The sequence below is a fragment of the Anguilla anguilla genome, chromosome 4 (assembly GCF_013347855.1).
Source record: "Anguilla anguilla isolate fAngAng1 chromosome 4, fAngAng1.pri, whole genome shotgun sequence".
Classification (NCBI taxonomy): Eukaryota; Metazoa; Chordata; class Actinopteri; order Anguilliformes; family Anguillidae; genus Anguilla; species Anguilla anguilla.
In genome coordinates, this window is record NC_049204.1 from 40240724 (window position 1) to 40312812 (window position 72089).

The 72089-nt window shown below is 42.4% G+C and overlaps 2 protein-coding genes and 1 long non-coding RNA gene across 3 annotated transcripts in view; 1 reads left to right on the plus strand and 2 right to left on the minus strand.

Annotated features, from left to right (window-relative positions):
- Window positions 1–12044: 12044 nt before the first annotated feature.
- On the minus strand, window positions 12045–17941 carry msl2b (MSL complex subunit 2b). Its single transcript, XM_035414746.1, has 2 exons — window positions 16457–17941; window positions 12045–14501 (listed from the first exon to the last, which is right to left on the minus strand). The coding sequence occupies exons 1-2, from the start codon at window positions 16596–16598 to the stop codon at window positions 12847–12849; spliced, it is 1797 nt and encodes a 598-aa protein (XP_035270637.1). The 5' UTR covers window positions 16599–17941; the 3' UTR covers window positions 12045–12846.
- Window positions 17942–18037: 96 nt separating this feature from the next.
- On the plus strand, window positions 18038–23181 carry LOC118225812. Its single transcript, XR_004764894.1, has 3 exons — window positions 18038–18065; window positions 20821–20912; window positions 22482–23181. It is a non-coding gene; the product is annotated as an uncharacterized LOC118225812 (long non-coding RNA).
- Window positions 23182–66643: 43462 nt separating this feature from the next.
- LOC118224982 (cohesin subunit SA-1-like) overlaps window positions 66644–72089 on the minus strand; it is a 66288-nt gene continuing 60842 nt past the window's right edge. Inside the window, exons 32-34 of the mRNA XM_035412879.1 lie at window positions 70145–70259; window positions 68716–68796; window positions 66644–68413 (exon numbers count right to left, since the gene is read on the minus strand). Of these exons, the coding sequence (XP_035268770.1) occupies window positions 68390–68413; window positions 68716–68796; window positions 70145–70259 (220 nt within the window). The 3' untranslated portion in view covers window positions 66644–68389. The remainder of the gene's footprint in view (window positions 68414–68715; window positions 68797–70144; window positions 70260–72089) is intronic.

Sequence of the window (72089 nt, forward strand, 5' to 3'; positions counted from 1 at the left end):
TGAGCAAAGCCGACGTGAGTGAGCCTACTTGCATGACCGAACTAGAGGGAACTAGAGCACGTTGATTGGCCTAGCCATAAACACACATACAGCTACGGTGGCTCATAATGAACAAACATAACCAAATGATCTACATCGTCTTCCTTTAGCTCACACCTCGTATATAAAACATAATAGCACTGTGTAAATATAACCATTACCGAACATTTCTTACCATGCTGTTTTCCGATTTTCGGTAAACAGCCCAATAATGATATTCTTGGTTAAACTTATGATTATCCAACAGCAAATCAAGGTGGATGAACATATAACTTTAACAGGTAGGCCTATTCATAAGGCATGCCTGGTATAGAATTAATCATGATCAATTTCCACAGACGCGCTTTTGCCTTTCATCTACGATCATTTTTGCGGGAATCAGTGGATATGCTGCTACAGTTGCCTATATATTGTGTGACAAAAAAAAAACAAATTAACATTAGACCTTTGTTTCAATAAGAACAAAATAATTCACCCATATGTAGCCTATATCCTTTTTACTGGGCTTCCAAGAAGTCCCAGACTATGGCTTATATGTCCCGATTGATGCTCTTTATTTTATCTTTGGTAGCCTATATGCACGTATTTATTGAAACTATCACAAGGTCTCGTCTTGACTCTTTAAGAGATTAACAGATGATCTTTAGTAGGTATAGCTTCCTCTTCTGCAATATTAGATTGATGTAAAATGATTATGACAATACTTGTTATATTAAAACGTCATTCATAAGCCTTTACACGTGAGACAATCGATTCGCTTGGCATCGATTGATAAACTTTTCAGCACCACAGTGAAGGCCAGCTCCAACTTACGACGCACCTTTGGAAGTGTGCCTTAAGGGAACTGTTAAGGTATAGTCTGGGAAATACTCGTAAAAAAGCGGTTTCCCTTTTAAAGGTATACCTTAGAAACCTTCGTAAAACGTTAAGGTACATCGAAACTCGGAAACTCAGCCCAGCACTCTGAATACCCCCCCCCCCCCCCCTCAAATGAACAGCTTGTTAAAATTCTGAGATTGCAGTTGTGGTTAGAACGAAAACCAGCATGGTTGAGAACCACTGACCTAGGCTAAAGACATTCAAACTCATTTTTTCACAACTCCACACATTTCATGTTACCATACATTCCATGTGTTAAGTCAATTAGGGTATCTACTTTATTTCCATAAGAGGTCATTTCAAAATAATAGCCAAGAAACAGATTAATTTCAGCTTTTATGTACTATATCAGATTTTCAGTAGGTCTACAAGTTTACCTACACTTTGTTAGTATTTGGTGGCATTGCCTTTTAATTTCTTAACTTGAATCAAACGATTGGGGTAGCCTTCCACAAACTTCTCACAATACTTTGCTGGAATTTTTGCCCATTTCTCCTGACACAACTGGTGTAACTCAGTCAAGTTTGTGGGCCTCCTTGCTCGGACATGCGTTTTCAGTTCAGTCCACAAATTTTCTATGGGATTCAGGTGCGGGCTTTGTGATGGCCACTCCAATACTTTCATTTTGTCTTTAAGCCATTTTGTTACAACTTTGGATGTATGCTTAGATCACTGTCCTGCTGGAAGACCCAGTTGTGACCAAGTTTTAACTTTCTAGCTGATGTCCTGAGGTGTTGCTCCAGTATTTCTACATAATACTCCTTCCTCGTGATGCCATCTATTTTCAGAAGTGCAGCAGTCCCTTTTCCAGCAAAACACCCCACACAGCATGTTGCTGCCACCCCCATGCTTCACAGTTGGGATGGTGTTCTTCAGATTAAATGCCTCACCCGTTTTCCTCCATACACAACACTGATCATTATGGCCAAACAGTTCAATTTTTGTTTCATCTGACCAGAGAACACTCCTCCAAAAGGCTAGGTCTTCATTCTGGTGATCACCTGCAATCTTCATTCTGGCTTTATTATGCCGGTCTTGGAGAAGGGGCTTCTTCCTTGCGTGACAGCCTTTCAAGCCATGGCGATGTAGGATTCTCTTAATGTTGGATGTAGATACATTGGTACCTGATGCCTCCAGCTTCTTCACCAGTTCCTTTGTTATTGTCTTGGGGTTCAGTTGAACCTTTCAGATCAAAGTTTGTTTAGCCCTGGGAGTTCATTTGTGCCTCCTTCCTGATTTATGCAGTGTCTGTATGGTCCAAAGATTTTTTATATTGGCATACAATTGTTTGTACAGATGCTTGTGGTACCTTCAGTTGTTTGGAAATTGCTCCTAAGGAGGAACTGGATTGTGGAGGTTCGCAATTTATTTTCTGAGGCCTTGTCTGAGTTTCTTGGATTTTCCCATGGTATCAAGGGCAAAAAGGCAGTGGCTCTAAAGGTAGGCCCTTAAATACAGCCACAGTTTCCTATTAACTACCAATTAACTCCTAATTATGACAATTGGTCAATCAGAAGCTTCTAAAAAGTCATTACATCAACTTCTGGAATTTTCCTGACTGTTTAAAGAGTCAACTTGGTGTGTGCAAACATTTGACCCAGTGGAATTCTGATATAGTGAATTAAAACTTAATTCTGCTATTTCTACATGGTTAAACCAAAATATATTTTAAAATATCCTTCAATAAAAGCTGAGAATCTGCATCTTAATCACATATGAATTGTTTGATTACGAATCAAAAATTATGCAGTACACAGCCAATTTTTTTTTGGCTTTGTACCAAACGTTATGGAGCTCACTGTAGGTTTAATCTCACAGAGGAATACAGTTGAGTTAACCAGTGCTTCATATTTTTTTTACTCAGTAATATTGTGATGCAGAATGCGGGTGGGATGGATTTGGTAATGTCTGCTGTCTTTTTGGGTCCAGCAGACAAAAGAAAACTAGCTTAAATGAAGCCCAAACTTGCTGGGTGTGCTAGCGTGGTCTCCCCAGGGCCGGGATGTCGGAGAGTGAAGTTGCAACGCTGAGGTCAACAGATTGTTCATGCCGATTCACACCCTCCCTCCCGCCTTCCCTCTGCAATGCTGATCTCAGATCAGCTGGAAAACACAGCTGCCCAGTGCAGGAGCCTCCTGTGTTTTAGCTCAGCAAGGAATCCAGTTGTTAATTTGGGGGGTTTCCCAGTTCTGTCACTGAAGCATTATTAATTTCCATTAGCTCTCAGTGAAATATACAGGTTCCACTAATCGAAATAATTCCCTTTGATCAGGTTTGATTTGCATGGTAGAACCCCAGGGTGCTTAAATGTAACCTTTTGCACAATATTGTGAAATCAGGCAACAGGTGTCCTTCAACTCAAATTTGTGCTAGGGTTTACAGTGAAGTTGGCTAAACAACTTGAAAGCTTCAGGCAATAGGATTATCTTCTGCCATTCAGGATGATGAAGAAATATTTTGTACCTGCTTATAACAATTGAAGTAAGCCATTAAATACATTATCATGATGCAGTGCACTCCAAGTTTTGATAATGTATCGCTATTAAAATCCATTTTTGTGAAGGTAGTGAAAATCATGCAGTACCACATACTGGTTATTAAAATATAACCATATGTGTTCTCTCAGTTGGTTATCCAGTGACAGAACTGTTTGAAATGCATCATAAGAGATAGGCAGCCTCCCATGTCAAATATTCAAATACAATATAGCCACATAGCTGCCCGGTAACACTTTGAAGAGTAGATTTTTTTGGAATGTTATTTCAAAATTATAAATCAGTGTTCCATTACTTTCACTTTAGCAGCAGTGATTGTTACACCCGCACTAGAATGTTAATTATGTTAATTTAATCACACTTTCTTTTATCTTACAACTCAAAGGGTTAAAAATGAAAAAGAACGGAGCAATCACCTTGCTTTTGGTCATTTTTTTTCCTATCTTGTGGTAAAAGGAAGGAACTAACGTTCCCACGGAGGAGCCATTCCCCAAATTGTCACTGCCGCTTTAGCGGATCGTTTCAGTGGTCTCGGGGCGGCATGACGTTTTTCAAGCGGTAAACCGGGTTTATCTTGCAACTATTCAACTGAGTCTCCCTCGTTGACATTGTCTGAATCCGATTCTCTGGACTTTGAACTCCTCCACTCCCTCACAACCACTCGTGTTCTACGTGGAAGTATGTGGAGGAAAGAAGGGGAGGAGAGGAGTGGAAGGTGAGAGAACGAGGAGGCGTGAAGAAAATTGCGACAGTTTCTCTGGTTCTCCGTCATCAAAGGTGGAGGCGACTGAAATTGCCCTCGTTGATCGTTATATTTAGCTGAGCCCACAAATAATCATCACATATTTTATAGGCTACGTGGTCTTCCCATTATATCTGAAAGTAGGCTACAAGTAATTGCTGTAGTAGGCTAGTCCTAACATACCTGACATTGCGATTCGTGTCGACACACTAGCCTAATTAATAATAATCGGCAACATTAGATCAAAGTAAACATCTCATAATATACAAATATAACAACTTAACTCCCGATGTGCTGGATGTTTTAGAGCGCTAATCACTGTGATAGCCTACATTGCCAGTTCATTCCATCTCACATTGACTCATTCAGAAACATGACCGTAGGTCACACTCTGAAATAATGGTAGCTACCGTGCTCATTAATGTTTAGTCTTGCTCGTTTATGTAACATTAATGTACTAGCAAATAAACCTGCTTGCCCGTTTTAAAATTACCGCATTGTCTGTAGGATATGAGACACAAAAGCGAACTGGCATTTTGTTATCCGTTCTAGGAAATCTAGCTTTCTGAGAGCATGCTGTGTGATAACCTACTGAATCGTACACAAATTTGGCTGAATATCGTATTATTGGGGAAATGCTATTTATCTGCCATCTCCGCTTTCTAAAGTTTGGTTTCTGTCAGATTATGTGGGGTGGTTTTTTCTATCCATGTGGGTGTGAGTGAGCACGATCACCTAGAAATGTGAAAAGACCACAGTAGCATAGGCTACATCGATGCATCCTTCGATACTGGAGAGTCGCGGGCCGAGTCCCCGGAAATACACCATTAAAAATCGCTCACGAAGTTTGAAATCTATCTTCTTTGGCATGAAACTGAATTTGATATTTAGGTACGTGAGGCGAGTTTTCACCGAACGTCTAAATCAGTGGTCTCCAACCCTGGTCTTGGAGAGCTACAGGGTCAGCTGGTTTTTGTTTTCACCTTAAAATCAGCACCCACTTGAGACCCAAAACACCAGATGAGTTGAGTTAACTATGTATCAACTGTTCTAATTGACTCATGAAGTGTAGAGTCACTATGAAAACCAGCAGACCCTGTAGCTCTCCAGGACCAGGGTTGGAGACCACTGGTCTAAATAGTCTTCCTTGTAGCCTATATAATGAGCAATTATGTAAATACCTAAAATAAATCGTTGCACGGAGTCCGTAGGATAGCCGACTGTATTTTGAAAGTAGCCTGTCATATTTGCTATAAAGCAAAGAAGGGTCGGTCAGAAAGTAGGTTTGTACGCCGTAAATCATGTAAAACGGCAAATATTTTATGGTTAATATGTGAAGCGTGTTGCATAAGCCTAAGAGAGTGGAATTTTGAAACATGCTTTATTGTCGCACGATTTCAGGTGCATATTTCCTTAATGGATTTCCTGCCTGGATATATAAGTGTTGGGCGGGTCGGTAATATGCCAAACCAACGTGCGCTGGCTAGTCGTAGCCTAGTCAGACTGGCAACTGAGCAACGTCCAGCAGTACCTAGCCTACCAACATGAACGGACGTGGACCCATACAGTGCAGTCCGTAAGTATTTGGACAGTGACACTATTTTTGTTGTTTGTTGTTGTACACATTGGATTTGAAATAAACAGCGATGTTAAAGTGCATGCCGTCAGATTTAATTTGTGGGTTTTTACATCCATGTAACGATGTAGGTATTGCAGCCCTTTTTATGCATAATTTCCTAATTTCAGTACGACCAAAAGTAATTGGACAACCTAACATATTCTTAAATAAAATTTTCACCACCTAAAGTCTGCTATCCTTAGAAATAACCAGATGTGAGGTATCTTTCCCGGTGATGCTTTGTCAGCCATCTTCAGTTCCTGTTTGTTCATGGGGCTCATGTTCATTTTTGCCTTCAGTCTTGTCCTCAGCAAGTGAAACGCGTGTTCACTTGGATTCAGGTTGGGTGATTGACTTTGCCAGTCAACATTCCACTTTTTGCCTCTTAAAAACTCAATTGCTTTAGCGGTATGTTTGGGGTAGTTGTCCCGCTGCAAGATGAAGCACCATCCAAATGAGTTTTGGGATATGAGATGTTTCAAATTTCATCCTCCTGCTGACATCAGCAATGAAGACAAGTGAGCCAGTTCCATTGACAGCCATACATGCATAAGCCACAGCACTACCTCCATTTTGTTTCACAAATCACTTTGGTACTGGTTAAGACTGTTCCTTAAGACTGTTCCAGAACTACAGTTTATATGTGCTTTTTAGCAAACTCTAACCTGGCCTTTATGTTGAGGCTTACCAGTGGTTTTCATCTTGTAATGAACCCTTTGAGGTTATGCTGGTGTAGTCTTTGACACATCTATGCCTACATACTGGAGTGTTCTTGATCTGTGTGACAGTTGAAAAAATGTTTTTCTTCACAATTGAAACTATTCTTCAGTCATCCACTACAGTGGTCTTCCTTGCTCTGCAAGGTTATTTGCCATTGCTGAGCACACCAGTGCATTATTGCTTTCAAAGAATGTATCAAACAGTTATTTTGACACTCCCTATGTTTTGGCCGCGTTTCCACCAAAAGTACCCGGAACTTTTAGTCCCAGGACCTACTTTTCAAGGAACTAAAAGGTTCCTTCAGCCCATGGTTGTCTGCGTTTCCACCGCGATCTAAAGTCCCGCAAAGATTAGGCAAATTAGCCCACTGACGTATGAAAAAGCGACGTTGTCGTCGGTCCATCTGTCCTATGATTTCTTCTGTAACCCCATACTACCACCGAAGTAGCCTACATTATTTTCTAATAACCGGGACAGCCCGGAGAGGTTTATTCCACTTATACACAACGGGCTACCAACAATGACTGTATATGGTTACTTTTGTATTTATTGATTTTTATCGATTTAATCACCTGGAATTGAAATATTCTTCTGCAGCCGTTTGGGCATATTTTACCATTGTCAAGCAAAACTATCGTTGGTAGTTGACTTGGACCGTTGTTATGCAACAAATAGGATATAACAGGCCAATAGTCAGATTGTAACTGTTTTATATATCCTCTCAAACACATTCATTATGTTTTTATGCGAACATTCACTTTCATGTCTTGACATCCGAGGCGACAGAATGCATTCACATTTCCAATATAACTGGCAACAACAGCAGAAAACATGCACACGTTGTAAACAATTTGCTGTTTGATTACTTTCTCATCGTCAATTCCATATAGGCTAATCGCAAAATGACAAGAATAGAATGAAAACTCGGACTTGCGTGAAAATTTTAATTAGCAGTGGTACAGCCACCGTTTGCCTTCCTTCGAAGTTACTGCTAGCCGAGCAGCGAAGTGTGCCCTCCAGATGCGAACCATGCACCATAAATTAGTCTATCACCAATGTGAACTACGCAGAACTACCGCATACCTCACATAACTGTATCAAACGTTTTGAGTCAATTACAACGGGCTAACAAAGAAAATCCGGAAGAAAATATTCAGCAGAATGTTTTGGTACGTAATATGCTGTCCCAGCACGAATGCTTAGCATTTTATAAAACGAATACTAAAGCAAGAAAAGAACAGAAGAGCACACGTTATAATTCCAAGACATTGGCAGGCTATAACCAAAACTAGGCTACTGCGCCGCATAACATACAAGTTTGATTTGAAGTTATTATGAAAATAAATTGGTTTGCGGCTGCATATTTTTAAACATGGCAGCTGAAAATAAATACAAAAAAATGCTGCGAGTACTCGACCAATCAGAAATGTTCAGTGCTGCAAGCTCCACCCAAAAGGTTCCTGTACTTTCGGAAAGTACTACCCCCCGAGCAGGAAATTTTTGGGGGGTAAAATAAAGCCCCAGGAACTAAATTTAGACCCTAGTTCCTGCGGTGGAAAAGCACTGAGTTCCTCAAATGGTTCCTAGTTCCGGGGTAAAGTTCCTGCGGTGGAAACGCGGCTTATGTCTCAGTTGATTTATTCAGATTTTTCTGTCATGACGGCCTGCTTTGCTGGCATTAACACTGCTTTGGTCCTCTTGTAGAGGCAACAGTAACAGACCTCAAATGCAAATGCCATACACAGAATGAACTCCCATTGCTTTTGGTGCCCTAAAATTGGAGAACTATGTATAAAAAGTGTTGTAATTTCTACAAGGTTCACCTGATATGATATAAATACTCTCAAATTAAAGTTGAGTCTACACTTTACACCGTTTCATTTCTAACCCAATGTGCTGGAGTACAGAGCCAAAACAACAAAAAATGTGTCACTGTCAAAATAGTTAGACTGGACTAACCTATAGCTTGTAAACATCAAGGTCTCCTGACAGTACAGTCAACAGAAACCCCATGTCTTTGTCACCACTTGCAGCCAGTTGTCTGGGTATTAGCAGTTACCCAGTCAAAATACATCATGTGTACGGACTCGTGGCCATCCTGACCACAAATGAAAATGTGATTGTGTTCAGGCAGATAGTGTCATATCAATATTGTTTGTGAATACAATCAGGAGACCACCTGTAAACCATGATAGCTTAATGGGTTTGTGGAATACTTTTCTTGTGGTCAATCCTCTCATCACTTATGTGATATGTGTGTAAAAAGCCAAGCTTTCTTGAGTCAAAATGAGGAAATATGCAGTGCCACGTGTCAGGTGTGGATCACTGTTTTGGGGCTGTTCAATTTCACAGGACATATACAAAAATGTATTAATATATGTGCCTAAAGCTGGAGCAAGGGTGCCTGACCCTAATCCTGGGGAGTTACAGGGCTTGTATCCTTGCACTTACAGTACAGGCCAAAAGTATTAGGCCACCTGTGTTTATTTATTTATTTTTAATTAGTGAAGAATTCAGTTAATATATGCACATTTATTGAATAACAGTATAAATTTCTTTTTTTAATTTCTACCTACAAATACACAAAAAGATTAGTTTTACTTAAAAAATAATCCTAGACACAACTTTCCTCTAAATAGCCTCCTTTGACTTTTTAACAGTTAAATAAATTATTGGAAGTCTATCCAATAATTTTGCAAATGGGGGGTGGGAGAGAGGTGAAGGGGTAGTTAAATTAACTGAAATGTTATCTACCTTAAGTTTTTAAAAAAAATCACAGGTAGCATAATACCGCTGGCCAGTAGTGTAAGTAAAATAGGGACTGGAGCTGCAAGACATATGGCAAAGGAGGAGTTAGTGTTAGATTTGCAGGGCCAAGTAAACATTCTTTTTAGACCAGCAGATCGTAGTTGCCGTTTCACTGTAGTCAATAGAACTGGTTTCTCTCTAGCTTCTTCAGTGCCATATTTCTTTCAACTTTAGTGCCTATTTTACTTGCACTACAGGGTTAAGGTATTAGGCTACCTGAGGTTTTAAAAAAACTTAAGGTAGATAAGATTTCACTTAATTTAATTACCCCTCCACCCTCCAATTTCCAAAATGATTAGATGCACTTCCATTAATTGTAATTAAAGCCAAAGGAGGCTATTTCAAGGAAAGTCGTGCCTAAGATCACTTTTAAATACAAGTAACCTTTTGTGTTACTGCGGGTAGAAATTTAAAAAAATGTTTGTACTTTGGTTTGTTATTCAATAAATGTGCATATATTAATAGAGTTCTTCTCTACTTGGAAGTTTTTTTTTTGTTTTTTAACTACAGCTGGCCTTATACTTTTGGCCTGTACTGTAACTGATCAATGAAAGTAGTTCTCCACATTGAACTTGCATCACCTGGCTTATGCTATCAAAATGGTTTGCTGTCATAAGGGGGAAAACAAAGACCAAAAGAACCTATGGGCATCCTGGGCACGAGTTGGGGACCCCTGCTTCAAAACGAAGCCATCAACTGAACAGTGTGTGCTTCAGTAGAGCCAGAGTTGGTTCTGTTGGTGTTCTGTCAGATTGTTCCCAGACTCACCTCGTCCAGACAAAGGCGAACCCCGTTGCTTGATATTGCTACAACATAAGCAGTAGAAAACTATCATTTATTGATCATTGCATTACATGTTTTAAATTGTGGCAGTGAATATACCAGCAAGAACAGGGAGCTTATTCTTCAAGCAACTTCAACTGTCAACATCACAACTGTAATCCATGGCTCCCCCCCCCCCCCCCCCCCCCCCCCCCCCCCCCACAAAACAAAAAAATGGTTTGCAAATGAAGAAAATAGCAATTCCGTTTAACTAGTTGCAGACTATCTTTACCTGTTCTAAAATATGAGGAATTCCTTAGATATTAGGTCAATTGGAGCCCTAAGAATAGAATCACAAACCATTTTAGTACAACTCTGCAACTGATGAAATGTATACCACTCTTGTTTCTACCACTTCTCTAATAGCACAGTGAAGCAGTAAACAATGTCTTTTCATCACCAATTCTGTGATTTGGATTGTTTAGAATTTTTTCTTAAGTTTCTTTTTGGTCAACACACAGGAATCACAATTCAAATGAAAACTTTTTTTAAAAGTCTAAATTACAACCAAAACGTCACTGAGGTATTTGTGGGGCAAAACATAAAAGGTGTGCAAGGTTTTTAAAAAAATAAGATAAAATAAAAACAAACATAAAAACTACATAGCATTTTCCCATGGTTTGCTTGTTATCAAAAATATTTTTGCCCACCAAAAACAGCTTACAACCGAAAACAGAAGAAAACTACGTAGTCGACACAAATCACATTGACTTTCCTATGGCTTCAAAAACACTACCTGACCACATTCACAGGATGTGCCACCAGGGGGTGCGTTTCAGTCTGCGATCGCAACCGGACCAGGCAGAAGACATTCAGTCAATAGTCAATCTATCATGACCAATACTATGAAACAGGGGTGTCAAAACTTATCTGAAAAGGGACGGTGTGGGTACAAGTTTTTGTTTTAGCTTCTCACTAAAACACCTGATTTAGCAATTTAACTGATCGTGGTCTTCAATCAAGACCTTGGTAAGTAGAATCAAGTGTCTAGGTGCTGGGCTAAAACAAAAACCTGCACCCACAACGGCCCTTTTCAAATAGGACACCCCTGCTCTAAAACACACCTCTGTCCATGAGGTCCAGGTGTGGTCACAATGTGAGAGGTCTCCCTGGGTTAAAACTACTGATCTCCAAAGAGTGCCATCAAATTGCTCATAGCAAAGGAAACCTGAACATTCTTTTAGTTATGTACACTGGGTGAAGTACGGCTGTGTGCATTCTGTGTGCCAAGTCAAACGGCTCCTCTACAAAAAGGTTACACTTAGCACTGATGCAAAAAAAAAAACCCCCATCTTACAAAAATCTGAAATACAATTTCCTTTCTGGCATTACCACCCTAAGAACAGGGATTGGTATTTGTCAATGGTGTCATTTTAAACATATATATTCAAAGGGCTCCCCCTACTCACACCCCTAATTTTCTGCTGATACAACTGTTGATATTATGCACTTCCAACCCTCGGGAACCTGAGGAAATGTGTTTGGGGGGGAGCGAGGGTCATCCGTTTCGCTGTGTCATGTAAGAAAACCGTAGATGTGAAGGATGGACGAGCATCATGCAGGGAACGTGGCATAAGGCGCAGAAGCCTCAGAAGGGGGTCTTTTTAATGGTCTGTAATGTTGTTGCCGTGGTTACCAAAACGGTTCAGTTGTTATTTGGCCTATTAATCATGTTAAGTGCTTAATCCCAGAGTACTTGCCTACAGGAGGAGCAGATAAAGCCAGTGCACACCTTTCTAATTAAGCCACAGACTATTTCTGTGCTCTATTGACCGGCATATCAAACAAAGTGTCTGTGACTGGATCATGCTATGGGAGATTCCCCCCCCCCATTTCTGAGTGTGTGCTCTGTAGTACATATAAAACATATCATCCGATACATTCAAGATGAAAATGCAGAGAACAAAGTAAGAATAAAATCAACAATGATAATAAGGTTTTCTTTTTCATTTTTGTGGAAATATGTTACATTTATATTACAGGTTTTTAAATGCCCCACGGGAAAAAATACAATGTATTTTCTGAGACAGCAGAAACTAGCACAAACAGGACAGCAACATAATTTAGACAGAAACCGTAGGTACTGCATCTCTCTTCTTTGCATCTGTAGAAATGGTATCCTGATGGTGCCCTATAGACAGTACTCTATGTTAGATGACATCCAATAAATACTGCAAATGTTGTTAATGTAACTTATAAAATATATCATAAAATGTATCTTTAAATGGAATTTGATAAGTCTGTGTACAAAAAAAACAAGAAAAAAAAGATTATAAATACAACCAGTTTCTACTGACATTGCAGGTACCATTTCTTGAACACATCTGCATTTTTTTAATTTTTTTTATTTTTTGTAACCTGAACCGTTCATTCGATTCTGCACATATCATGACCCACAACAACGAGGTCGAGTTTCTCTTGCCAAAGATCATGAAGCATAAACCACTTGTAGTTTTTAAAAAAAGTACAGCAACATTCTTCCCCCCTTTTCAAACCCGCAGCAGTGTCTAAGACAGAATGCACAATACAAGTGATTCACAGGCATGAACTTTGGCAATTTACTAATTTACTACTAATCTGAACTGGAACAGAACCACAGTAGCTGCCATATTGTAGACACCCCCCACTCTTGTTTAACTCCCCTCCCCTCTTCGATCTCACAGAAAATGTATACAGGGCAGTAGGGGAAAACGGGGAGGGCAACATCGCTACGTCCACATGGCTCAGCAGTCAAACCTCATGTCAAGAGTTTCGTCAAAGCTCTTGTCGTCATGAGGGCTGGCAGCCAGGAACGAGGTGACGGGGGAACCAGCCGTGACGTTGAGGACGCTGGCGCTGGTGCCCGCGTTCCGCACGGCGATACTGGTGACGTTAATACCCAGAGTGAGCCGGGTCTGCTCCAGGGCCTTCTCCGGGACCGCGAAGGCCTCCAGCTTCTTCTCGCCATTGGCCATGTAGGAGTTCTGGCAGCCCCGGCAGATGCAGTCCAGGCAGGCCTTGCGGTTGGAGTAGCACGGGCACCGCTGGCCACGGCACGTAAGAACACTTGGGTTTTGGGTGGCCCGGCCGCACTTACAGCCCTTCTTCTCCTGGGGCTTCTTGTAGACCACTTTAGTGGGGCTCCCTGGAATCAAGCTATTGTTGGGAGTCCTCTCTTTGATCTTGTCCTTGGACTTGGGGACCCCCTGCTTGGCCTTGTTGTACGCCTTTTTGGCCCCGTGGTCAGGGGTCTTCTTAATGCCTTTGCTGGACACCAGCAGGGTTTTGGTGACCTTAGGCGCCCCGCCATTGGGAACCGTGGCTGCAGCCTGTACCAGGACCTTGGGCTCCCGCTTGACTGCGATGGGCGCCGTGGCGAGGGGAGGGCCCCGGATGATGGTGGAGATGGGCAAGGGCTGGATCTTCTCACTGTCGCTCTCTGACCGCGAGCGCTTCCTGTTGGGCCGCGCTGCCCTGGGCGTGGCGGCGGAGCAGGAGATCCCAGAGGAGGGGGGCTGCGGATGACAAGGAGCAAAAGCCCCGGAGTCCAGGGGGAGGGAAGGCTGTCGATGGGCCTCGGGAAAAGGCCCGTTGAGGGTCCCAGAGGCCTGCAAGGAAGAGGGGGGCAGGACGTCAGGCCGGTCCTCGGCCGGAGGGTCCGGGTCGGGGTCGGGTTCGAGGCTTCGAAGCACCTCCTCCACGCTGAGCAGCAGAGGATCGCTCCCGTGCTTAATATCCTCGCTAAAGCTGCATATGTGGATACCGTCCGTGCACAGGTCTCCCGCCGCCACCGCCTCGCAGACCGGCATCTCGCGCGTGAAACCCTCCGCCTTCAGCCCCTCCTCCTCCTCCTCCTCCTCCACCACCGCCACCGTGCCACACACGTCTATGGCTACGGATGCGGCCGTCCCCGGGGAGGGCAAGCTGGCTGCCAGCTCGTCCACCGTGGTCAGGCCGTTGCAGTCGTGCAGCCCATTGATGCTGGGTGGGGTCAGGGGGGCCTCTGGGAGCTCAGGGGGGGTCTCCAGCTGGGCCACGCTGGGCTCCTCTGAGGTGGAGGGAGTAGGGGAATGTGACAGGTCGAGCGACAGGCAGACTTGGGGCTCCTCGGGTTTCATCTCAGTCAAAGACAGGCCCTCTCTCAGCATTGCCAAAATGTCCGAAGAGCCACCAACAACACTGGCAATCTGCTGGGCCAGGGGGGACTCTGTGATGTACTCGCACAGCTTCCTGTAACATTCCACCAGGATGCAGAGCTGCTTATTTTCCTCAAACTGCTCATAGTCCTTACACCAGCTGCACGATGGCTTCATCATCATCTTCTTTCCCTTGCAGGCTTTGCAAACATAGTGCTGGCAAGAGGAGTTAGTAGGAGCTATAGGATCTTGCAGCAGATTCCCTAAACCGACAAAGAAAACAAGAAAATTAAAATGTTGCATATTATAATTAATTATTCACTGCTAATGTGCAATTGTGGCAATATAAAAATAGAATTTTACTAATATAAAATTGAATTATGTGCGTATTTACTTATTTAAGTAGTATATTTAATTCCAGTGATGTTGAATAATGCAACAATTTTTCTGCATATTCTGAACAACATGAAGCACTGTCACTGCCCACATAGCCAACAAGAAGAAACTTATAAATAATGCACAGGTGTATATCAAATGAAAAGTAATGAATACGCTCCATATGGTCAGATAAAACTAAGCTAACGCCCAGACAACCACAAATGCAAGCCTTTTCTTCAGTCAGGCTTCCTTAGCAACGCCGGTTGGTAGGGTATGTGGCTGACGAGCTCTTGTTTGCTGCAGACTGGAGAGTACGGTCTCGTGACTCGGGTTTCCTTGGAGACCCTGGGCAAAAAACTGCTTGTGCAAAGCTCATGAGATAACCACCTCAGCGAGCTACTGTTGCTACATAGACGACGCTAAATTTCGATGGCGATGAAAATATACAGCTAAAAGAAATCGTACAAAAGCAGCTATAGCCAGACAACAAAACAACATTCACACATTACACTCACGTAAAATAGTGAACTACGGACACGTAACTAACTATGTGGTTAATTAGTAGCCAGCTAACATTACTGACATTGGGTTTGACAGTTAACGTTAGTGGTCGAGGCAAGGTTGCATTTCTAAATCGCTTTGAAATTACCCTATGTTAATTTAGGGAAGCCAAGCTCCTGTCCCGGCTCACATTAAAAATAATTTTTATTCTTTCTCCCAAAATACATTAGATATGTGCAAGCCATTCGCCATACGGGAAGGCCGTAATGTTTAAGATCGCATAAACGCTATAAGATAAACAACAGAAACGCCGAATTAGGAACGTGATGTCACGTGCCCTTAAAGCGCAACCATAAAACTGCGGGAAAGGGGGAAGATTAGATCGCTCACTAGTGTCGCTTCTGTATAAAAACCGCACAGACACGTTACACATACACGCGCACATCGGCAAAAAGCAGGCATGCAAGTTACATCATGGGGGAACATAAAAGCTTCCGTGAGATAGCAATGCACTTAAGTAAAACCACACGTGATTTAAACCTTGCAGTTGGGGGAACTTATATATATATATATATAGAGAGAGATAGAGAGAGAGAGAGAGAGAGAGATAGTATATAAAATGCAATCAGTTATTTATAGGTAATAATTAATGGGTAATGTGAATATGGCTTGCAAGAAAAAAAATTGTCATCTCTGTAAATCTATATTGCTCAATCTTACCGAATCTTCACTCTAAACTTTATTTAGCGGAACTGCAAACCTCCAACAATTAAAAACTACATTCACAATAGACTACTCCAGGTATGAATATGTTAATTGGAAAAGTAAGCGACATCACTTAACAGTCGATCAAGTTTAACTCGCTGGCTAACTTTTATATCACAACGAGACTCTACCTTATTCACGACGATTTTGTTTAGCATAACGTTAGAGCGCACCGCGTTGCAACTATGAGTAACTAAGCAGGTAATAATTTCCTAACGTTAGGAAATTAACAAAAATAAACAACACTTAAAAGTCTAGCGTGCTGGACAGGGTTTCCAAACCTCTAACGTTAGCAATCGGATTTTAGGTCCTTGGGTGGCGTTTTTCGTGAGTGGCGTCATTATTCATGTTCCCGGCAGCAAATCCACCCCACATTCGGTAATCTGACAGAAACACTATGACAACCAAATCAGCTTTGGTGTATTTACATTCCCTCTCATTCATAACCAACCAGACCACTATACCTTGGTTGATTGTCGACTAACGCAATATGCCATATTGGCTAATACTAGTGAAACCAACGACACACAACCACCGAAACGACAATATTTAAATTTTTTTTTTTTAAACTCACCGCAAACGAGGCATGAGAGGGACTGCCTGAAAAACGGCAGGAGCTTACAAAGCTCGGCAAAGGACTGAGGGTCCCGCGGATCACACTGCAGCACCGAACGACAAGCTGACACGTAGAGAGCGGTGGCATTCACCGGGTTCATTTCAGCAGCTTCACACCAGATAGATCCAGTTCTAGAAAATTGAAGACACGCTACAGATCCGCCGTTTGACCCAGGAGATGATTTCCTTTAATTCGGCCGAATGTTGGTCATGTGGTAGACCTGGTTCGCTACTTCGTCGACCCTAGTCTCCAAGGAGGGCGAGGAGCTCGCTACTCTTGCAGTGAGCATGGATGTATAAAATTTATTGTGGCAGTGTCAGTTCTGGGGATAAAACATAGATGGGTGGTTCGATGATATATCCCAACTGTAATGGACGATGCAAAGTGGCACTTTTAACTCAAGCTGTCACTACACGCACAAAATAGTCTGTTTTAGGAACAAAACGTAAAACAGCGTGTCATCATCAGTTAGCCTCAGCGCTTTCCCCTCTTCCATGGCACGAAATACGCCCAAACCAGCATCATCATCAAATGAACGTCTTTAACTTGAATATAATTAAAAAATAATAATGACATACAAAGAGAAAAAATATTCCAATTGTATTTTCCCCGCAAAACAGATCACTTGTCTTCCATAACAGCCGCACCAGCTACTCCTATTTTGAGCTATAATTCAACAACAAAACGCTAGTGGCGCTCTATTACTGTCGAGTCAAAGCTGGCTTCCAATTACTACTAGCTAGCTGGTAGTACGCAGGCTGTACCAGAATTCAAACCGAGCCCTTAGATCCCAGTCGTTCTCGTTTTCTTGCTCCTCTTTGATTTCAATGTTTTCTTCCGAAGTAATACCACTTCTTCCTCCCCCGGATAATGCTCCGATCCAAAGCATTAAGGGACTTTCGAAAAAAATATTCAGATGGAAAAAAATGTTTATTGTCCGCCGTTTCTCATGGCGGTGTCGTTGCAAAAACAAAACAGGCCGCTCCACACAATCCCCTCCTACTTCGTTACTTTCAAAGCTTGCTAGCTAAACAGCTAGCTAGCTAGCTTCTAGATCAAACGCAGACAAACAATAAATCAACGCAAGGACCCGTTAAACAGTTAGCAAATAAAGCAAACGACAGAAACGCAGATAGATGTTTACTGCGACCGCGAGTCTGCAGCAGCGGCTCCTGGATATCGGAAACAAAATAGGCCGCTTTTCTTTTCTTTGGAATTATCCCTCATTTCACCTCCTATCCGATAGGTGTCGAGTAGCCAGCGAGTTAATTGCGACGTTGCTCAGGTCCTTAATCTTGGTTCCAATGAGCTTCCGTTTTTGTATTTAAAATAATTATTTTGGTTCGATATTAATAATTATTTATAATTCAGCCATAGCTTGCTATGGAGGCTTCTCCCCTCCTTTTTCCTCTCCGCATAAGAATGAGGAGGGGGGCGCTGCGGTTCACTTCTCGCGAGAATACACATGAAAAGTCCCGCGAGACACTGGTTCCCTTGGTTACATAAGATTTTTTTGTACTCTCCATGTATATATACAATGCAGCAGGCTGGGAGTCAGGGACGGAAAGTGAGTGCTGTCTACTACGTCAAGGATGTGGGCGAACTGTAACGCTTTCAGTTCTAGTGTATTAGCTTGCTGATTTGGTTGGCTCTTACTTTTTACATTTTTCTCGAATGTTTTATATACACATCCATATTAGCAAAGAATTATGTTAGCTAAGAATATTATTTGCTCGTTAATCTAGTCAACGTTACCAACTTGCGCTAACGTTAGACTACCTAAGAAAACGAAAAAAATTCGAAGCAGTAAGTAGTCAACTTGGTCTAGTAACTAGCGAGCTAAAATTTGCCGATCTGTGCACGGATGGGTGTGCGTGGCTGGATTGGCAGTACGTTTAAAGCGAAATTATCCAGATTGTTCATTGCTGGTATACAGCTATCTGGCTATTATTGTGATTGTAATATATCACTGTCAGCTAATGTGCCATTTTTGATGTTGTTCCTCCAATCGCCTTGCTTAACGCGGCACCACAACTGCATTTGTAGCAATTCACTGATTCAATGCATTTTTAAATGTGGGCGTGTTGTGGGTGTTGTTGGAATTGACCACTCACGCCAGACCAAAACAAACGGGTTTTCCTCTGATTCGACAGATAGAAATGGAAGCTGGGATTTATAGTTCTGCCAGTGCAGCTCCATGGACTAACATCTATAGTCTTATGAAGAAACGAAAACCACAGCACGCCCAAATATATCAGGCGATATGTCAGGCTTTTGTAGTAAACGTGGTCTCCATTCTACACGCAATGTGTGATTTTTTTTCTTCATCATTTTTCACTGCAGTGATTTTTGGGTTAAGATCAAATGTATCTTACTATAGAAATCTAAGCCGAACGTCAAGTGACGTCCTCAGTGGAACTATTTAGTCACATTGTTGGTTTGTACCGGAGACTGTAAAACGCGTGCACTGAAAACAAGCAAAACAGACAGACGCGTATCGAATGGTCAAAGAACAGAATTTCCACTAAACAAATGGTTATATACGACAGAAACAGTCATTTGGCGTATATGGATAAAGGGGTAAAAAATGCTCTTAGATAGGATACATCATTCAGACGTGTTTCTTTGAATAATTTAAGGGTTGCCTTAGTTCCCTTCATGCGATGTCCTAATACAGCACTGTTGGTTTTTCCTACAGGGTCATTAATTTGGGGGAGCGGGACATTTTTCAGTTTTGTGTGTCTGGCATTACAGGACATTCATGAATTTTCTTATGTTGTAATCAAACAAAACTGAACGAATTACGGCTTGAAATAAATTGTTTTATTTTTATGGAGTCCATAAGGACAGTGACTATTTTTGTCGGTTGACTCTACTCCAGCACATTGGATTTGAAATGAAACAATGAATATAATGTTTAAGTGCTAACAAAAGGTCTAGAAATTCTAGGCGTGGAATTTGCATTTGGAGTCTTCTGTTGTCTCACAACAAAAATGGTGTCACTGTCCAAATATTTCTGTACTGCACGGCACATCTAAAATGAGGGCATTCCATGAAATAGCGAAATTATCCGTATGGAACAGGCTAATAAGCTACAAATAATGTTTTAGTATTCTGATCAAAACTTTTTTTTTTTTAACCACGCAGGCTGATTATACAGTTTTTAAAATTAGTTTGAATTTACTCATGTTGAGCAAGCTAGAGTGTGACATGTCGTTTTCCTCTTTTCATTTAAATTAAGCTCTTTCTCTTTGAATATCGCAATGCTACCAACGGCTGTGTAAATAAATAGGCTATTATGATCAATAAACAACACACATGTCAGACACCAAATGATGATTGGCAGAAACAAGAGTAATCATTTTGTTGTGGTTCAAGTCCGAATCATCGCCCGTTGTCTAATCATCAAAAAAACCTCAGTACTGCATTTATAGAATGCAGTGTATTTTTCCCCGTATTTTGGCTCATTTAAGACAGAATTCTTCGTTAACGGGACCACTGGACACCAAGAGGACAAAAAATACATAATCTCCAAGATTGCTATGATATGGAGATCATTTAAAAAAATCACCACAACCTAGGCCTATTTCTTATCCATAGTAAGCTATTTCCAAAATCAAAAATATTACATTACAGGCATTTATTGGCAGACGCTCTTATCCAGAGCGACGTACAACAAAGTGTATAACCAAAACCAGGAACAAGTGTGTTGAAAACCCTAGAGGGAAGTAGGCTACAGTTCCAAGTGCAGGGAACGACCGCGAAATTTAACTTGGACCCTGGGTTAATCTGATTAACACAACAAAAACAGCACGCAGTCTATGCAAATAAAACAAGCAGTAGTTGAGTAGGCTAGGCACAAGTGCAATAACTAGTCAACTAATACCCCTTTCCCGCAGCTAATACCGCATCTGAGCCGCCTCTGATGCGGTAACAGGTTCCCTTTCCCACAGAATTTGTAATGCGGTATTCGAGCCGTCTTCTTTCACACACAGTAAAACTCTACTCTCGTGAATTAATTGTTTACATTCCGTTACCATAGTAACACACTTTATGTAGGCCCAAAGCTATAACGTTACTTGTTATTTATTTTCGTTGCAATCTTCTTGCAATTTCCGGCAAAACAATCAAACATGTTACATTTTGAAGTGCAAGTGGTCGCATTTTTTATGTTATTAGTTTTCGCGTTCTCAACGGGTCCAGGTATTTCCTCTGTATGCCATTTTTTCGGTTGAGAGATAGGTGCGCGTGAACGCAGATCTGTAATGTAATTCGAACGCCGCCCAGAAAGCAGTCGTTGATGCTGCTTTCCGTTCCAACAGGAGAAATGCAGTAGTCGAGGCGCCTCGAAAACACCAGGAGAGGCATTTTCGATTCGGTATTTTAAAAGCCATCGCAAGGTGTTCACAAAGACGTAAGTACGTTATGGAAGCCATCTCGAAAACTCCTTTTTTCTTCTGTGTGAAAGGGGTATATGACAAACAGCTTACCTAGCTACCTTACATAGTCAATTAGAGACTACAGGGAGGTAGGGAGGGATGGGGAGAGGTGCAGCCTGAAGAGGTGAGTCTTCAGTCGTCATTTGAAGGTGGTCAGGGTCTCAGCTGTTCTGACTTCCACGGGAAGGTCATTCCACCATCGTGGAGCCTAAACAGACAGGACACGTGACCAGGAAGCGCAAGTGCGAAGAGGGGGAGGTGCCAGGCGTCCTGAGGTAGCGGAACGGAGGGGTCTGGCTGGCATGTAGGGTTTGAAGATCTTGTGAAGGTATGCTAGGGCTGATCCCTTGACTGCCTGGTATGCTAGGACTAATGTTTTGAATTTGATGCGAGCCATAACAGGCAGCCAGTGGAGGGTAGTGAGCAGGGGGTTGATGTGGGAGTGTCTGGGAAGGTTGAAGACCAGACGAGCTGCAGCATTCTGAATGAGTTGCAGGGGTCTGATGTCAGATGCCGGAAGGCCAGCCAGAAGAGAATTGCAGTAGTCCAGGCGGGATAGTACCATTGCTTGGACTAGGAGCTGGGTTGAGTAGGTGGTGAGAAAGGGGCGGATTCTCCGGATGTTTTACAGGAAGAATCTGCACGTCCGGCTTACCGCTGCGATGTTCTTGGAGAGGGACAGCCTGTTGTCCATCACCATTTCAAGATTCTTGGCACAGGGTGATGACATCACTAAGGTGTCCCCTAAGGAAATGGAAAAATCAAGGAGGGGAGAGGTTAGAGCAGGAATGAAGATTAGCTCCGTCTTACCCGGGTTGAGCTTCAGGTGGTGACTGTCCATCCAGCTCTGGATGTCCCTCAGTCAGGCGGAGATGTGTGTCCGATGGGGAGAAGGAGAGAAAGAGTTGTGTGTCGTCAGCATAGCAGTGATAAGACAAGCCATGGGCAGAGATCACAGGGCCAAGGGATCTGGTGTATAAGGAGAAGAGAAGGGGACAGAGGAGCGAGGACTGAGCCCTGGGAAACTCCCGTGGCGAGGGGGCAGGGCGGCGATATTCTACCAGCCCAGGCAACCTGGAAGGAGCGATCGGAGCGATAGGACTCAATCAGTCAAGGGCTGTGCCGCAGATCCCTGTTGCTGCCAGGGAGGACAGGAGGATGGAGTGTGAAGGAGTTGCCCTTCACTAGCCTGTTAATTATTTAATTGATTGTATTTATTGTTTAATTGATTTAATTTAATTGTTTAATTGAATGAAATTAGTTAATTTGAGGTGATTGAAACCAGGTGCAATTGATTAGCTCAAGCTATTTAAGGACTGTCAGTAGGGGCAGAGGGGGAGAAGGTGAGCCACAATGATCATTTGTACTGCTGGTGTTTTTAAAATAAATTATTTGTCTTTTCCAAGTCTTGATTTTCTCAGTTGATTTTAAGCCTTTTTACATTTGGTGTCAAGTGGGATTTAGCCCTATCCCTGTGGGGTGACCCACTTTTAATAGGCTTTAAAAAAAAATGTTTATACTGAGTTTTTATTGGACTTGGGAAGGTGTTTTGTGGACCAGCACCGGCCGAGAAGCAGGGCGCTGCATTTCACATCGAGGTGTTCCGAGTGAGGATCCAGTTGGGACTGAAGATGGACCGGGTAGACCCCAGACAGAGCAGCGGGTCCCAGAAAGGGGAGCAGCGGGTGAACCCCTTGATTGGGTGGGGAGCTGTGGCTGACTCTGTCGGAACGGGTAATGGTCTGGAGCACTGTCGGACAGCAACTCTGCAAACCAGTATGAGGAGCCCATAGCCCGTTGGGAGGTGGTGTCCTGGCCCTGCAGAATGATTGATGCCAGAGGGAGGAGCTACCGAGTGTCCCTAATCGGGGGGCTATCCTCGACAATCTGGGAGAGGAGCTACCCAGTGATTTTTCCTTATGGACTATTCTCAGTGGAATGCAATGTTTTAAATTATACTGCTTTGGAAGCACCTGCCTCTGGTCTTGCAAACCGTTATGCAAGACTGGAGAAGGGGGAGGAAATGTGAAGGAGTGACCCTTCACTAGCCTGTTATTTAATTGCTTGTATTTAATTGATTTAATTGAATGTAATTTTGTAAATTTGAGGCGATTGAAACCAAGTGCAATTGATTGGCTCAAGCTATTTAAGGACTGTCCGTAGGGGCAGAGGGGGAGAAGGTGAGCCACAACGATCGTTTGTACTGCTGGTGTTTTTAAAATAAATTATTTGTCTTTTTAAAGTCTTGTTTTACTTGTTTTTAAGCCTTTTTACACACCCTATTTTTACTTTTGAATCTTGAAAATCTAGTGCTTTCACTGTAAGAAACACATGTTTATTATGGTTATCCTTATCCAAAACTTTATGATCATATTTTACTGCTTTGCTCATACAAATCAAAATCAACTGTTGAGACGCATGGCGGCTCAATTCAAACTATAACAGGCTGGCACAGTGATCCATTGGAAACCCAATACCAGTCCCATTGAAAAGTTATATTGTACAAAATCATCAGCGATCTCCTTGCTGCTTCCGAGCTCTGATGCACTTGACAAAGTATAACCAGTCCATTCGGTCACGCCTGCCTTATGCTACTGCCAGTAGAGACTGAACTTACAAAGACGAGCCGAGACAGGAGCTGCAATACAACCAGGCTTTACGAGGCTTACTTGACACACACGGAAACACCCTGAGCACAGGGGGGATATAGACAGACAATCATGTGGTATCACGTGAACTAACGTGATAACATGCACGTGACCACATACCGCTGGTCGGTACTGGCGCAACTCTTCCTTTTGTTTTCTTTTTTTTCTATCAAAATGAGAACAGGCAGCGTACACAATACTACATAACACTAAACTATACTGCATCAACAACAATGCATGGCTAAAGTCCCACCACATAGTCCTTGAGGCAAACGGGTGTGCTGGCAGCGTGATAACCGACGAGGTCCCTCACAGGCTGCAGGGGCGGCCTTGGCCGAAACAGGCAGCGTGAGCTGCAGGTCGCCAATGCCATCAGGGTCTGTGCTCCCACAGGTGGGGGCAACAGGAGGGCCAGGTGACCAAGATGACTCCATGGGCGGGTCGAGAACCACAGCTGGCGTAGATCCCACTGGGTCCACATCTCCATGGCTGACAACCCGTGTGAGCAGACGCGGGAGTTCACTGCCGCCGTGGCGACCGCAAGGGTGAGGGGGGTAACCACGCCACCCAATGGGTCTAACCGCAGTAGCTTGCCTTCCAGTTCTTGGATAGCCCTCTCTGCTACAGGGTTTTTTTTGACATTTTTGGCCCAGCCCGGCTCGATCGTCAAGGGGTAGAGAGGTGGACTGCTCCACTCTGGTGCCTGGTGTGTGGAGCAGCGCGACACAAGAGTGGCATCCGCCAGAGACGCGCTCAGTGGCCTTGTCCAAGTCCAGCGCGTATAGGTACCGCCTGGCAACTGACCTGAGTTGGTGACATATGGGGTGGCCCTGCTGGATGTGTAGTGCTGTCAGCAGACTGTCCAAGACTTGTCGTGGGATGATGATGCACTCATGAGATGTTGAGAGGGGCTCATCACGCCTGACTACAAGTAGGCCGTCGGCTGCTACGGTGCCATGTTGAGATACCTTTTTACGTCCTTGATGTTGGTGAGCTTCTTGGATGGCCTCGTGCCCTGAATGAGATGGGTATGCATGCGGCGAAGGTCAGGGCACTCAGATTGTATGGCTAGCCAGGCAAGACAACTTGTGAAGGGCAGGCACACGGACCCATCCAGTATATCCTGCACTGAGGTCTGACACACCAGAGAGTCTGTTGTGCGACTGATGAAGGAGCAAACCTGATACCTCTCATCTTCACTTCGGCTGGCGAAATCGGACAGGAGGATGGCAGAGTCAGCGATGATGATGGAGGCTTGGTACTGGCTGACAGTGGATAGGAACGTCGAGACTCGTGGGCTAGAAAGAACTCTCCACGACAGAGCTTCTTGTACGCTTGGACGCAGGGCTTGCTGTCAGTGAGGACCCACGCGCTCTTCTTACATTGAATGATGTAGGGGCTGAAGTGCTTAGTGGCAGCTGCAATGGAGAGCGCCTCCACTTCGCACGGAAGCCAGGTCACTTGAGATCCCTGCAGCTTGGCACTGAAGAAGCCGGCCAGGAGCAGCTTGCCCTCACGAGTCACGTACAAGGTGGCACCCAAATCAGGTTCTTTAACCGCACTATCTGTTACGATCCACAGTTGGTCTGAAGGCTTGGGTAACGTGAGGGTGCGGGCGGATGACAGTGCATGTTGTGCACTCTGGAAGGACTGTTGGAGGTCGTCGGTCTATGCAACTGGCTCTGAGGACTGACGTCTGGTAGTGGTGGTATCGAGTGGGGAGAGGTAAGAAGAGCATCTTGGGAGGACACGGGAGAGCACCTTATATGCGCCGATGAACGACCTCATTTGCCCGACTGTCTCGGGGGCAGCGCAGCATGGTCAACACACTGGCAGTGGGAGTGGACATGGGGTTAATGATTGTTTTGGAGGCCGACAGGCGGAGGTCGCACCTGGAGAGTTCCTGAAGGACCCTCCTCCAGTTGTGGAGCAGCTCCAGTACAGGTCATCTGCCAGCTTTGCCACGATGCCATCCTGTAGCAGGTCACCGAGCACACAGCACATCAGCTCCTCCAGTGCGGTCTCCAAGCCCAGCATGCCCATCGCGGATCGCATGTAAACTCGGACGCCTTTGAAGGGGGTTGCGACTCCACAATACTTCATGGACTCACATGCTAGGGGTATCTGGTAAAAAGCACTGATCAAATCTGTGACGATGATGTGCCTCCAGCGTGCGATGAGCCGCAGGGTCGAATCTACATCAGGCAACAATGAGAGCTGGGGCTTGCTGTAGCAGCAAACGTCAGCGAATGCTGTGATGAGGCGGGTTCCTCCGTTGGGTTTTTTTACGAGGAAGGAGGGATTAAGATACTCCACCGCCACATTGACATCCTCCGGGCATCTGAACACGCCAAGGTCCTCCAGTTAGTCGAACTTGACCTGGAGCACCACAAGCTTGCCACGGGCATAGAGAGGTAGGTGCCCTTTACGCTGTGGTGGTTCGACGGGGCCGATATTGACCTTCGCTGCGAAGGGGCCAGTGGCACCATTGTAGCCTTTGATGTTTGGGTTGAATACTGTGCCAAACTCTCTGAGCAGGGATCTAAACTGGGCAACAATCTGTTGAAGCAGGAGGTTGTCAGGGTAGATCTGAACTGCTGCAGTGTGGTCATCGGCTGGAGGCTTCAACGGATGTGGTGCTGGTTCGCAGGCAGGGCTGTCCTTGGGCACAAAGATGGGTGTCACCTGGCAGAAGTGATCATTGCGCTTCAGCTTCCGGGGCTCAGCAGACAGGTTGGGGATGCAAATCTTGCCGGCCACGCTTGAGACAATGCTAGGCTGGGGCCACACCTGCAAAGGTTTGAGCCTACGTGTTATTACAGAGTCAGCCCAAGGCTCGATGGCATATTCTGCATCTGCTGTAGCATCATCTGGCAGCTGCATCTACAGGAACCCACCAGGCCAGACAGTCAATGAGTGGGTGAGGGCATAAAGTACGAACGCCCGCCGTGCGGTTGTGCTGGTATCACTAGACACGGATGCTCCATACTTGTAAGTTGTAACATCTCCGAGGATGACCTCTCACCTGGTGGGGCGCACTGCGATATCGTTGGATTCCATATATGGCGTGCTGGCGAGGATGTCGACGTCCATGTTTTCCATGACGAGGCCCTCAAATTTAAAGACTCTGACGCTCCGGGAGAAGGAGATTCGGGTCTCACCAACAACTAGCAGCTGTGAGGATCCGTCAGCTTGATGGACCGACTGGGCACTGGAAGTGATGGGGGACCCAAGGTGCTTTGCAGTGGAGAGGCATAACATGTTGCCTGTCGCGCTGTCGTGTCGGTGCGTCACTACGCTCCAGCAGAACATCACTGCGGGCTGCAGAGAGGAAGTGGAGAAAATCCCGATTCTCTGATGACCTGACCGCATACCATACCCTGCTGGCGACTTTCACATCTGCCCTCACGTCTGCGAAAGCCTCTTTCCAATCCAAGATCAGTGCATGTGTCTCTAATCCATGTAAACTATTCTCCACCTTCTCTTCCCTCCTCATTCCTCCTCCACCCCCACCTCCCTCTTCCCTCTCCGCAGATGACTTTCTGGCCGCCTTTGAAGGAAAGGTGGCTACAATCCGGAACTCCTTTGCCCATCCAGTGAGCCCCCCAACCCCCCGGGACAAACCCACAGCCACACTGACCTCCTTTGAAATGCTGGAGGACTCTGATGTATTACAACTCATCACCTCTCATCACCTGTCCACTTGACCCCATCCCATCTAAAGTTCTCCAATCCATCTTCAGCAAGCTCCTTCCCTATCTGTCTTCCATTGTTAATTCCTCTCTCTCCTCTGGTCATGTTCCCTCTGATTTTAAGATGGCTCGTGTTACCCCACTACTCAAAAAACCCACCTTAGACCCCTCCGATGTAACAAATTATCGACCCGTATCCCTTCTACCCTTTCTGTCCAAAACCCTTGAACGAGCAGTTCTTAAACAATTAACCTCTTTTCTCCATCAGAACAACCTGCTAGACCCTGACCAGTCTGGCTTCCGATCCGGGCACTCAACAGAGACTGCGCTCCTAGCTGTGACGGAGGCACTTGCCACTGCAAGAGCCTCACGCCTCTCCTCTGTCCTGATCCTTCTTGACCTGTCTGCAGCTTTTGACACGGTCAATCATAAAATACTCCTCTCCAGCTTGGCTGGGATGGGAATTGCCGGGACTACCCTGTCTTGGTTCGCTTCCTATCTTGCAGATAGGACCTACCAGGTCACCTGGAAGGGGTCTGCCTCTGCTTCTCATCCACTTGTTACGGGAGTGCCGCAGGGATCTGTACTGGGTCCTCTGCTGTTCTCCTTATACATCAGATCTCTTGGTTCAGTCATTAATTCACATAGCTTTTCCTATCATTGTTATGCAGATGACACACAACTCTTCTTTTCTTTCCCCCCCTCGGCCACACAGGTCAATGATAAGATCTCTTCCTGCCTGGCTGACATCTCCACCTGGATGGCCAGCCACCATCTGAAGCTCAACCTCAACAAAACTGAGCTGCTCTTCTTCCCGTACAAGACCTCCTTGCTTCGTGAACTCTCAATCACGGTTGATGGCACCACAGTGACTGCCTCTCACTCTGCCAAGAGCTTGGGGGTGGTCCTGGATGACCAACTGGACCTCAAGGAGCACATCAAGGCAACATCACGGTCCTGCAGATCCTCCTGTACAACATCAGGAGGATTCGATCATACCTGACGACGCACTCCACCCAGCTGCTCGTCCAGGCTACGGTGACCTCTCGCCTTGATTACTGCAACTCTCTCCTTGCAAACCTGCCAGCTTGTGCCATACAGCCACTACAGATGATTCAGAATGCCGCTGCCCGACTCATCTACAACCTCCCCAAATTCTCCCACGTCACTCCTCTGCTGCGATCACTTCACTGGCTACCGGTCGCTGCCAGGATTCGATTCAAAGCCCTGACCCTTGCCTACACTGCCGCCAACAGGACAGCCCCCATCTACTTGCAGGACATGACTCAATTCTATGTGCCTGCTCGACCACTCCGCTCTGCGGCAGCAGGGCGTCTTGTAAACCCTCCCACCCGCCCAAAGGGATTACAGAGCTTCTCCACCCTAGCTCCCCAGTGGTGGAACGAACTCCCCATCCCTCTCCGAACCTCCCCCTCACTATCCATCTTCCGCCGTGGCCTGAAGACTCATCTCTTTAGACTATACCTAGACTAACCACCATCACGCTGTATAAATATTTTAAAAAAAAATATATATACCCTTTTTCCTGTCACTTGTTACATGTTGCCCCATCCCTGCACTTCTTGGTAAATTGTATTTGTCCTAATACTGTAGCTTATTCTTCTGCCTAATTGGCTTTGCAGATGTTAGTCCAGGATAGTGTTCATTGTTCTCGGCTAGAAATAGCTGTACAAAATAAATAATTGTACCTTACTGAACCCGTGTTCAGCAGTTGTCTACGATCATGAAAATGCACTTTTGTACGTCGCTTTGGATAAAAGCATCTGCCAAATGAATGTAATGGTGACACGGACGACATGGTGGCCGAAGTAGGGTGACTGTCGGGTATAGATGCCGTAGGCCACGGCACCAGGTGTAGTTAATCCGTTGTCGGGGTCATGTGCAGGAGCGCTGCTAGTCTGGGCATTGTCAACGTCTGAGTTCGACTCGATGATGTTAACGATCTGCCTTGCCCTGACAACACAGTGCCAATCGTTATCTGGGAGGAACTCACAGTTGCTCAGGAAATAGCGTGTCTCTGGGTGGCCTGCTTGCAGAGGGGACAGACCCTTTCCTGGCAGGGCTTCCTGGGGGTGGCACTGCACAATTTTCTGGGTCTCTGGGCAGGACGGTGAGGCTCCGTGGTGATGGCTGATCGGAAGATCTTTGCGTCATCAGACACCCGGATCTTGTCGAGGAGTGAAGAGAGGGCCTGCAATATCTCTGGTTTGATGGATGCTAGGGAGTGTGACCTCAGCTCCGTGACGTACCTCTGTTTGACGAGTCTAGGCAGACTGCGGTGAATGGGTCTCAACCATGTGAGAACTTCCATATTCTCTAACGTAGCCGATAGCTCCTCCTCCTTGGTCACCTCCTTACTATGGTGGCTGAGCCCGTTGGGTGCAGTAGAGAGTCCTCAATGAACGTCATCAGCTGCTGAAAGAGGTCATCAGGCCGCTCAACTCCATCCAGGTGAATGTCGGAGAAGATGATGAACTGTGCACTGGTGACTTGGAACCCAAAGTTCTGCCTAATTGTCTGCCAGATGTACTCTAATGACGTTGAATTCTTCACTAGGGCATTCCTTGAGATAATCGAGCAGTAGTTGGCTATTTGCCCTAGCATTAGTTCAAGAGCGCTAACCTTTTGGATGGCGGTGAGCCGTCTCTGAGCAGGGACGTCTATGTTGTCATCTTCAAATCCTCTGTGAGGTTGAGTTTTGTTTTTCTTAAGCCATTTGATTTCCTCCATTAAGAATGGGGCAAATTTCTCATCCAGTGATAAAAAGGTTTTTCGAAACTATTAATAGTTTTGTTTTTAGAAAGACACCATTGTTTAGGTGCACAGTGGGTGGCCGCCATTTTCTACCTGACTTTTGCTAGCTCGTGCTGGAACAGACACTAATGCTGTTTCGGCTATGTCACAGTTGCTCCTACCATTGGAATTCTTCCACGCGGAGAGTAACTTGCTTCTGAGGGCTAGAGTGTATTCCCAACGCTGCCACTATGCCAGTAGAGACTGAACTTATAAAGACGAGCTGAGACACAATCTGCAATACAACAAGGCTTTACTGAGGCTTCCATGACACACACAGAAACACCCTGAGCACAGGGGGGATATACACCGATCAGCCACAACCTGATATTGTGTATAAAATTGTCAACCCGCCCGATCTTGAAAAAAAAAATCCAGATATTTAACAGTACAAATCCAATGTCATGCGTTAAAATATAAAAGACACAATGGTCTATATAACAGTACAGTTTAAAGATAGCCACCAACTTGATGCAAACAAACGTATGCAGCCATTAATGGACAGGCTACAGGTGCAACAACGAAGGAGGAGCAAACTGCACCAGCGCTATTGGATGTGAATGATTTAGCTGAATGGGAAATTTTAAAAACGCCCAACAAAACAAAAAATAGGCCAAATTATGACAAGCTGCCTAATGCCATTTCCACCCCGCACAATAACATAAAAAAGCCCAACTGGACAGGATTCCTGCAACACTTTTAGCTGATTTCACTACCAAAACTAGCTGTTAAGTCATTCTGTATCATCACATGATTAAAAATTGACTCTTGACATTGGACAACACCATACACATACACATTTCCCAGCAATCTTTGCATATCAAAAAGGCTTTGGCTTAGTTTGGCAATATCAGACTATTGTACAAAGAAAGTGCAATAACAATGATGAAGATGAGTTTGCTCATAAAATGACCTCTAAAACATCAGGAAATACACGTTTTCTCTGATGCTTAACGGGGGTCTCATGCAAGGGCCCATGCATGAACGGATGTTGTGATGTAGACAATGGGCCAGCTTTCGGTTCTCAACCTGAGCGCCGGATGTAATGTTGCCCCCTGCTGATATCTATGATTTTTGCTCAGAAAGCAAGTTCCCCATTGGGCTCCATTCATTTTTGACCGCAAAAATAAAATGTTACACTCAAATATTGATGTTAACTCTGTGCATTATATTGCAGGAAAAAAAATCACTTATTGATTTTCTGAGGTAAAATATTTTTTTCCTACCACACAGACAAACATATCAAGTTTTACATTATCATTTATTTCAGTCAATGTCTGCGCTATCCTTGTTATACACATGATTTAGGCACGTGACCACAGACACAACTGAGCATTTTTCTTGAGCAAAAAAAAAAAGTACTTCCTGATTCTAATGTGCTCCCTATAGGTTACTATTGGCGTCACTGTCTCTACATATATACTCTAAGGATATAGGGCCAGCTCTCCACGAGAGGACCACAGGCCCTAGTGCAGCTGCAAGCCTGCTCTGTCTCTATCTCCATCACTGGTGAAATGTATCCATGATATCTGGCACATGCACCAATGATTAGTGAAATGCATCAGTAATAACTTATGGTACTGTGACATGTAATAAACAGGATAAAAATTATGCCACGCATTGCTTCCATTGCTCACATTTATTTAATTATTTCAACAACATTTTTACACATGGGTTTTCATAATATATCATTCATAGATGTTACAAGTGTCCATTTATAAGACGAATTGATGACACCATTTCCTGATGCAGGGAATTGATCAATTAACAAAGTACATATTTTATTTCTCAGGTATTTTAGTGTTCACCTTATAGGATTAAAAAAGAAGCCATGTAATAATATTCACCATAATCTATTAATCTACATCCCCATGGAATATGTAAGAATGAGACTGCCCCATCACCACTCAAAAGTAACAATATACAAAATATACAGTTAGATGCAAAAATATAGGGACAGTGACACAATTTTTTTTGTATTGGTTCTGTACTCTAGCACATTGTATTTGAAATACAAAAATGAAAATGAGGTTAAAGTGCATACTGTCAGCTTTAATTTGAGGGTACAATTGTTATATTGGATGATCCATGTAGGAATTATAGCTCTTTTTATACTGTGCCCTCCAAATGTATGGTAACTGCAGAATGAAATTTGTTATTACTGCTTTCTGGCTCCCAATGCAGTCCCCACAGATGAAAACAAAGTCTAAAACAAAGACTAGACGCTCACTGCTCTTTTATGTGTGAACAATCCATGCAAAAGGAAACATGAGCAACAGTTAACACCTGTCAGTCATCTGTGAACTTAATTTTTCACAGCTGGAAATGGGAGGACTCTACACAAATTGCTGTTTCTACAAAATCGTAAAATTTATTTTCTCTTTGTAAAATTTCTCTTACATACCATGAAATTAAACCTGATTGTCGGTAAATTTGTCATATTCATCTTTTGATCTCAAATCCAATGCCTTGATGCCAAATCCAAATAGCAAAAATAACACAACAAACTCTACCATTCGTATACTTGCTGTGGGCACTGCACATATTTTCCCCATTTGGGGGGAGCAAAAGCAATTGGGAAGTTGGCTGCTCAGCTCCTTGGTCAGCTGTGTGTCTACATCATGAGTTCATGCACTAGAAAACTAACAAAAGTTCTAGAGTTGATTTTTGGTGTGGAATTTGCATTTAGAGTCTATCCCTGTTGTCTCTCAATATGAGGACCAAAGAAGTGTCAATGTTGGTATAGCAGGCCAACATGAGGCTGAAGAACACTGGATGTCAAAATCAACTCTTAGGAAGCAAGAATTCACTGGTGAACTTAAAATAGCAAATGACCTGCTTGACCATGGAAGACCACTGTAGTGGATGACCAAAGAATACTTTCAATTGTAAAGAAAATCCCCTTTCCAACTGTCAGCCAGGTCAAGAACACTCTCTAGAATGTAGGCACTGATGTGTAAAAAGTCCACCATAAAGAAAAGACTACACCAGCATAATGCAAACCACTGGTATGCCCCAAGAACAAAACAACCAGGTTTGCTTAAAATAAGTATATTAAATGAACTGTCAGCACCAGTATATTCAAAACAAAATCTAAATTTTTGTTCAAAACCATCCTTTTTGAATAAAAGACACGATGTTTTGAGTTTGAACATTGTGGTGTGTGCATGTCCTCTGCGCGAATGGTTTGAAAGTAGTTTGCAAATCCAAATATCATCCATCCAAATATCACATGGCTGGTGGCATCACATTTGATCAACCAGGTGCAGTTCAACTTTCTTTTTGGTTCATTTCATCAGTGTACTGTTCTGTGGGAGCACCGTCTTGGTTGTGACTGGAATAACATTACTTGTGAGATTAATAATGTTGAAGAAACACTTTCTGAAATTGTACAAAGATATTGTTATCTTTATAATCAAAACTAATTTCGCACATACTCTACATTTCCAAAAGTACGTGGACACCCCTTCTAATCAGTGGTTTTGGCTAATTCAGCCACACCCATGACTAAAAGGTGCATCAAGTCAAGCATATAGCTATACAATCTCCATTAACAAACATTGGCAGTAGAATGGTTTGTACTGAAGAGCCACATAGGATGCCACTTTTCAAACAAAGCAGTTCTTCAAATTTCTGACCTGCTAGAGCTGTCCCTGTCAAATGTGCTGTTATTAGTGAAGTGAAAACATATAGGAGTAATAACAGCTCAGCTGCGAAGCAGTAGGCCACTCAAGCTCACAGAATGGGACCGCAGAGTGCTGAAGCGTGTAGTGCATTAAAAAAAAAGTTCCGAACTACCTTGGGAAACAGAATCAGCTCAAGAACTGTTCATCCAGTCAACTGTTCATCAAGACTGTACACAAGTCTAAGATCACCATGCACAATGCCAAGAATTGGCTTGAGTGTTGTAAAGCTCACCACCTTTGGACTCTGGAGCAGAGGAATGCATTCTCTGGAGTGATTAAACATGCTTCACTGTCTGGCAGGCTGATGGACGAATCTGGGTTGATAGAATGCATGGTGCCAACTGTACTGGCCAAAAAAGCGCCAACCGTAAAGTCTGGTGGAGGACGAATAATGGGTCTGAGGTTTTTCATGGTTTGGGTTAAGCCCCTTATTTCCAGTGAAAGGAAAATACAATGACATTCTAGATAATTGTGCACTTCCAACGTTGTGGCAATAGTTTGGGGAAGGACCTTTCCTGTTTCAGTATGACAATGCCCCCTTGCACTAAGCATGGTCCACAAGAAATTGTTCATCAAAGACCTTTGAATGAATTGGATTGCCAAAAGTCGTGTTCCACAATCGACTGGAAAGTCTTCTTTCTGTTACAGCAGCAAATGGGGTTTCAAACCATATGAATTGCCCATGGTTTTGAAATGTTTCAACAAGTACATATGTGTGTGATGTTCAGATGTCCACATACTTTTGCAAATGTATAGTCACATGTATGATCACAAAATTCATTCATTGCAATCGTGATAAAGTTGACGAAGATTTTAGAGTGGGGATGAATAACTGTCAGCGTTGTAGTTATAGAAATGACACAATACAATAAATAACACCGCCGACATTTTGCTTTTCACTGAAATTGAAACTTTGAAAAAACTATTATCTACATGGCAGCTGTGTGAAATGTAACCAATTTGTGTGCAGTCCTTGTCTGAAGAAATAACTTTTTTTTTTAAAGAGAATTTTTTTAAATACTTTTTTTCATTTTGTGTTTTCTCTTGGTTTGTGCCTGTAAATGCCTTTGGTACATTTTTCCCTTAGCCTTTATAAGAAAACCATTATAATGTAGAAATACAACTGTTGAAATTGATTGAGTGGTGTGTTTTATTTCAACAAAATATTTTTGCAACATATGGTATTGTGATTTTTATGAAATTATGTCACTGTGGGTGCAGAAATCGATGCTGTAATGCTAGGAAGTAAGCAGTTTAAAGTGACTTAAAACAAAGTTCACCAAGTTCGTTTTGAGTATACCAACCACGGTGTTCGAGGACATGTTTGCCGGTGGTAAATGTAAAATAGTTTGCACGTCAAGTATACTGGTTACGTGAGGGAGGGGAGAGTGTTGGAGGACCACACGCAACTGAACAGGGAAGCAAAAAGCTTATCCCCACTGAGGCTAGAGGAAACGAGGACGGGAAAAAATAAAGCAGACTGACAGGAGTGAAAACTCAAACTCCCTGTCGAGCCTTAAAAAACGGCCAAACAAAAAACAACCCTGTTAAAACAAGGGCGAGAAACAGAGAAACAAAAACACTGAGCACAGCTCAGGAACGAAAAATAGTTGGGATATAAACCAGGGAAACCCAACGTAACGGAGTCGCAGCTCAGACCCAAAACAAAAGGAAAACTTGGGGGTCGAACACCGAGATACCCAAGAACCTAAGACCACAGCTTAGGAAAATGAAAAGGTAAAGCCCTAACGGTCTGCTGGCACGAAGCCCAGAAACACAGACCGAAATACAAACCTTCTAAGGGGGAAGCATTTCTTGAGAAGAGAGAGAGAGAACAGGAGGTTTTTTAAACAGGCTCTGAAATACCTTACCGGCTCAATGAGAACGTAAGTTGACACTGAAGCAAGGACTGAAAGTCAGACAGTGTCTTAAATAGCCTTGCCTGATGCAGGTGGCCGAAATCACGGCATAGGGAGGAATAATTGAGAACAGGTGCATCCAATAAGGTAATAATCAGGCCGGGAGGCCAAAAAACAGAACTGAACCCCAAACCCATGACAGGTTATTTTAACCTGTATCAAAGTAATGGTAATGAATTCCTTAAAATCTTTTATTTTACCTACCTTGGCCTCTATGCTGTTCTGTGCACCTGGTTCCTAAACCTTTCTGTGAGCCCTGACATAATGGATATCCTCCAGCGGATCCCATAGACACTTCAACAAAAGAAGAGCACCATGCCCAGAAACGTCCCAAACACATTTTAGAATAACAAATACAGGTAAAGGTGCACACATATGGTGAAAGTGTGTAAAGACATGTGTGTAAAGAGATTGTCAGTGCACTGTAGACATGCCGTAGTATGGTCATTTTAAATGCCTTTAACCCTTTTGAGCAAGTTAAATGTTATATAACTGCTCTCATTTTTTATTTGGGCATTTCCCACTGTTTCTAATGAAACCTAGCATGCCCCCGTACAACATTTAAAAATATTGTAGCATGATCACAGAAGTAATCGAATAGAATTTAACATGCATTTAATTTATATAACTTGCATACAGCCAAAATAGATTTATGTAAAAATCTCTCAAAATAATTACTCAACTCTCCAGCCATTTTCTGGAGACAAAAAGATCATAATTCTGCGTGTTTAACCTGAAATATTTTGATCAAGCTCGATACACCTAAAAAGTCTGTGTTACATTTTCCTCCATGTTAGATTTGGCCCCACTCTCCCCAACTGTAATTTCTACATGGAGAAAGTGTATGAAATACCCTTAAATAAAAGTACAACTGTGGAGTAGAGAGCCTAATCAAGAAAAAATATGTCTTTGTCCAAACATGATGGAGCTCACTGTATATTCAGATTAAATATTTGTGAAGATGGTTTGAAAGCCAATTTTTAATTCAGGCCTAAGGATTTATGTGTCCCAAGTCTATAGATGCAGAAGGTTTCCCTTTTGAGCAGGGTTCTGTCAATGTCCCCACCCCTGAATGACATTTAGTTTTACAATGGCAATATATCTGAGAGCTAATCAAATGTCCTACATGGATAAAATGGGCTGTAATGGGGCCTCACCTTTCCCCTGTCTATATGCTGCTTTGATGTTCACTGATTCTGTCTATTGGTTTTGCCTACATATGATAGACCATAAGGACATCTCAGCATGTAAATTATATTGGTAGATGAACACATAATTAATCCTTTCACTTGAAATAATTGTACTTCATGGGGATGGGTAAAAGAACCACATTTGTAAGTGAGATTACACTGACTGAGCTCATTGTCTGCACTTGTAGTTACCCTCTGGGATTTTGTACAAAAATATGTGTGGGGTCTCAGATGGGTTGTCTAATCTTACCGCAATGTCCTGCACATTTGATGGCTTTTTAAATACTAGACAAATGAATGCATGAAAGTATTTTTTAATTTGGTATCCTAATCAATGATATACTGGTGTGTTTTTTATAGCATCCTTAAATTATTTTCACAGTGAAAAATATTGAGTGAAACATGGCATATTTTCAGCTCTCTTTTTGCTTAGGTTGATGAGTTTCAGTTTGGATTTGACTATGAAATTGACCATGGGTCTTTTGGATCCATATATGGTTTATCCCCTTTCCTTTAATGTTTTTTTGTGAGATTTTGGGCTTGTTTGGGGTAAGAGAAATGTAAACTCCATATCTTTCTGATACAGTTAAATTGATTTACTGGGAGGCTTCTGATAAGAGGTCTGGGGTGGAAGCTGTCTGCTCTGAAGAGGACATTCCTATGAGTGGGCTACCGGTGAAGATTTATATATAGGAAGGTACATATGTCAGTACATCCAGAAAGCTGATTTTAGATTCTTCATAGTTCATTGTAAAACTCAAGTGTTCATTCATGATCATCATGATTGCTTGTATGTATGAGAATCAAACAGTATATCATCAGAATTTAAAATCACTTGTTGTTTCAAGCATTCCAAGATACAAGTTTACAAATTCTGGAGCCATTATACTGCCCATAGCAGCCCCTTTCTGTTGTAAATAAGAAAGAAAAGAAAAAAGCTCTAAAAAGGAAGTAGTTTGATGTTAAGTGTCTAGGATTCAAAAATTGTGTTATATTCCCCAGAAGTGACAACTGATAGTCTTCTTAATATTTATCTCAAATTTTTAACCCAATTATAACCATTAAATTGTAATAAAGATTACTGTGACCTGTTCAGCAGATAAGGACAGGGCGGGCATGTACCCTGTGCTCATTAATATTCATATCCATAAGAGACCTCATATGTAAACCATTCCTTGTCGCTAGTTTAGAGCAGGTTGTCCAGTGCTGTAACATTAGACTACCCGATAACACAAAATAAAGCAACATAAGCTAGGCTTTACTATCATATGGTTAAACCTGCAGATTATTCTGTGTGTACTAACATTGTAACACGGAGCTACTGTCCAATCATATTAGACTGGACAGCAGTCTCAAACTCCGGATATTACACCCAAATAAAGAAAGACTTTAATTCCATATATCTAAGCTTGAAAGCTAAATTATCACCAGCTAACAATAGGCCTACTTACCACATCATGCATCCATCACGCATCTGTTCTGTGACTACGGGGAGTGTCACTAGCAGCAACAGTTAGGAGGGAGTGAGAAGGCACAGCACCAGGCACCAGTGCTTTTCAGCAAAGCCACATTGTTTGCGAAAATGGGCCCTACAAATGTTAACTGTTGGGGTTTACTGGAAAAGCAAAAAGCATATTGGTTTATTTGCATCTAAAGAAGGCACAATATTTAGGCATTCCAACTTGCCCGCACAAAAGTGGAACCAGCATCATTTACATAATACTTGTAGAAAAAGTTTCACCAATCAGTAGCGTTTAGTGAACCCTGCCCACTGAAAACCTGGTGTTTAGCCAAGGGAGAAAACAAATCAATCTTGGCACAGGCTTTTCTAAATTTAATATAACATAACATAACATAACATAATGATGAGAACAGGCCATTCAGCCCAACAACACTCACCATTTTCCTAACTAAATTGTACCTAGTGCTGTGATTACCAACAATCTAGATAGTGTCAGATGTGCAGTGCTTAGATTATGGCCTTAGAGAGGGAAACAGTGAATTTGATACAATATTATATTGTTTATAAGAATGTGGCCTGGCCTCTCTGTCACAAGCATCAAAGCAAATGTGATTTGGGCAATTTAAAATCCACTAATACCCTAACCTAGGCAGACAATTTATGGGTCTCACTTCCTGCAGAGTTTGTCTCAGAAGAGACAAACCAGAAGACACAGGACACCATATTGGGGGTCGGAGACCCTGCATGCCTAACATTTCCCTTTTCTTTAAGTTTGAATGCAATCTTTAGGTAGGCCAGTCCTTGTCATAAATGAGCCTGACAACCCTTCCCTTCTCTCCTTCTACACCTTAAAGTAGGCAGTATACTTCGTACGAAGTAGAACTTTTTGAACAAAACGAAGCAATCAGAACAACTGACGAACAATAAGACGCGGTGTTGTGTGTTCGTACGGTGCAGTGTGCGACGACCTCTCCCTCTCAGCTATTGGCCCAAATATCGCATAGTTGGTTACGTCACGGTTGAGTTCAGAGGGCTGAATTCACATGCTAATATACGGAGAGTCAACGCCAATCTCTCTTCTGTAGAGATGGGAATTGTGAGTTCCCGCATGTTAGATGAATGGTACTACTCGTTTCAGCAAGTCATCAAAACGGAAATAAGAGAAAGTGGACCCCCTCGTCTAGGCTCGCATTTGCCGAATGTACAGACAAAACTCTACATTCTCCGTCCTACTCTAATTTAGATTTCTAATTCTTTGCCTTTTTTCTTCTTTTGCATAGCTACATAAACTAAAGCCACTTTAAACTTTTTGTTTTGTGTTGTGATCTCGCGTAGCCCTTCTCTTTATACAACCATGGCGTAGCCGCGAGACGGAGGTCTGGTTGAGATTCCAGACCCAGTTAATAGCTGCCTCGTTGTTATTATTCGTAATTATTCACGCCCCAGCGGCATGGAGTGACTTTAAACGGTGCGGTGTTCTCACTTTGTATACCGGCAACAGTGTTCGTGGACATGTTCGCCGGTGGTTCTCAATCCTGAAGTTCTTTCTTCTTATTGAGTACACTGCCAGCTTAACTCGGCATCACCCAATCAGGGAAAACATCTTTAACCCATGCTGGGTAAGGTATTAAGATGGCTGCAGGAAGTTTTTGTCTTGCGGTTGGTTTCAGAGTTTTGGAGAATAATTTTTTTTCTTTATATTACTTTGGGACAAAAGCTGTGGTTTGGTATCTTTCATTTATTTCCTGTGTGACTGTCCATATCTGTAACCTTTGTTAAATTTTTTAAGGTAGTTGAACCTCTTCATTAAATTAGACGTGAATACTTGTTGTATTGTTGTAACTTAATAAATTTCTTAATTTTCACCTGGTTGTGAGTTGTACATTTGGTAAAGTTTGATCCAACAGTTTGCTCTGCCTATCAACGCATATGGCAATTTGATTGATAATTAATACCTTTGATAATAATTACCAAATGAAATCAAATAAATATATTTTACATGTTGAGTAAGTGAGGTGTTTTAACGGTTGATGTACTTGTGTTCAGTATTCAGAGTCAGACGAGGGTGTTAACAGTTGAAACTGCTGGGTTCGGAAAATTAAATATATTTCAATTATTCCTCACCTTGCTGACAGCATATTCACAAAGCAATGACACTTTGGGTGCTGCGGGTAGGAATGTCAATGTCCAGGTACCTCAGGCACTTCTGTGTGCACTAGTTTACCGTTTTCTACCTGTGGCCAACTGTCTCTGCAATAACACTGAAACACCCCTACCTACATTGCCGCTTGAGACATCTGCAGGATCCACAGATACCTTTACTGAAACAGTCAAAAACAATGATTTTGCAGAGCTGACAGCATGGACCAACACATAGACCTACCTGGCACCAAGGCATTTCGGCAGACTGACCTAATGCAAATCAGCTCAGCGTAGTACAGAGGTATCTGTACAGCATTCCTGTACAAATATTTAAGAGCTCAGATTCAATGTTCTTTTCAATGTGTATGTTCAGCATTAAGTTCAATGTGATATTAAACGTAATAAAGGTATCGCAAGGATCTGGAGAGATAATCACGGGTGTGTGCATCTGGGCTGTCAGTCTTAATTTCAGCAGGTATCCTGCAGGTGTCCCTGTAGGCCCTCCATGTTCAGCAATCACTTGGCACTCAGCACAGACATGTGACTACTTATTACAGTCAGGGCTAATTATGGGGTGTTCATCAGTGTAAAACAAAATGCCAATGGGTAAGTGTGGAGGAAGCGAAACACTGGCACACAATCAACAGCAAGAACAACAACAGAGTAAAAAGATATCCTGCTGTTACATTGCGTATTGAAACATTTCATTTATTTTTCACATCTTGCAACTTATCATTAGACCAAAGGAGAATGATAACAACAGACCAGTACTTAAAGATACAAAAACAAGAAAATTTAAATCTAAAATGTACACAAAACAGCTGTGAAAAGGCATACATGAACAGTGAGAAGAGACATGATTTAACGAAGGCATTATAGTCAGTCATAATATTGGAAATGTGTCACCCAAAATTACATGTATTTACATTTACTACGCATGTAGTTAGCATGTAGTAAGCATGGTATAAAAAAAATAGTCAGAGCAGGAAAATAAGGTATACAGAACATCCGAGGGATGTATTTGTACAGTGAAGTTGTTCTTTATTGATAAGACTGTCTCCTGAGCCATGTAAACCCAGATGAGTAAATTAGTATTCTGCTCTAAAAATGAGCCCCAACAGAGTGATGTAACCCTGATGTGAAGCAAATGGGTCTAAATCACCCTGAAGGGGCTTATTTTTGTTATGATTTGCTGTAAATTATACATACCTTTGGCCTACCAAAAAACAACCCTGTCTTCAACATTATTTTAGAGAACTGCTGTCTCTGCCAAAGAGGTTCTCATAATGTGACATTGGCATGTCCGTGATATCAAGAGAAATATGTAATAGACGTGTTCAGGTTACAAGACTAGAACCGAAAGAATTAAACACTCCAGTTAATTGTTCATTGTTCCAAAGTAATGCATATTGGGACAATGCATATCTTTATTTGTAAAGTTTAATTGGTAGCTACAACTTTGACTCCCATCCACCAAATTTGGCATTCTTGTCAGCAAGAAACAGTTTTCTGGTGTTCAAAATATAATGAAATTTGTCACCCACTAGTTTTCAAATCTAGTGATTCAAGACCAAAACATGGTGTATCAAAACATTTTCTTTCAAACTTTGTCGGAAGACGTTAACAGTTTGGAGAAATGCACACCATGGCGTAAATATAATTGACCTTATACAGTGGTTTAAAAGTTAAAAAGGCATAATTCACTAGTCATCCAAAAACCTCAAGCAGCAAACAAATATGTATTTAAAATGGACATAACAGGTTCACTGCACAGACAGAACAATAAACCATCAATGTATTAAACATTTAATGATGTAACAGAGAAGCTCACCAAATACTGAATCCCTGATCAATTAATTAAGAAAACATTGTTCAGTCAGTCATTACATTACAATCATTTAGCAATCAAGTGAAATCACATATTTCTGAAGGATGTCAGGATTTTTTACCTGAAACATGTTTGCAGCCTGGATGTGGAAAATCCCGACCTATATATTCCAGGCTTGATAAGGACTGTCACCCTGAATGCCAAAATTAGAAACAGCATGTTAGGGAAAAAATCCAAATAACTTTGGATCAGTTCTAGGATGCATTTTAAAATACACTTCTCAGTTTAATACAATGTTACTTCTGTGCTATGAATTCTGTTGATGCAAGACAAGTGTATCCTCTTATGGGCATGCTTTCATCAGTGTTACTCAGCCAATCCATCAAAGTAAGGACACTAACCAACAGACAATTATTACATACAACTACTAAATTTAAAGCATTAGACTTTTTACTTTAATTAAAAGTGTGACATTCACAGCTTGTTTTTATTTATATACCCCTGGTGCAAATAGCTTGCTTTTTCACCTTACAGTGTTCATTAACATCATACAGCAGGCTGCTCATTTTAATATTTCCCATATTTCATCAAAAGAAAACATTGTGTTTTATTGCTCCAATATCTAATACACAACACATGCAGTGAGAATGTACATAAAAGACTGTGTTTTCTCATGTTTCTTTATGTGCTTGATTAGGTGGTAATCAATTAATTAAACAACTGTTGACACATGGATCAAAGTAATGGTCCCTTTGACATCTCGGTGGTAAAATATAGTTAAATTCAAAAGTATTGGGACAGTTAACAATTGGTCTTTTTTCCTTTGTACTAATCAAATTTGTATTTTCAAATGAAACAATGACTATGAGTCAAAATTCATAATGTCTGCATTTATTTTATGTTATTATATTTATAACAACCAACTATAGTACAATAATGGCATTCAATGAGTCCATGTAAAAACCCATGTGAATCCTGTATAAAATCTCATATTTCATAAACACATAATTATAATATACTAATAATTTCTTGCATTTATATAGAGCTTTTCTCACACTCAAAGTAGTTTACAGTGATGTGGGGGAAACTGACCTTTACCACCACGAATGTGTAGCACCCATCTGGGTGATGCACGGCAGCCATTTTGCTCCAGGTCCTTCACCACACATCATCTTGGTCTCTTTTAAGCCATTCAGATGTGTACTTACTTTTGTGGTTTGGATCATTGTCTCGCTTTATAACCGGACATTCTCCTTAAAAATATTCTGGCAGAATTCATGGTTCCTTCAATAATTGCAAGTTGTCTTGGTCCTGAGGCAGCAAAACATACCCACACCATCACAATACCACCATGTTTGACTGTTGGCATGATGTTCTTACTGTGAAATGTTGTATTTGCTTTACTCCAGATGTAATGGGACACATGTCATCGAATCAATTCATTTTGACTCATTTGTCCATAGAACATGATCTCTAAAGGCTTTGGGATTAGCCAGATGTTTTTTTTTTTGGGGGGGGGGGGGGGCGGGGGGGGGGGGGCGTTTGAAAATTTGAGATGGCCATGATGTTTCTCTTGGTTAGCAGTGGTTTCTACTTTGCTAATCCACAAGGATCAGTGCTAGGTCCAGTACTTTTTTCACTATATATAGTGCCTTTGAAGAGTATTCAGACCCCTTCATTTTTTCCACATTTTGTTACGTTACAGCCTTGTTCTAAAATTTTATAAATTCATTTTTATTCTCATCAATCTACACACAATACCCCATAATGACAAAGCGAAAACAGGTTTTTAGAAATTTTAGCTAATTTATTAAAAATAAAAAACTGAAATATAACGTTTACATAAGTATTCAGACCCTTTGCTATGGCACTCAAAATTGCATCCTGTTTCCATTTATCATACTTGAGCTGTTTCTACAACTTGATTGGAGTTCACCTGTGGCAAATTCAATTGATTGGACATGATTTGGGAAGGCACACACCTGTCTATATAAGGCCCCACACTTGACAGTGCATGTTAGAGCAAAAACCAAGCCATGAATTCAAAGGAATTGTCTGTAGACCTCCGAGACAGGATTGTGTCAAGGTACAGATTTGGGAAAGTGTACAAAAAAATTTCTGCAGCATTGAAGGTCCAGAAGTGCACAGTGGCCTCCATCATTATTAAGAAGATTGGAACCACCAGGACTCTTTCTAGAGCTGGCCGCTCAGCTAAACTGAGCAATCGGGGGAGAACCGCCTTAGTCAGGGAGGTGACCAAGAACCCGATGGCCACTCTGACAGAGCTCCAGAGTTGGGAGATGGGAGAACCTTCCAGAAGGACAACCATCTCTACAGCACTCCACCAATCAGGCCTTTATGGTAGAGTGGTCAGACGGAAGCCACTCCTCAGTAAAAGGCACATGACATCCCACTTAGAGTTTGCCAAAAGGCACCTAAAGGACTCGCGGACCAGGAGAAACAAGATTCTCTGGTCTGATAAAACCAAGATTGAACTCTTTGGCCACAATACCAAGCGTAACGTCTGGAGGAAACCAGGCACCGCTCATCACCTGGCTAATACCATCCCTACAGTGAAGCCTGTTGGTGGCAGCATCAGGCTGTGGGCATGTTTTTCAGCAGCAGGAACTGGGAGACTAGTCAGGATTGAGTGAAAGATGAATGGAGCAAAGCACAGAGAGGTCCTTGATGAAAACCTGTGCCAGAGTGCTCAGGACCTTGCTCAGGCGAGGGTTCACCTTCCAATAGGACAACGACCCTAAACACACAACCAAGACAACGCAGGAGTGGCTTCAGGATAAGTCTGTGAATGTCCTTGAGTGGCCCAGCCAGAGCCCGGATTTGAACCTGATTTAATATCTCTGTAGAGACTTGAAAATATCTGTGTAGCAACGCTTCCCATCCAACCTGACAGAGCTTGAGAGGATCTGCAGAGAAGAATGGGAGAAATACCCCAAATACCGGTGTGCCAAGCTTGTAGCGTCATACCCAAGAAGACTCGAGGCTGTAATCCCTGCCAATGGTGCCTCAATAAAGTGCTGAGTAAAGGGTCTGAATACTGTAGATTTTAGATGGCACATTACCCTAGTGCTAGCATCGCTTCACTGGCTACCCATTAACCATAGGGTAGATTTCAAGGTTTTGCTCCTGACCTTTAAAGCTCTGCATGGACGTGCACCAGTGTACATGACTAACCTGCTCCTAACTTATTAGCCCACAAGGTCACTTTTTTCTCAAGACGCAGGCTACTTGGTAGTTCCAAAAATTTCTAAAAACCTACAAGGTGGTAGAGCTTTCTCCTACAGAGCCCCACTGCTATGGAACATGCATCCAAAATTTATAAGGGAGTCAGACACAGTCTCAATATATAAATCTACATTAAAAATGCACCTTTATGATCAGGATTATAATCAATTATAGTCTGGAGACAGGGTGGGAGAAGCCTGTAGCCATAGAACATTGTGGGGTGGCATCCTGTCCTTACTGTCACCTGTTAATCAGCTGTGACCCCACTTTACATGGGCTGGCTCTTGATAGGCGGGTATGGTTGTACCGCCCTCATGACTGCATGGGTTCTCGATCCCTGTCCTAGTAGCATAGACTATTCCTGTCTGGGCCCTAATTGTAATCCCTTATTCATACCACTGTCACTTTACCCACTGTCTGTTCTATCGCACATTCCCTAATCACCATTTCTACTTTCTTCCCCATGCTACCGGCAGTGCTTTTGCCCCAAATTTCGAGAGTGCTGTCATCTGGACTCACCCAGCACAGCGGTCCAGCTCCTCTTTCATCGTCGCCGTCACCGTGCCCATTTCCTTCGCCACCTGCTGTTCCCCACAACTGCCACTCGACCCTGCTCATCATCTGAGCCGCAATATGAACAATGTAAACATTGATTGACTGACCATGTTGGTCACCAATCTACACCCTGAGCCAACCAGAGGAGGATGGGTTTCCCGATTGAGCCTGGTTCCTTCTGAGGTTTCTTCCCATCTGCCACAGGGAGTTTTTCCTTGCCACTGTTGCTTTAGGTTTGCACTTGTGGGGGTTTAGGCCAGGGTTGTCTGTGAAGCGTATTGTGACAATTGCTGTGAAATACGCTATATAAATAAAAATTGATTGATTGATTGATTGATTGATTGATTGATTGATTGATTGATTGATTGATTGATTGATTGATTTATTTATTGATTGATAATCTGCCATGAATCCCATTTTTGCCCAGTATCTTTCTTATTGTGGAGTCATGAACACTGACCTTAGCTGAGGCTAGAGAGGTTCTTTCGATGTTAATTTTCTTTTGTGACTTCCTGGATAAGTTGTTCCAGCATCCTTGGAGAAATTTCGGCATGCCAGCCGCTCCTGGGAAAATTCACCAAGTGTTCACCATTTGGAGATAATGGCTGTCACTGTGGTTTGGTGGAGTCAAAGGGCCTTAGAAATGCTTTTGGCTGTGTAACGTTTTACATTGAATAAATAAAATACTAATTTAAAAAATGCTTTTAGAGTTTACTCCGTTTCTCGCTGTCTAATATTACATTCTGTCTCAAGATCTGAAACCATTCAGTGTGACAAATATGCAATAATAGAGGAAATCAGGAAGGGATGAATACTTTTTTTGCATCACTGAATAAATGCAATCTATGTGAGCCATCCTATGGTCCTCTGCTTAGCAAATGTTATTCTGTCATTTTATCTGGAAGGTAAAAATGTTCAAACTTTAGAAAAAGATTAATCCTCACCAAAGAAATCTATTCTGGTACCCGCTGCTACTGAAAGAGATGTAAACATGTTCAATTATGTTTCAAAATACCATTGGGGAAGTGTTATTTTGCTTTCAAAAGTGTGATATTCCCCATTCACTTTAATGAGAGCTCCAGTGTGTTGCCCTCAACATGCAAAGTATAGGCTTACTTCCAGGACGTCACAAGCTTTAGGTTAGCTGAAGGTATGCTTTCCTGTCTAGTTAAATAAACATGTCTATGTTTGGCACACACTTGACCTCATTTCATAGCATTATGGGTTGTGAAGGTCAACCCACCTATTTCACATTTCTGGGTATGTTAACCGGATGTAGGGGTAGCTTTCTTCCAGTAACTTAGTTCTGCTTAATATTTTACAGAAAATGTCTGAATTCAGGAGCAAAAACAGTTGCAGTTCTCACTGCTCCATCTCAAGAGGAAATATCCCTATTTGTACTTTCATTCATTCTCTGATGGCAAACACTGAAGAAAGTTGTGGATAAGGGTTATTAGAAGAGTTGAAGGAGAGGTGTTGTAGTGAAAGGGCAGCACTTTCATGCAATAAATAGTAGTTTACTGCAGGCAAGCAACCCCGCAAGGACAAGCACCATCAGTAGTCTATGTACAGTGAATTCCATAATGTTTGGGACAAAGTGATATTTTTTTATCGATTTGGTTCTGTATACCACAATGTTAGATTTGCAATCAAACAATTAACATGTGGTTAAAGTGCACAATCTCATCTTTTAAGTGCATGTTTATTCATTTTGATTTCACTATGTAGAAATTACAGATTTTTATAGACAGTACCCCCATTTTAGGACATCATAATGTTTGGGACAAATGGCGTCACAGGTGTTTCTGATTAGGTGTGTTGAATTGCTTCCTTAGAACCAATATAAGAGACCTTTCAGTATCAAGTTTTGATTCTGGGCATTTGATTGCCATTGGAGTCTATTATTGGCATTTGTCAACATGAGGACCAGATGAAAGTCAAGAAAGCCATTATAAGGCTGAGAAATAATTTTAAAAAAACAGTCAGAGACATAAGCCAAACCTTAGGCTAACAAAAACCAGCTGTTATTAAGAAGAATGAGAGCCTCGGTGAGATCAGAAATGACAAAGAGCCTAGTGGACAACCCAGACTCGCCAGACTTCATGCCTATATAAAGGTCCCCCCTTTTCCCACTATGCCTATATAAGGGTCCCCTTTTCACCACTATGCCTATGTAAGTGTCCCCCCTTTTCCCCACTGTGCAGTCTCTGGCTTCAATTAGTACAACATTGTGGTTTAAACTGCACTTGTGCGGTTTCAAATGCTTTTCACCAAGCTGTGATGTCACAGTGATTTTGTCGAAATGTATTTATGCCAGGTTCATATTTGTACAAGCTAATGCATATGGAACTACCTGTACTTGAAACTTACAATTTATTTTAAAGCTTTAAAGCTGACCTCATCTAAGATCTGTGATTCGCTGTAGGACTCTTTGAGGGCTCAGTTAATCAATAGTCAACGTCGGCTTTGTGAGGGAGGGGAAGTGTGAAGACCAGAACAGGGGATCTACAGGTTACCGAAGGGCACTCCGGTAACCACTAAGTCTCGTGAGAGACGAAATAGGAAGAGGGTGCTATACTCCTAAGGGACGTATCCCAAATAATGAATAATAAACCCCTAAATGGGTAACTGAGGAAGAAGGAGTATAAAAAATAAAGGAACAGGGAAACGAGAAATAAAGAACAATAACCGACTTCGAACCGAAGCTGAGAAAAAGAAAATATTTTTCACAACCAAACAGAAGACGTTCTGAGGCCAACTAAAACCAGGGGAAAACTGGTTAGTAAGAGGCGGAATGATTGTGCCCAGAAGGTGACACAATAACCCCTAAAAGCCACCAAACCCAAAATTCTGGACAAATACCGTCCTAATACCTTTTTTCCCAAAAAAAACTAAAGTCTGAATTCCTTATAATTTGTTGGTTTCTAAAATACTTCCTATACTTTGCTCAGATAAGAGACTGGCTAGAGCAAAACACATTACACTCAAGCACCGTTTCGCTGCCTACTGACGCTTTAAATACCCAGCCACAGGTGTGGCTGGTAACCAGCCATGAGCAATCCTGCAGGAATGCAAGGAATGTTAGGGTGAGAATAATCGTCCCACAGGAACCAAAATAATGATTAGCCGAGTGGCTAATCTGAATGCTAACAACTGAGCCGGTGTAGGCACTGAAAAATGATCTACCCTGCACAGAAACCGTGACAGGCTTTGATTACTAAAGCCGCGTTTCCACCGCAGGAACTATACCCCGGAACTAGGAACCTTTTGAGGAACTCAGTGCGTTTCCACCGCAGGAACTAGGGTCTAAATTTAGTTCTGGGGCTTTGTTTTACCCCCCAAAACGTTCCTGCTCGGGGGGTAGTACTTTCCGAAAGTACAGGAACCTTTTGGGTGGAGCTTGCAGCGGCTGAACATTTCTGATTGGTCGAGTACTCGTAGCATTTGTGTTGTATTTATTTTCCGCCCATTACCCGCCATGTTTGAAAATATGCAGCGGCAAACCAATTTATTTTCATAATAACTTCAAATCAAACTTGTATGTTATGCGGCGCAGTAGCCTACTTTTGGTTATAGCCTGTCAACGTCTTGGAATTATAACGTGTGCTCTTCTGTTCTTTTCTTGCTTTAGTATTCGTTTTATAAAATGCTAAGCATTCGTGCTGGGACAGCATATTACGTAGGCTACCAAACATTCAAACGGATTAATTCGGTTGCTGAATATTTTCTTCCGGATTTTCTTTGTTAGCCCGTTTGTAATTGACTCAAAACGTTTGATACAGTTTATGTGAGGTATGCGGTAGTTCTGCCATAATTAAATTGGTGATACAGTACAAGCAAACTGGAAATCACCTTCCGCACTTTTTATCCGGGTAAAATAACAAGTTAATTCTAGTAATCTTCCCTTTAGCTTTTTCAGACTGCCATAATTTTACTCAATTTTACTGCCATTTTTCAATTCCATGAAAAGACCAGGAAGACTATGGACTCATTTATGGTGCATGGTTCGCATCTGGAGGGCACACTTCGCTGCTCGGCTAGCAGTAACTTCGAAGGAAAGCAAACGGTGGCTGTACCACTACTAATTTACATTTTCACGCAAGTCCGAGTTTTCGTTCTATTCTTGTCATTTTGCGATTAGCCTATATGGAATTGACGACGAGAAAGTAATAAAACAGCAAATTGTTTACAACGTGTGCATGTTTTCTGCTGTTAATGAATGTGTTTGAGAGGATATATGAAAATCAATAAATACAAAAGTAACCATATATAGTCATTGTTGGTAACCCGTTGTATATAAGTGGAATAAACACCTCCGGGCTGTCCCGGTTATTAGAAAATAATGTAGGCTACTTCGGTGGTAGTATGGAGTTACAGAAGAAATCATATGACAGATGGACCGACGACAACGTCAGTGGGCTAATTTGCCTAATCTTCGCGGTACTTTAGACCCCGGTGGAAACGCAGACAACCATTGGCTGAAGGAACCTTTTAGTTCCTGGTAAAGTAGTTCCTGGGACTGAAAGTTCCGGGTAATTTTGGTGGAAACGCGGCTAAAGAAGCAGATCAATTTTTTCATGCCTCCTTTTTCTCTCCTTTCCTCCACTTGTCTTTTCCCCTTTCCTTCACATACTTTCTGGTAGGAGACAAGTGATAGTGGGGGAGTGGAGAAAGGAGGTGTGTCTTTAATGGGTTTTTTTTAACATTTTACATATTTAAAACATAATCCAAAACATATTTAAAACAAGTCAAAAGGAACAAAAACACATTTAAACATAGACCTTCACAGAATTACAACAAAAAAACACACAAAAAGGGAAACCTAATACAAAACAACCATGCATATATTTTAACTAATAATCACAAGACAAAATTATTTTAAAAATATTTACAATAAATACTATTCCTTTAAAAATAAACAGCAATACGTGCACTCGGGTTTGGGGTTGTGGAGCGGGTGCCCCTCCTAGGGGGGTGGACTATATGATCAGTTCTTTCCAGTGGTCCACCCCCCATTTCTCTCTTGCCAGGTCCTTGTTCTTACGAAAGTCCACCAAAACGCCGTCCTGGAGGAGGTTCTGTATCCTCCTCCGGAGAGTGGCCAGGGCCACTGCTGTTTTTTGGTAGACCTTGATGTTCCTCGTCTCCCACAGGACCTGCTTGATGGTATTGATAATCCCCCACTGACGCTGGAGCTCCTTGGTCTTAAGTCCCTCTCGGGGATCGTAGAGGACTATCTCAGCCGTCAGGGAGGACATCGGCAGCAACCTGTTTAGGGAGACAGAGGAAACAACAAGGCCCCAGACCCACCTTGCCACGGTGCACTCCCAGAACAGATGGTGAATGTGTTCGGAGTCCGTGCAACCGTGGGGGCAGCGTTCAGTCAGAGCTAAGTGCTGGCAGTACATGGAAACTCTTGTGGGGAGACACCTGTGAGCTGTCATCCAGGCAATGTCTTTTTGTTTATTTGTGAGGCACTTGTGTGTCACATTTGCCCAGATGACTTGCGGGTCCCGGGTCGGCCCTGACCTCGGGAGCGTGGCTGTTTTGGTAGATTTTTGATAAGCCATGATGATTTTATAGCTCCACGAGGTCAAGCCAGCCCTGGGCAATCCCGTCCCGAAAGCAAAGTCCTTCAGGGCCTGATAGACATAGGGGGGGTCCCAGCTATACAGTACGGTAAGGTCTAGCACACCCAGGCCTATTGCCCTTAGGAAGGGGGTGGCATAGTACCTGGCAAAGGCACCAGAGGCCTTTCTCTCCTTCCCAGTGTTCTGGACCAGGGTGGCCAGACCCTGCACCATAATGATTTTAACGATGTCCGGGACCCCCCGCCCCCCATTCCTCTCCTCTTTGAGGAGGGTGACTCCACTCAATTTTTCCATATTGCTCCCCCAGACAAAGCGAAAGACCACCCTAGCGATTTGCTTGCTGGTGGCCTTGTCTGGGGGAAACACCCTCCCCACATAAAGAAGAATGGGCAGGACAATTGCCTTCAGGACGAGGATCTCACCCGCCATGGTCAGGGGCCGCGCACTCCAGCTCCGGGTTTTGTTTTGGACATGGCGCAGGGCTCCCTCCCAGCTCGTTCGCCCTCCTCCGTCAGCCTGGAAGGTCACCCCCAAGAGCTTGATGTTATCTCTGCGCACAGGGAAGGAAACGGTTAGAGGCTCACTATAATGAGGAGAAAGAAACAGTTCACTCTTGTCCCTGTTGACCAGGGAGCCAGTGGCTGCACAGAAGTTGTCCAACACCTTGGTGGCACAAGCGATGGAGCGACTATCTGTGGCGACGATGGTGATGTCGTCCATGTACGCCATCACCTTTAGCCGCTCTCCCCCCGCCCCCGGCAGCGGGTAACCCGCCACTCCGAGGCTGGCCCTGATGGCCTGGAGAAATGGTTCCAGGTAGATGACATACAGGAGAGATGCTAGAGGGCACCCCTGCCTGACGCCAGACCTGATGGCAAACGGGTCAGAGGGCTGCCGGTTGACAACCCCTCTGCCCGTTATGTCAGTCAGGCAGATCTTCATCCAGCGCCGGAGGGGGCCAGGAATGTTCATTCTCTCCAGCACTCTCTCCAAGCACACGTGACTCACTCGGTCAAATGCCTTCTCTTGGTTGAGACTGAAAAGGCACAAGGGGGACCGCCGCTCCCCGGAGTGGATGATTAAATCCCTCACGAGGAGCAGGTTTTCATTAATGGACCTCCCCTGTACGCTGCAGGTCTGGTCCGGTCCGATTACTGATGTTATCAGGCCTTGGAACCTCCTCATCAGCGCCTTCGCCATGATCTTATAATCGACTGAGAGGAGGTTGATCGGCTGCCAGTTGCAGAAATCCTTCAGATCCCCCTTTTTTCAGACAAGAGCTACTGAGCTCTGTGTCAGTGAGGCCCCCAACCGCCCCTCCCTGTACGCCGCTCTAAAGACTTCCGCCACGTCCTCCTTCAGGAGATCCTAGTAAGTTTGGTAGAACTCGGCTGGGATTCCGTCAGGACCCAGAGCTTTGTGCTGGTTGAGGAAGAGCACGGCCCGGATGAGGAGTGAAAAGTAACGGGACCATTAACATTAACATTTGTTGATATGTTTACTCAAAGTGATGCATTTTGATATGAGAAGACAACCGTGGTTGGCGACACACTTTGGAGATCCTAATGCTAATTTATTGGTTTTCCCATGGGCTGTTCTACAGAGTTTTTGCCAGGGCATTTGAAATGCCAAGTTAAGTCTGTCGGCATGCACACAAGTTAGCATATGGGACAGGGCAAGGTCATCCTTACCCACGTAGACACAAGCTGGACAGCATGGGTGAGGGATTTGCCCATTTGGCCCAATGAAGTTCACATCCATATCATACCACCAAGGTTATGCAAGGGGGACTACTTCAATGAGAAACAGTTCTACTCAATTCAGATGCAGGCAATGCTACAGGAATGAAGGCTACCCTTGCCTGGAGACACCGGTGACAGTCATCCCTTCTTACCAGACACCATAAGGGAGAGTACCTCAGTGTTTCAACACTTGCCATGCAAGGGCACGCTCAGTAATTCAACCGTTCTTAAGAATCATGAAAACAAGGAGGAGGTCCACATCATCCAAAGCCCTGGAAGTTCAAGTGTCATTCTGCACAGATGTTGTGATGGTCTGTGCATTTCTTTACAACATTTGTATGAATAATGGGGACATTTTTGAGCCAGAGGAGCCTGAAGATGCAGGTGAAGAGGCTCCTGTCCCTCCTGAAGAAGCAGGGGACTTTCGTGAGGGGAATGGCACTGCAATCAGTGACAGGATTAGTGCTGAAGTGTCTGTCCCTGTAGCACTACCTGCCCTAGGAGCCTGGGCCCAGTTGTTCAGAAGTAATCTGATCGGACTTCGGCTATCGGATTGGATAAAATCTCCAAAATGGGTTGTTCCAAAGAAAAAAATGGATTCTGAAATCGGATTAGATCACGTAATCCAGTCTTGGTTTTGATCCGGGTCAAACCTTCAGTATGTGTTGTTCAAAACTTTTTAGTAGGATTGGGATACCTTGGATCCAAAAAATCAGGATTATCCTGATCCCAGCAGAAGGGTGGATTCAGGGTGGATTTTTAAGGAACAAAATGTAATAAAACTTTAAAATTGGTCAAGTAATACAGCATTTGTATCATGTAGTTTATATACATTTTTTTATATTTTGCACTTGATTTGTTTACCTGTTACAGTGATAAAGTAGATAAAATACACATTAGGCTACTGATTAAGCCTTTCAGTACAGTAAAGTTAAAAAAAAATTTAAAAAAAGGATTTTGTCCCTATAAAATAATCCCCAAACAGCTGTCAATATCAAACAAAAACAATACATCTAATTTTAACTGTCATTTATCACTGTATATTAATTACAATAATTACAAACACTGTATATTAAATCCACAATGCATTTCTGAATAATGTATACTTGTTTGTATTTATTTATTTATTTGTTGTGGGTCAGATGAGGGGTCTGACTGTTTAAAAGAAATTGAAAATGGAAGGGGATGTTTGTATTGCTTTATTGTGCTGTTTTCTGTCTCTTCAAATAAAAAAGTGACCCCACGCTGGCTATTCTACCTGTTGTTCTTTACATAGCTAGTCGCCTACATTGTGATATGTAGTCCCATTTAGAGCACTGGTAATCCGGATTTGGTAATCTTGAAAAGTTTGTATCTGGATCAGGGTGATCCAATCCAATGTTGCTTTGAAAAACCGGCACAAAAGTAAGATGGATTACCTGATCCTGGATAGCAAAACATGGGATTTCCTAATCCGGATCATTCTGAACCAGATTAAACTTTTTGAACAACTGGGCCCTGGCGTCAGGAATCTGTATGAACTTTTGTTTTTCTGTTATGCCCCTATTGTTCATGTCTGGGTTTGTAGGGTTCCTGCGGTTACTTTTGTTTTACTGTTAGGGCCCTACTGGTCATGTCTGGTTTTGCATGGGTTCCTGCATTTACTTTGTTGATTTACCTGTGCATGTGTTCTGTTCCCCTTCCTCATTGTTGCCACCTGTTCCCTATGGTTTCGCCCTCTGGTTACGCACCTGTTCCCAATTGTCTGCCTATGTACTCCCTGCCTGTCCAAGCCTTGATTGTCAGTTTGTCACCGTTTCTCTGTCGTTCCTGACCTCTGCCTGTTTTTGGATCTGTACTCTGCCTGTTTTTGTACCTCTGCCTGTTCCTGACCTCTGCCTGTTATTGGACCTGACTGCCTGTTTTTGTACCTCTGCCTGTTCCTGACCTCTGCCCGTTATTGGACCTGACTGCCTGTTTTTGTACCTCTGCCTGTTCCTGACCTCTGCCCGTTATTGGACCTGACTGCCTGTTTTTGTACCTCAGCCTGTTCCTGACCTCAGCTTGTTTTTGGACCTGACCCTGCCAACTGTTTTGTACTTCTGCCGGGTTATTGCATGCCTGTGTACCAAACCTCTGTCTGTTACTAGTTCTGATTCTGCCTACATTCTGAAAGACCTCTGCCATTGTGTGTTGTGCCTCCTACCTGAGAGAGAATAAACTTCACTTCCGCTGGTCCGCGTCTGAGTCTGACCCCAAACCCTGACAGCAAGAACTGAGTAAGAATGGACTCCGCAGACCCCAGCCAGCTGTGAGAGGCTCTCTCCTGACAGGGTGAGCTGTTGGGAAGACATGAGAGTCAGTTGGCTGATATTAACCGGTCTATAGAGGCCTTGTCTGCCACTCTGACCAACATGGTCTCCCAGCTACAGCGAGTTCAGCTGGCGTTGGGTTCTCGCCAGCCGTCACCAACTATACCTTTAGCTGCCCAACCAACCGCTCAGCAGACTCCTCCTGTTCCGCCGGCCCGAGCGCCCCGCCTACCGCCCCCGGAACCCTACGATGGGAACCGGGAACCTGCAGGTCATTCCTCTCGCAATGCTCCCTAGCCTTCAAGCTCCGGCCCACTACCTTTCCCACCAATCGAGCCCGGGTTGCATATGTCGTCACTCGGCTGTCTGGTCGTGCAAGAGAGCGCGGGACGGCAGTTTGGGACGCTCATTCCCTGTTATGCAACAGCTACCGGGCATTCTGCGACAAGATGAGGAAGGTCTTTGACCAGTCCCAGCATGGGAGAGAGGACCTGTCCCCTGTAGAAGAGCTTCCTCCTGTCCCTAAACCTCAACTGGCCCCTGTTGTAAAGTCTGCCCCCAAGCGGGTGGCCGAACCTACCTCTGAACCTGTCATTGAACCCACTCCTGAACCTGCCCCTGAGTGTGTCGCCGAACCTGCTCCCGAGCCTGAGCCTGTCATCGAACCTGCTCCTGAACCTGCCCCTGAGCCTGTTGCCAAACCACCATGCTCCCCAAACAATGTCTGGTCGCAGCAGCCCAGTGGGACACTGAATCTGTCGTCTGGTCTGCACAGCAGGCCCTTGCCTGTTCCCATGCGACCAAGTCCCTCTGTCTGCTCGTCTGCCAGTCTGCCCGCCTGAACGTTTGCCAGTCGGCCCGTCCCACTGTCTGACAGTCTACCCACCTACCAGTCCCTTTGTCTGCCGCCCTGCCCCCAAGCCCCCAAGCCCCCAAGCCCCCTCCTCATCAATGGTGCTGAGACCTACACGGTGTGTCGCCTACTTGATGTTCACCGTCGGGGTCGTGGTCTCCAGTACCTCGCGGATCAGGAGGGCTACAGTCCTGAGGAGAGGTGTTGGGTCCCTGCTCGGGACATACTGGATCCCACACTCATCCGAGACTTCCACAACCTCCATCCCGTACCACCAATTGGGATGCCAGGAGGCATCCATGGGGGGGGGGGGGGTACTGTCAGGAATCTGTATGAACTTTTGTTTTTTCTGTTATGCCCCTACTGGTCATGTCTGGGTTTGCAGGGTTCCTGCAGTTACTTTGTTTATTTATCTGTGCATGTGTTCTGTTCCCCTTCCTCTCCTTTCTTCTTTTTGCAAAATTCAGCAGATACTCTTATCCAGAGGAACTTACATCGCCAACACAAGAGTAAAGATTCACATGTTCTGAAAACAAAAAATAAGGTGCCCCTTATCAGGTAATAACCTGTGGTCAGCATTAATTAGACTATGGCAATTCATGTGTGTGGATACATCAGGTAACCAGTTTCACAGAAATGTGAAAGAACAGCTGTTATTCTTTACAATTCATTTTGATTTGCTGCTTGGACCCTGTTAGTGCAATTAACAGCTATTGAGATTGGAATTGTAAACTGCACTGCATAAGGGAATATTTTATGGGAGCAATAGGGGGATTACAACCTATTCAAACTTGATCTGGTATTCCATAGTTCTTAAACGTAATATCTTATTTTAAACCCATGGTGGTCTGCAACTAATGGTATGTTGCAATCAACCCCACTACTCTTTGCCTCCACAAGAGAACATTCGTTTTGTAGTACTCAAAATACTTATTTGGTGACTTTTCCAGTTTGTTTGAAAGAAAGCCAACTAAGGGTGTTAATTTGTGTTTTGGTATTTTGCTTGCTCAGTTATTGCCCCACACAAGGGTTCCACTGGACACCGTGGCCACAAAGGGAAAAAAAAAGAAGAAAAAAAACATGTTTTCACTGCATGTTTAACCTGTTTGAAAATACAGGTTAATGAACAATAATGCATAATTTAATCACTTAATTTTTTTTCTGGATTCTTGGTTGGATGAGACCAGATTTACTGTAAAGTAAAGGGCTTTACTGTCCTTTATAGATGTATTTTCTTTCCTTAACAAGATGAACAAGCATGGAACCGTTCAGACCCACAGCACAACTCACTTCCGCAGACACATTTTACCTGGCACCACCTGCGCATGCATCTGACTAAACTGTGAGTCTGTGAGTGAGTGACCACAATTTGCCATGCATAGCCCACAGCGGCAGTACTGCCTGCGTGCCATGGGGAAAAAGAGAGAATAAGTGCAGACAGTAACATAACATTGCAGTGTCACATAGAAAACATTATCCCACAAGAGTCAATATGGAAATCAGGGGTGCACAGCAAGCGTCAATCCATTTCAGAATTTCTTGCCAACTTCTGCTTTTAATTATTGAATTAGCTCAATCATACCTTAATCTGACTTCTGTAGAAGCACCAGCTGCAGCTGCAGACTGCAAGTGAACCTTGAAGATTTTACTGTGCTCAAGTACGGGAATGAACCAGCCTAGTTCATAGAGCTGTCGGAAACCTAAGGTAATTGGTAGAAACAAAAACCAGCATGCATACCAACCCTCCAAGGGCTGGAGTTGTGCATCCCTGCTGTAAACTCGGAAACAAAGTCTTTCTCAGTAAGCTTTGTGTGTCATCAAGTTGTCCCTCATATCTTACCTTGTGTCCTTTTTTGGAGGTGAGCTGGGAAATGCACAGGCTTAAATGGTGATGAGGCAGTAATGGGTTCCCCTGCTTTTGCCGTTTGTGTTCCAGTCTCTTGATTAATTAAGGTGAATTCTGTCATTTTGTGCTGAAACTGATTTTAATACAGAGGTTTCACTTGTTACCATTTATTTTGTGTTAGAACTCTTAATTTTCCACAAATAATAATAATAATAATAATAATAATACATTTATTTTATATAGAGCTTTTCATGAACTCAAAGACGCTTGGTTTAAATTCACTGGCCTGGAATTCACACTTTTGGTATTTAGCTGTAGGTCCATCAATTAATCAGTGCAAAGCATATCTTCTTTCAAAAGTGGGTGCATATTTTTTTTAGTCCGGCACGATGACAGCTGATTCAGCTAACCACAATCTTTAATCAAGACCTTAGAGTCTAGAAAAGTAGAATCAGGTGTCTTAGAGCTCAGTTAAAACAATAACCTGCACCCTAATGCCCCTTTTCTGATAAGAGTGGACACCTCTGCTGTATGTCAGAGACATCAAACTCCAGTCCTGGATGACCACCGTGTCTGCAGGTATTTGTTGTTTCCTTTCAATCAGCAGCCAATGATTGCATTGAGAATTAGGAGTGTGGACTCTTTAGCCAATAAATGACTTAATCACTTGTGCTGAAACACAGCTGGCAAACACTGCGACCATCCAGTACTGGAGAATAACACACCTCCTTTGTGTTGTTTTGTCTTAATATTGATTGCATGCACTTTTGAAAGCCAAAATTTACCACCAGAACGTAACCTGCGATTTAGACAGGCTTGACACACAGAGAATGATCTTGATATTTCTCTGAGTTCCTTTATCGTCATTTATATTTTACTTTAGATGAGTCATCTATTTAAAAATAAATGTAAAAAATCTGTGCTTAAACTTGCAAATGAAGATGGTAAAATCATGCCCTCTGGTGGCACTGCTCCACAATAGCACCAATCCATTGAAGAGACATATTACATTTTACATGAACATATTCTTGCTGGTCTTTCTGTTCAGATCTGTTTTGCTTCATATTCATTTGCCTATTTGTTTCAATGACTATTATGTTCTGGGATTGAAGACAATAGTTTCTTCCAAAACAAAAAAGCATATGGTGTGTTGAATGTCATTCATGGAGGAGAACCATGAGCCCTGAATTCTGCACTCCTAGTCAGTTCTAGTGATACCAGGCTGAAAGGAACCACAAAAACAGCATCATGCATTTTATAGAGTGGCAGCTGATGCACATGGGTTTATTTAGTTATATATATATAGTGATCTCTGTAATGTCTGGGACCAAGACATATTAAAAATTTATTTTTATTAATATTTCTCTTGATTTGGCTCTGTACTCTACACATGTGGTCAAAGTGCAGATTCTCAGCATTTATTAAAAGGTATGTTTATCCATTTTGTTTTCACCATGTACAAATTACAGCACTTTCTGTACATAGCCTTCCGTTACGTTACAAATGGCTTCACAGGTTCTTCTGATTAGACAGATATGATCAATCTTGTCTAGGCTTTTGATTGTATTTTGCAAGTCTATTATTGTTTGTCAATATGAGGATGAGAGTTGTGCCAATGAAAGTCAATGAAGCCATTATGAGGATGAGATATGAGAAAAGACAGCTCAAACCTTAGGCTTAGCTAAATCAACTATTTGGAACATAATTAAGAAGAGTGAGAGCACTGGTGAGCTCAGTAATTGCAAAGGGGCTGGTAGGTGGAGGAAGACCCCTACAGCTGATGACCGAAGAATTCTCACCATAATGAAAAGCCCCCAAATACTTGTCCAACAGATCAGTAACACTCTTCAGTAGGCAGGCATGGATGTGTCAGGGACAACTTCACAAACAGAACTACAGAGGCTGCACTGCAAGATGCAAACCACAAAAAACAGGATGGCCAGGTTACAGTTTGCTACGAAGTTCCTAAAAAAGTCCGCAGAGTTCTAGAAAAAGGTCTTGTGGACAGATGACCAACATTCACTTGTAACTTGTGATGGCAAGAGCAAAGTGTGGAGGCCAAAAGGAACTGCCCAAGATCCAAAGCACCCCTAATCTCTGAAACTGATTTGGCTTGGACATGTATCACTGCCGCAGGTACTGCCTCACTTGTCTTCATTGAAGATGTAACTGCTGATGTCAGCAGCAGAATAAATTCTGAAGTATACAGAAGCATCCTATCTGCTCAACCAAAGTTCATCCAAATGCCTCCAAACTCATTGGATGGAACTTCATCCTACAACAAGACAATGGTCCCAAACATACTGCTAAAGCAACAAAGGAGTTTTTAAAAGCAAAAAAACAAGACAATTCTTGACTGGCCAAGTCATTCACCTGGTCTGAATTCAATTGAACATGTTTTTCATATGCTGAAGAGGAAAATGTAAGGAAACTAGGCCCATGAGCAGGAGCTGAAGATGGCTCAGATAAGATACTTGGTGATGTCTATGGGTGACAGATTTCAAGCAGTCATTACATGCAAAGAATGAGCAACAAAGTACTAAACATTATTACTTTCATTTTAATAACATTAATATCTCCCAAATCTAAAATTGTGGAATACAAAAAAGAGTTCACTGAATGTATTTGTCTGTAGTTGAGTCTGTAGTTGAGTTCTGTTTCATGTCTGGTTGACACTTCTATTTGTAGTATTTTGTTTCTGTAGCTGACAATTTTAGTTCATTGTAGTTGTAGTTTTATGGTCTGTTTCCATTGTCTGTACTTCAGTCTGTGTTTAAACTCTACATTTAACTGCTGGTACTAATTACCACTATATTAAGAGTTTTTTACTTCATCTAGAAAGGAGGTCAGGGAAAGGAAAGGTGCTCAAAAGCCAAAAGAAATTTTAAAAAGTCAAATGTGGTGGGGTGGGCGTGGTTTGAGCGTCGGCTGCAGAGAGAGAGAGAGAGAGAGAGAGAGAGTGAGAGGAGCAGCTCTCGGATCCTTCGTCACAACTGTCAGGTGGAGGTAATCAGCGCCGATAATTATCAATTGGTTAATTGCGCTGGTTGCCTCTGATTGTTTTCAACAGTGAGCCTGGGGTTTTTAAAAGCGGAGAGTTCGGGAGCGAACGCCGGAGAGACGACGGAACTGCACCGAATAACCGAACAAAACAAAAGATCTGTGTTACGTTGTAGCCAAGCGAAGCCGTTGGCTTAATAAAAGAGCACGCAGTGCTAAAAACCAAAACGTTGTCTCAAGTGAGTCTGTTGGAGGGCAGGAGGGGTGGCACTCACTTGCCACAACAACTTTTCATTTGAACAAGTGAATGTACATCCGTTTTTATCACATTGGTTCAAGAGTGATTGATCGCCTGTGTAAGTGCTAAAAAGCACTGAATGAACTTAAGTTGTGTACACTGAATGTACCTGCTGTCAGACCTTATGCTTCTTCCTAGCCCTGTTCGATGGAGCAGAATTACTGAATAACAGCTTTGAGTAAAACCCGGAACCCTCCCAAATCATGGACTGAAGTAAAAAGAGCTGTTTCAGGTTTTACTTTGCACAGTTATCCGGCAAACGCAGTAATCCTGCTTTGTGAAATACCCATGAAATACCCAGGTGCTGTTCCTTTTTATGTTTATGCTCTCTTTTCTTTTCAAGAATCGCCAAAATATGTGTATCACCATGCCCAAGAATCCTTGAGACAGGCAGGCAAGCCCTGTCAATACTGCCATGTTTTTGTAGGCCAAAGTGAGAATGTTTCTTCTGTTCTTTGAAGGTGCCTGAGAGACATATTAGTGTCAGTCTGAGGCACTGAAAGTTATCAAATCAGCCAGGTGTTTGGAGGCAAAATAATGCAATTCTCCATTATATTAATAGAGAGATGGGTACAGACACTATGTTTATTGCATACTTATACACTCTTATTTTAAACAAAAATGAAAACAGACGGCTTGATTTTTCATCTCTCAACAAAGGAACAAATTATTTTATGGGATGAGAAGTACTCTTTCAACTCTCGTAAATCCACCTCTGGGGTGATAAAGGAGTACATATTGAATGCAAATTGTGTTTAAGGATCTGCAAATAGTTGAAGTCAGGGATCGGTGTGTTTTTTCTTGTGTCAGCATATTGCGCTATAAGCTCACAGCACCATGTGGAGGAAAAAGGGATGAGAGGGAAGATCCGTTAAAAAGAGAAGTACATCATTTCCTTTTTCTACACTTCTGGCTTGAAAAGGGGAAATTATTTCAGTCTGAGACCATAATATTGAATTACCTGGAAATAGGGGAGTGAATGTCTGCCCCCAGATTTATAGGCACTGTAATGATGTGATGCTGTCCCACCAGGCTGGGGAGGGTGGTGTGATATGGTGCATTTCTACATCTGTTAAAACTGAAATATGAACAGATGTTCTCAAGTTGTTTTCAAGTCTATACCGTTTTATCAAACTAGCCAGGGCAGTCAGCCTTCTTAAATACTCAATTTCAGTGTAGAGACTTGCTCCTCGGTGTGGGATCCAATCCTGACGATGCTCACGGCGACTAGCTTGCCAACAGACCTAGCCAACGGCATGCAGTTGGTTTCAGAGTCTCCCAGTGAGGGCTCATGCAGGGACTATACAGTTCATGCATGCTGGAGCTTACTTTCCCAAATTTATTGAGGATATTGCAGTGATGGGACAGGCCTAAAACAACAATTTCGCATTTGCATTTTCGAATGGAAAAAATAGCAAAAAATAAACAACATTTAAATACAATCTAAAAGGATTGAATATTGCTAATATTCACATTAACAAATGGCAAAAAACAATAAATAATTATCCTTTGTTGAGGGATGGGCAAAGCTCATCGCCCATCTCTACAGTGTCTATTTCTGTCAGGCCAGCTCAAAGTTTTGTTGCATATTTCACAAGATAACATGAAAGAAAAATTTTGTCGAAAAGCAGTTAAGTGTGAGAGTGAAATCAAAGGGGTTACTTTCAGCAATGTGATGTTACATTTATCAGTCACCATCAGACCTGAAAACCTGGGTTTAATGTATTCATAAAACATTAAATATAAGTTTTCCACTGTCCGTATCCTGACCCTATCCATTCGCACTAAGGTCACCAGTTGTGTGAACCGCAGGGAGTTAAACATGTACAATTTATTTATTTCAATTGTTATTCTACAGTCAAGTGACTAATTACACAATTACTAAGTTATGTGAAGTTGTTAACTTATATGTTAAGTTTATAAAAACAATAAGTTGACCTAATATGGGGACAGTGAAATGAATGAAAGATTAGACGTAGACGTATGTGGCTGGGGCTGCTCTTTCGCATTAAATCGAAGAACCAAGCAAAAAAATTGCCAGTATATCTGTGGTCACAGGCGAATGAACTGATAGGACCGACAGTCATGTTTTAATTACCTCACACAATTAAGTGGCCATTATAGAATATTATAGAAGCAATTAGGAGACCTAATATGGGGACAGACGGAAAGAGGTGAACAAGGATGGAACATCAAATGCGCACAGTATGAAAAGCAGGTCTTTGAATAGCAGCTGGATGTTATTCAAGGTTTAAGAGATCCATTCAGAAGTGCAAATATTCCACTAGATAATTTCAACAAGCTTGTACAAAAACAGCAGGGCAATCCATCAGCTAGACAGCTTCAACAGACTTATGAGCCTCAGAACGACGCTTCGCATAGCACCAATACAACTGACAGCATATCTGTGGTCATGGACAAATTAACAAATGGGACAGGCAATTATGTCATACATTTTTTATTTGTTCTTAAGTAAAATCCATCACAACTAATTTGAAGGTTTTCCTTGCTGGTAAACTACTTTACTGCAATGACTTTCTCCCCAGTTGCAAGTGGCACTGAGAAATGTTTAGAGGAATTTTGTTTGCTTATAGGATGTTCAGAGAAAGATTGACTTCAAAAATGTATTTTTAAAACTGCATTTGTGTCTGACAATGTGAGTTGTGTTAAAAGCACATAAAGGCATATTCATGAGTTTGTTTCCAAATCCAATGTTTTTATACTACAATACTGACATTTTTAAATATTGTCCAAGTCAGAAAACTGTGCATATTAGCAGTGTGACTACATAAAAGCCCTCTTCTCTGTCAATACAACTTCCCCAAAACCATATACTAGAATAGACAGCTGGTATTCTGCTGCAGAGCACCATTCAAAGCATGTCAGTTCTTCCCCCAAATTTCCAAAATTTGAGATCAATATCACACCAAAAGTAGTGTGCTGACAGAACTCAAGGCATTGTTGCAGGAAAAAGGTTTGGAGACAGCTCTTCTTCAACAGAAAATGGCAGGGTCTGGTTGATATGGTTCCTTGGCTTGAAAGTCTTGATGTTTCTATCTGCAAAACCTGTAACAAAATTTAATAGTTCACAAATAAATATCACACACCAGTTTAGCAGCATAGAGAAAAACAATGAACCACCGATGCATTAAACCATTCAATGAAGTTGCAGATAAACATAGTATAATTCTGATAAAATGTTTTAAAAAGCCAGTTTTCCCTCCACCAGCTCACAAATTTCTTAATGCTGCCAAAACCTTTTCTACCAAACAAGAGTGCAGACTCAACATCTCTCCCACTAGACTCAATTCCAGATTTTGGCTAGAAGAGCAGCAACTACAATTTATTTGAGTAAAATGGCACTGTGGTGTGACTGGGTGTATTTTGGGATACAACTGAAGAACTGTTTCTAAATGTTAGTCTAAAGGCAAGACGATACTTGTTTGTTGAAATCAAATGTGTCAATTCAGAAAGGTGTCTCTCGTCACATGGACATTTTCACCAAGCATCATCAATCAATGACAGAAGAGGCTATTAAACAACTGGCCTGGATAAAATTTAATTAGAGTTTATAACCATGAATTAAAAAGTGGCTTAACTGAAAGTCTATTGACCTTTTGGTAGTGGAGGACTGATATACATGCAAAAAATGATACAAAATAGTGGCCCTAATTTTGAGCTAGATCATTTTATTTATGGGCATTTAGCAATGTTTTAATGTGCAATCCATTTACACAGCAGTTCCCCACATGAGAATCAAACCTGCAACCAATGCATTAGCAGCTCAGTCCAACTACCCCAGTGAAAACAACAGTAACAGGCCACACTCTGTCAAACTTGTCAAGAACCACTTACTGTACCACCTTCAGCTACCACCTGAAGACCCCATCCGTTCAAACTGATCCAACGTTATTTCGAGTCAGATTTTCCAGTCTGGCACTTAGCACTGATTTTTCAACCTGTCATTATGATTCACAATGGAGTTCCTTTGAGTTTTACCTTTTGTGTTGACTAGCTTGTGTGCAATTAATTGCCTTGCAATTGCTTAGTAGGACCATTGTTTACTACAAAACACTAGCATCTATTATCAGAGAAAACAAAATATATACTTTATAATTAGTTTATATTTAATATATCTGACGCAAACTTCTAGATCATGTGCCAGCAATTTCACATGATTTAAACATTTAGTTCACTTGCCAATGTAAATTACTTAGCATGGCAATATGTCAAGATTTAACACACACACAGGAAAGATTACATATTTTATTTCAAAAACAAAAATTTTCAATTTTCATAAATTCACAAAAACAAACAAAACAGACAGTTTATTAAAGAAAAAACAAATGTATCCGTTTTGAGGTTTACGAATAAAAAGACACTTTTGTTTCAATATGAAAAATGTACAATTTACAGGATTAACAAATATGTTGACACTATGAATATAAAAAACCTCGCAGTTGGCAAACAGAATCAAACTCATTGTGGAAGTACCTACACATTAGACCTCTCAGTAGTCCAAATGACCAAGCAGGAAGTAAAATGCAGTCTGGATTTAAGTGCTACCCTTCAAGCAACCTCTGACTACCAGCTACCATGAGCACAATTTCTATGCAATAACCATTTTAACTGAATTAACCAAAATGGTTTAAGGACCCTGTGAATCTGACAGATTTGTTCATCTGGCAGAATCATTAGCTGAATCATTTCTTCTGATTTTGGGTCATTGCCAATATGATGCTGTCTGAGTGTCCCTTTGCGGGGCATTTGCCCTTTTCCCGAAAAAATTTCCCATTCCACTGACTGCTCAGATTTGTCTTGACAACAAGTCATCCCTAACTGTTGCACTATGTTGCCAAAAAACTGAGAAAGAAAATGTGCTCCCCAATTTTTTATGCCGGTATTTAAACGTGGGCCTACAGTTAGCAAATCAGAGGATGAGGGGGAATATTTGAATCTCCCTCCAAAAGGCAACCCCCACCCTGCAAACACACAGACTGACTACAGGGTTACATTCCATGAAAGAGAGGACACAGACCTTCCACAGATGTGAAAACTGCAGTGCATTTTCTGCAGAGGCACAATGAGTTCCCCACAATGTGGCGACGTGATGCCCCTGCGCTTTGGCCAGTGGTGTCAGAACCCAGGACTGGAGGGCTGCAGCATCCGCTGGCATATCTGAGTTTTCTCCAGCATTGGCTGGCTAAAGAATCCCAGAGCCTTGTTTTCAAGACTAAACTGGCTGCTGATTGAAAGGGGACAGCAAAGCAGTCGCTTTGGCCCTCTGGGACTCCCATTGGACACCTCCGGTTTCGGGATGTCTGTGGCCAGCCCGGCCCCGTCCACAGGTTGGTGAGGGCCTGGCAGCGTACCACAGGCATATCGTCTACAATTTGACTGCAGGGCTGTACAGCGCTATACAGATCCAAAAATAACACTCGCACTTGATTTTAAATATCTTTTACTAAAAACTACTAAACTTTTATATGTATTTCATATTGAATATTTTTTTTAAAAACAATTTGTCTTTCAAACCCAACAACCCCCCCGCCCCGCCAGCCAGGTTGGATGATCTGTGTGACTGCATTGGAAAATAAAAAGTGTGTGAAAAGCGTGAAATAAAAAACTCATCTGTGGGCTGTACTCTTTAAAAAAGCTTGAGCTTGAGAACAGGGTGGAAATATAACAAAGTCCCTGTCCTTTTCCCAGGAATCTTTTCCCTGAATCCGAAAACAAACATGCTACCCAGTATCCTCTGGCATTACAGTATTTTTCCCCCAACAAATAAATGAATTCTAGCAAATAATTACTTATCGTCCGTCCCCTTTGATAACTTGAAGCAGTTACCATTTGTCGTGCAACATCCTTAACAGGCAAAAGTTGCTGCAATATTGCAGACGTATCTGAATTTTTTCACCAATCTCTAATTATTTCACCAACTACACAATCAAAGCGCTGGACAAACTGTGAACACCCTACAACAGACAACAGTATTTTTTTTGCATCGAACACATCACACTACAATATGAACACTTTATTTTGGGGGCACGGGCATTTTTATTTTTATCTTGATATTTCTATTTTCCAGTGTAAAAAATTAAATAAAATGATTAGAAATCCATCAAGGATAAAAGGGTACATCCAGACTGTTTGGGGAAGGGCATGGTTTCCCTATTATAAAAAGGTTAAATGAACAAAATGCAATGCCTTGCTGTTCGTCAGTTCGCTAATGAGAGGCATAAGTTTAAAACTTAGTTTTTTTCCCTTCTTTCATGGCTATGACTTCTTAAATCGTTAAAAAAATATTGAGATGAAAGGGGTGTCAGAGAATGCAGTCGCATAACAGGGGGGCCCACACCTCGCTCCCCTCCTCTGGGGGGATGCACTTGTAAAATTGTAAGTTTTTTTATTTGGTGGTGGGGGGAGGAAGGGTGGGGGAGGGGATCCACTGGAGTCCCCATCCCTCTTTTACATTTCAACTGCATCACTGTCAGCTTCTCCCTTTCTTTCCCACATAAAATTTATCTCTTTTTTCAAACGTCCTAAGCAGTTGTCACAGCATGAAGGCCACAATTGCTGCGATCCCCCCCCCCCAAAAAAAAACCCCAATATCAATCAGTCTTTTTTCAAGGAACCTTCAGCATCTTCTTCAGAACATCTGCATTCCAAACCCCTGTATCCAAAAAAGAGAGAAACCCATTACGAACATCGTTTTCAAGTCTCACTGTCCCTGAATTTAATATTCCAAGTTTTATCTGACCAAAGCATAAAGGTGGCGGACTGAATTTCACCCTTTTCCTCTATACCTGTCATTTTCAGCCCCTCACCAACCAACACCTTCAACACCTGAAGTGCAACAGGTCAGGTGTATGTTTTTAAAGTGCATTTTAAACAAGGGGCAACTGCATGCTTTAACAGTGCAGCGTGGCCTCGGGCTGCTTAACAGATTTCCAGCTCTAATCTGGCCCTACTCACCGAGTCATCTTCTATAATGGCTGCAGAATCAAAGAAGTCTGGTCTCAGCTCCGCCCTCTCACGTCTGTTTCTGGACGGTGGCTAGAAAGCAGAGTGACAGTAAATGGGCATCCCTGAAGGATTCTCCGGGGTCCATAAAAAACTATCCTCTTCATTTGCCTTGCAGTAGTTTTAGAATTGGCATTAAAATAGTACTAGAATGATTTTTGCATCACAGATGCCCAAAAACATTCTGGGCGCAATTCATATAACCATATTTAACCCATAACCTTTCATACGCAAAATGTCAATATTTTTACACAATTAAAACATTAGGCTTAACCATCTTTCCCCGTAGGCATTTTGTGGAGGTGAAATATTGTGGGTGTGACAAGATCCCAAGTCTGACCTTTCCATAAAAGTCAGAATGAACCTTGATTCACTACTTTCTTAAAAGTAAGTAAGTTGGTTTACTTTATTATGATGGAAGGGAACATGAGCATAGAGAGAACATTATCTGGGTTGTCATTCTCTCTTCATTTTATTGCAAGCATCCTTTGTATCATTACTGGTCTGCTGACAAGACTGCAATCCTCCATTCCAATTTTATTCATTTTAGCTAGCTTTGCCCTCCTGACACCCCAAAACAGTGTTTTAAAACAATGTTGACACTGCTACCCAGAATACTGCCGTGCTTTGATTGAGAGTTTGCGCGGATATTCACAGTTGGCATATAGAAAATGGTGTTCAGTGAAACCATGCACAACAAGGTCTGTGGATGTTTGTGAGTAACTGCATTATATTTAGAAAGAGACGTTGCTGTTAAGCTTTTCGAGTGCAATGCCACTTTTAAGCACCACAAATGTTGGCACCTTGAGGTCGGTTGTATCAGGGTGAGCTGTAATGGATATCTAGAAAACGTATCAAATCTCAGCGAAACTATCTGGATGAACAGATACCCTGGGTAAGTGGAAATAAAGCTTTATTTTATTTTTCGATGAACTGCCCCTTTAAAATTTAAAGTCATAAAACCATCTCCCTGTGATTATAGTCTGAATATCATACACAGCCAATTTGTTTTAAAGTTGTTTTATAAAAAGTAGAATAGAGTAACTTCATATCTAATCTAATGCTTTCAGTGTAAACATAATTAAGCATTTATTATTTAACTTTTTTAACAGTAATATATAGTAACATAACAGATGTTGTAGGGGATACCATTCAGGAGTTATCTATATATGATATCACTTCATTTAGCTCAAAAAAGCCTGCTACAATTGGAAATGAGTGAACATGGAAAGGCGTTCTTTTTACCCTTCAAAAACACAGAATTGTGAAACGAGTGTCCATTGTGAAACTGGTCACACCCATGACAGTGCAGCTAGTTGGAATGACAGCTGGAGGTTGACATTGAAGAGCTGCTCGCAGTGGGAATGGAAGAGAAGCTCACCAGATCGATGACCATGGTGTCCTCAAACTCCTCATTCATGTCCTCCAGCTGGCCACGGGATGACATCATCACGTCTTCAAATATCGGTTCTGCATCATCCTCCATGAGACCCCGGCTAGAACACAGATCTGCCTTTATACCTCTCACTCTCCTGCTTTTATACTTATTACTCTCCTACTTGTATACCTCCTACCCTCCTGTTTTTATATCTCTCAATCTCCTGCTTTTAAACCTATTACTCTCCTACTTTTATACCTCCTACCCTCCTGTTTTTATACCTCTCACTCTCCTGCTTTTATACCTATTACTTTCCTGCTTTTATACCTCCTACCCTCCTGCTTTTATACCTCTCACTCCCCTGCTTTTAAACCTCTCTCTACTGCTTTTATACCCATTACTCTCCTGACTTTATACCTCCCACTCTCCTGCTTTTATACCTTTCACCCTCCTTCATTTATACCTCACACTCTCCTTCTTTTATACCTCTCACTCTCCTTTTTATACCTCCCACTCTCCTGCTTTTATACCTCCCACTCTCCTGCTTTTATACCTCTCACTCTCCTGCTTTTATACCTCCCACTCTCCTTTTTATACCTCCCACTCTCCTGCTTTTATACCTCACACTCTCCTGCTTTTATACCTCCCACTCTCCTGCTTTTATACCTCCCACTCTCCTTCTTTTATACCTTGCACTCTCCTGCTTTTATACCTCTCACTCTCCTTTTTATACCTCCCACTCTCCTGATTTTATACCTATTACTCTCCTGCCTTTATACCCATTACTCTCCTGACTTTATACCTCCCACTCTCCTGCTTTTATACCTCTCACTCTCCTTTTTATACCTCCCACTCTCCTGCTTTTATACCTCCTACCCTCCTTCATTTATACCTCTCACTCTTCTGCTTTTATACCTCTCACTCTCCTTTTTATACCTCCCACTCTCCTGCTTTTATACCTATTACTTTCCTGCTTTTATACCTCACATCCTCCTGCTTTTGTATCTCTCACTGTCCTGCTTTTATACCTTTTCCTCTCCTATAATTAAACCTCTCACTCTCCTGTATTTATACCTGTTCCTCTCCTATATTTATACCTCTCACTCTCATGTTTTTATACTTCTCACTCGCCTTCTTTTATACCTCTCACTCTCCTGCTTTTATACTTCTCACTCTCCTTCTTTTATACCTCTTACTCTCCTTTTTATGCCTCCTACTCTCCTTCATTTATACCTCGCATTCTCCTGCTTTTATACCTCTCACTCTTCTATATTTATACTTCTGCTTTGATACCCCCCACTGATCCCACTTTAGATCCCTCACTCACATGCACCTCCAGAAATCAAACTCAATTTCCAAACTTTCCCTTTAGCAGTCACAAATATTTCAGCCAGCAGGGCTTGAGGATGCTGGCCCTGAGTTTATAAGTTATGTTATACACTGAAGTTGTGAGGTTCATCTATGGCAAGGGACAGAACTCTGAGCTCTGGCAAATTACTTATGGAAAGCAGATTATTACTAAAATATTTGTTGTTTCAGCCTTTCTTTAAGGAGCCCAAACAGAAATATGCTAGGCCTGTTTTTCAACTTAATTATTGAATACCTGTAGCATAAATGGTAAATGTAGTCTGTGCCATCAACAACAAAGACATGTATAATAATAATTAAGTCCCTCTTGCATTGTAATATCCATTTTCAAACAAAGAATATTAAGTGACAAGGTCAACTGTGAAATGTGAACCTCAGCTTTTATCTGGCTCCGCCTGGAAATACAAACTTCTAACTGGGAAGCCTCAACTACTGCTGGAATGAAGACAGTAAATTCATAGTTTCAAATGAAAACCACATATTGCTCTTGCTATTTATAAGAGTTTAGGTTATCTTCAAATCCAAGAGTCAGTAATGACCCTAGCGCCATGCTGACCTCTGATGTTCCAAATTGCTCTGT

What these genes read in the sequence shown, in the direction of transcription:
- msl2b (XM_035414746.1), bottom strand. Translation starts at nt 16,598, where the DNA reads ATGAACCCGGTGAATGCCACCGCTCTCTACGTGTCAGCTTGTCGTTCG. An exon ending in CCTCTCATGCCTCGTTTGCG is followed by an intron (nt 14,502 to 16,456) that starts GTGAGTTTAAAA and finishes TTGTCGGTTTAG; the next exon opens with GGAATCTGCTGCAAGATCCT.